Here is a 58,134-nt window from a genome sequence, read left to right on the forward strand (position 1 = left end):
TGCTGAGTGAGACATTTGTCAAGTCAGTTTTACGACCTTGGTTGCTACAGGATTTCTATTCCTTGCAGACAGCTAGTCATTTGCCCTCTTTTAGAGAGTCCTTGAGGCCACTTGGACCCTGAGGACACAGATAAACCTCCAAATGGCCTCAACGACTCTCTAAAAGGATGCAAATGACCAGCCGTCTGCAAGGAGTATAAATCCTTCCCTTCCCCACCATCCAGTCAGAGCCGGAAAAGCTTCTGGGATGAGAAGCAAAAGGTCTTCAAAGAAAAAGACAGTCCAGTTGAAAAAGCACCACTGAGGACACAGATAAACCTCCAAGTGGTCTCAACGACCCTCTAAAAGGAGGCAAATGGCCAGCCGTCTGCAAGGAAGATAAATCCTTCCCTTCCCCACCTTCCAGTCAGAGCTGAAGAAGCTTCTGGGATGAGAAGCGAAAGGTCTTCAAAGAAAAACCAGAAAGTCCAGTTGCCTCCTGAAAAAAAAAGGCACCTTTGGGACAAACCTCCAAGTGGCCTCAACATTCCTCTAAAAGAATGAAAATGACCCGATGACTGCAAAGGAGTATAAATCCTTCCACTCCCCACCATCCAGTCAGAGCCGAAGAAGCTTCTGGGATGAGGAGCGAAAGGTCTTCAAAGGAAAAACAAGAAAGTCCAGTTGCCTCCTGAAAAAAGCCCCTCTGGGATCTGAATGGGCAAAACTCTCCTGAATTAATGGGAACGTCAGGACAAGCCTGTCACAGCTGGAACGCCTCAGAGGGAAAGGGGTAGTGCTGATCCTACACCAATGCTGGCTGAGCAAATGCCACCTGGTGTAATATCTAAAACAAACGGAGGCAGCAAAAAAAGGAAAGTAGGAGGGTGGGGGGTGGGGGTGGGTGGGCAGGGGGAGAAAAACCTCAAGATTCATATTTCCTTACAACTGTTCTGTACCAGCCTGCTACCGGCCTTGCAGAAAGGCAACCCCTGTACAAACGGCAGAGGCTGGAGAGCGTCTGAGGCTGGAAGGCGTCTGCCAAGATTTATTACACAAACAACAGAACAAGAAACAAAATACCGGAACTTTGATCCTCAAACAGAGCGGTTGCTTTCAGCAACCAGCCCTTCCCCAAACACTCCCTTTATTAGAGTTCAGGGCGTGGCCTCCCTGTGCCTCCTTCCGAGGAGTCCCACAGCCTTTCTCTGCTTGTTCCTGCTTGACTGCCTCCTGTGTTGGGCGTCCTTGAACAGGGCCAGCTGTGGGTCATCATCATCTGCACTGTCGGGCTCGCGCAGCTGAGAAGAGGGCCCTGGCTGGGGGCTCTGCGAAGCCTCCAAGCCATCATCAGCAAGTTCGTCTTCAACACCCTCCTCCTCCCCCTCGTCTGAGTCATCCGAGACATCCGAGCCGGCTGCCGGACCCACAGGCTGGCCCTGAATCACAACAACAACCACCTGACGATGGCTAGGTTGCATCAAGGACAAGAGCAACTGTCTTCTCCGGACGATGGTCTGAACGTTTTGCTGACGTTGGCATTCCAGCTGTGACAGGCTTGTCCTGACCTTCCCATTGATTCAGGCTTTTGTCTTTTGCTAGCATTTGTGGAAGGAAATATCCGGGAGGGAACACGTTGCACAGTGATGGATTTTGGAGGGCGGTAGAAAAAAAAAAAAGAAAAAGGAAAAAGGAAGGATTGCAGACACAGGAGCATAAGAGGAGGAAGCGAGGTGGGTGAATAGTAGAATAAAAAGTGGCTCTTTGGAGGGAAGAAATCGGCAGATTTTTTATTTTTATTTTTTTGCTCTTCCTGTGCTTTTGGTGGTTGCCAGCCAAGCTAACCTTTCTGGCAATGGAAACAGATACCAGAGCAGGCAGGGAAACAACTTGGCTTAGAAAAAAAAATCACAGGTCTGTTTCTAGAATTTAATAACAATGAGAGAGTGTCCTGGTGTTAAAGAGTGTCCTGGATGAACCTTTGGGGTAATTAACATGGGATCTGTAACAGAATACAGAATAATAGAGTTGGAAGGGACCTTGGAGGTCTTCTAGTCCAACCCCTGCTGAGGCAGGAGAACCTAAAGCAGACATGTCAAACACAAGGCCCGGGGACCGGATCCGGCCCATGAAGTGCTTTCATGTGGCCCGCGAAGCCATCCTGGAAACAGTGAGGGAATGGCCCAAACTGCCTTGGCCCTGGCCCAGAGACCCTCCTTCTGCCAGAGACCCTCAGATCTGTCCCACTCCTGCCCAGGCCCCCATAGGCACCCTTGATGCAAACGATGTAGAGCTGGCCACGCCCACCCAGTAGGCCATACGCACTCTAGCCACGCCCACCCAGTAGGCCACGCCCACCCAGTAGGCCATGCCCACCTGGCCCCTTGAGGGCAACCGCAATGCTGATGCGGCCCTCAATGAAATTGAGTTTGACACCCCTGACCTAGAGCAATAGAATACAAAATGAGAGAATTGGAAGGGACCTTGGAGGTCTTCTAGTCTAACCCCCTGCTCAGGTAGAAGACCCAGACCATTCCAGACAAATGATTGTCCAGTCTCTTCTTGAAAGCCTCCAGTGACGGAACATCCACAACTTCTGCAGGGAAGCTGTTCCAGAGATTAATTACCCTCACTGACAGGATTTTCTCCCCCCCCCTTAATTCTAGGTTGAATCTCTCTTTAATGATCTTCATCCCATCCGTTGCATCTTCTCTTGCCCTCAGGTGCTTTGTTTGGAGAATAGGTGGAACCCCCCACCTCTTCCCTGTGAGTCTAAGAGTCAGAATTGTCAGCAGGAGGGGTCAGCCTGTCAAACCCACTTGATCAAAGTCCTACCGCCCCTTTTTTTTTTACATGGAACATGGTCACTACCTCATCCTCTCCAGGTATGATTCATCCCCACTTTCTCCCTATCTGAAAGCCCCTCGTGTACATATGCAGACCTTATTCTATAGGAAATTTCAGTTTTGCCAAGTAGGCAAAAATCAGTCATTTTTTATGCAGCAGCTGAAAATAATTTCAAGGCTTCCTCCGGGTCAAAAAAAAAGTTGAGAAAGGCCGACCAACTTTTTGTCAGCTTATCAACTCTTGACCTGAAAGCCACAGCAGAGATTGTCGGAAAATATATAACTCTTACAGCAAAAGTTATATGACCTCAGTTTGCCTATTGTCAACCGTACTAGGTAATCTAGGCCATGAAACCAATTCCACGGGAAGGCTGAGACACTGGCCAAATAGTTAAGGCTCTGGGCTAGAGACTAGGTGACTGTGAATTCTAGTCTCACCTCAGATCTGGGGGGAAAAAACCTCAGGAAAGTGTTTCAAAGCCCCTTGTTTATAGTGTGTTGGGAAAATTTTATGTGCATTAAAGAGGTTCCGTGCATGCCTGCGAATCACCTCGACCCATTGACGTCCCGACCTACTAGACTATAACTCCCATCATCCTCGGACAGCATGGCTTGAATAAAGAAAGGCCTGTCCCATCTATTTTCCAGAACACACACCTGTTGATCTGTGAAGCAAGCTGCAGAATTCGGGGTTAAAATTCTCATTCTGCAGCTACAGATCTGCAGAGGGCTACCCTCCATCAATGCCGCAGATGACAAATACAAAGAGGGTGTGACTGTGTGCTTTATTCACAATAAAAAGACTGCCTTTACGACGCTAATAGATCTTTTAAAAATGAACCGCTTTGAGAAGCTGAAGCTTTAATACACAAGGCGCAAAATTATGCCTTCAAAACTATATAAATCACGGCCGGGCAATAACGCAATTAATTTTCATTGCTGCGTTTGTGACCTACTTAGTCAGACCACAAACAGTAATCTTGCTGGGTAATTAAAAGAGAGTAAATATCATTTGTCCAGGCGCTGCAACGATTTGTTGCAGATGCTGAGTAAACTTGCGGCTGTTTGTTGATAAGAATTCCTTGGTTGTATACTAGCTCAATAGTAGAAACTGTGAGAGGGATCTTGGAGTCGTAGTGGACAATCCCTTAAACAGGAGCCAGGCATGTGCTGCAGCTGCCAAAAAAGCCAACACAGTCCTAGGCTGCATTAACAGAGGGAGATAATGAAGATCAAGTGAAGTGTTAATACCGCTTTACAAGGCCTTGGTAAGGCCACCCTTGGAATGCTGCATCCAGTTTTGGTCACCACGATGTAAAAAAGATGTTGAGACTCTGGAAAGAGTGCAGAGAAGAGCAACAAAGAGGATCAGGGGACTGGAGGCTAAAACATACGAAGAACGGTGGCTGGAATTGGGTATGTCTAGATTAAGGAAGAGAAGGGCTAGTTGGGACATGATAGCAGCCTTGGAATATTTCAGGGGTTGCCCCATAGAAGAGGGAGTCAAGCTATTCTCCAAAGCACCCGAAGGCAGGACAAGAAGCAACGGATGGAAACTAATCAAGGAGAGAAGCAACCTGGAATTAAGGAGAAACTTCCTGACAGTTAGAACAATTAACCAGTGGAACTACCTGCCTCCAGAAACAGTGAATGCTCCAACACTGGAGGTTTTTAAGAAGAGACTGGACAGCTGCTTGTCTGAAATGGCATAGGGTTTCTTGCCTGAGCAGGGGGTTTGGACTAGATGACCTCCAAGGTCCCCTCCAACTCTGTTATTTTGTTATTTGTAAATAGTCACTAATGAAACCTTACTCGTAGTCTCTTCAGGCATCTAGAAGATAACTAACTGTGTGTTATGATGTCAGGGGGAGGGGTGTATTCAGATGTGTTTTTATTGTTGTTGTGTCATTGTTAAGCTTTTGTTTTACTTTCAATGGGGCTTCCAAGTAACTATCCCAAATTGGCAAGCGTACTGCCTGTTTTACTGGCAGTCAGATGGTAACAGAATACTTGGCTGTGAGTCCTTTAATTATTCACAGTTTCTTGACTTCAGTTGGATTCTGGTTAAAGGGTGACAAGAGATTAAAAAAAATGGTTGTGGGGATTGGAGAAGGGAGATTATTTTGCAACGGATACGGCATTCTCTCCCTCTCTTTCTAGAATTACGCCTGTTCCTTCTCCCTTTCGGATGAGCTTCCCTTTGGATGGGATGGGGTGCTATATTTTCCTGAGTAGTTTGGAGGGGGAAAATAACAATGGCCCCGGAAAATGACATTTTAAGAGCATAGCTCAGGCAGGGCAAGCACCGGTACAGCTATTTTGGGGCAATGTTGGTGCTCCCGAAAACCAAAGCAGACCAAGCTCCTGATCCTATTTTTGGCAGAGCAAAATGAGAAGAAAAAGAGGGAATAGAAGGGGAACTCATCAAATTTTCAGACGACACTAAGCTGGCAGGAAGAACCAGAAGACAAGCTCAGGATTCAAAAAGATCTTGGTAGACTCAGACAATGGGCCCTATCCAGCAACATGGCATTTAATGTGGAGAAAAGCAAGGTTTTACACCTAGGCAGGAAAAAAATCAAAGGGACAAGTACAGATTAGGCTCAAAAGGGACCCTGGAGTCCTAGTGGACGATCTCTTTTTTTTTTATTGAAAAGTTTTACAATAGATTTTTGAATACAAAAAAACCCCCTCCTCCCCCTCCCCTCTCCCCAACCCCTCCCTCCCCTCCCCTCCCCCCTCCCCGACTTCCCAGAGCTGAATACAGGGTATAAAAAATACAAACAAGCATAATCTAAAATATGCTAACAACAATAAGACATTAGAGTGGACGATCTCTTAAATGTGAGTTAGCTGTGTCCAGCGACAGCCAAAAAAGCTAACGCGATCCTTGGTTGTTTAAACAGAGGCATAGAATCAAAAATTGCGTGAAGTCTTAGTACCGTTTTATAAAGCCTTAGTAAGGCCGCACCTGGAATAGTGGGTCCAGGTTTGGTCACCCCATTATGAAAAAGAGGTTGAGACTTCGGAAAAAGCGCAGAGAAGAGCAACTGAGATGATTAAATGCACAGAGACAAAAACGTATGAAGAACGGTTGCAGGATTTGGGTTTGGCCGGTCTAGAGAAAAGAAGGGCCAGGGGGGAAGAAATTTAGCAGTGTTCCACTATTTGAGGGGCTGCCACAGAAAAGAGAAAAAGCTTATTTTCCAAAGCATCTGAAGGCAAGATGAGAAACAAATGGATGGAAACCCATCAATGAGAGAAGCAACCTGGAACTAATGAAAAACATCTTAACAGTGAGAACAATTAACCAGTGGAACAGCTGGCCACCAGAGGTTGTGGGTGCTTCATCACTGGAGGTTTTTAAGAAGAGACTGGGCAGCCACTTGCCTCAAATGGTATAGGGTCTCCTGCCTGAGCAGGGGGTTGGACTAGATGACCTCCAAGCTCCCTTCCAGCAACATTCTGATTGATTGATTTAATTCTGCATGAATGTTTTCACAAAAGTCAGCCAGCGTCTGTTGGAAATGGAAAAATAAGACCGAAGGGGACCTCTGATAAACCCAACGTGTTCCTTCTTTGGATTGAGAACACAAGGTAGGTTTCCTTTAATGATGATCTAATCTGCAATCTCCTGTAAATGAAGGGAACTGAGGCTTGGGGACCAAGTGACAGTATAAGCGGGAAGGAGGAAGACTTACAACAGTCCCATTCTGCAAATTTACTCCTGCTCTGCTGTGAACTTTGAAGAATGTATTAGCATAGCCACTTCGTTATGCTGTGTCTCTAAATGCTCGCTCCTTCCTTCCTTGGCATGGCTGGAAAAGTGACAGTCAAATTTACATTCACTGTCTGTAACTGGGCCATATCAGTGGGATATGAGAGAGACATAGAGACAGACAATAATCTCTCTCTCTTCCTTCCTTCCTTCCTTCCTTCCTTCCTTCCTTCCTTCCTTCCTTCCTTCCTTCCTTCCTTCCTTCCTTTTCTCTTTCTTTCTTTCTTTCTTTCTTTCTTTCTTTCTTTCTTTCTTTCTTTCTTTCTTTCTTTCTTTCTTTCTTTTTCTTTCTCTCTCTCTCTTTCTCTCTTTCTTTCTTTCTTTCTTTCTTTTTCCTTCTCTGTCTCTTTTTCTTTCCTTCTCTCTCTCTCTTCCTTCCTTCCTTTTCTTTTTCTTTCTTTCTTTCTCTTTGTTTCCTTCTCACTCTCTCTTTCTATGTGTGTGTTTGTGTCTGTCTGTCTGTGCATACACACACATGCCCCTGCACGCCATTTGTTTTGGCATGCCAGTTGTCATTGCTGGACCATGAAGCTGCTCTCTCTCTTGGCTGCCAATTCTGTGCGATGCTAAGAAGTTATTTAAGGTTATGCAGCTAGCCTTCGGGAGAAAAAATGATGCCTGTTAAACTTCACAAGTCCGGCACGATGCATCCATACCCAGTTTTTATTGCATCCATAAATAAATGTGCACAATAAAGGTATATGGAGGTAGCACCCTGTGATTGTTGAAAAGGCAAATGCAACTTACTGCTAGGAAATGCAAATTTCAGGCTGCACCAGGAGCCCTTAATATGGAATCATAATGGGAGTTTTAAGGAAGCAGTTAATCATCTTTCATTTTGTGAGGACTTATTGCAGGAAAAATGTGCCACATGCCAGCCCTGGCTGGCACAGTTCATTCCTTGTAATTAGTTGAGCCACAGAATTATAGAAGACTTGTTCAGACTTGCAAGGATGACTGTAAGAATGCAACATTACTGAACCCCTACAGATCTGTGGTCACGTCTGAGCTGCTAAAATCTGGGGGGCCAGTAGATGGCGGCAAAGCAACGCAGAAAACATCGCTGGCATCTAAGATTCCGTCAGCCCTGCCAGGTAGTCCAGACAGAAAAGCCAAACCACGGCTATCAACTCTTACCTTCATTGCAAGGAGGCAGCAAGAGAATCTTGCCGGCCAAAATGCAAGTCTCTCCTGCTTTATTTTTAAGTTCCTGAGAAATACGAAGGGCCCCTTCTGAAATTCTTTGTTTAGATTTCTTTTTCCTGCTTTAGATTTAGAATGCGGTAGAATAGAGCTGGAAGGGACCTTGGAGGCCTTCTAGTCCAGCCCCCTGCTGAAGCAGGAGACTGGACAGATAGTTGTCTGAAGTGATTTTATGTTGAATAGGTCCTGAAAGGTTTATAGAACAGATACAGCATCTAAGATAAGTTAGCTCCTCATTAGGAATGACATGCTATCTGTTTTCCAATATTTATGGGGCTGCCACAAAGAAGGGGGGCGGTCCACCTATTCTCCAAAGCACCTGAAGGCAGGACAAGAAGCAACAGAGGGAAAGTCATCAAGGAGAGTTTCAGATTAATATACTTATTTTATCCAACTATTCTGAAATCCCAGCAAGTGGTATATACAGTAGTAAAGAAAAATGATAGTCAGACCTGGAAAAAAAAATAAAAATAATAAGCCAGCTGTTTGCTCCCCATTAATCAGTTCCAAATAATTTGTAATTTGTAAAAATGGTTTTGTTTTGTTTTTTTGTTTTTCGTTGCCTAATAAAACTTCAACAATTAGCAGGCTGGGCTGGTACTTCTCAGGAGAGAATTGCATGCTGCAGAGACCCTGGAAATTGCCACCTGATTCAAACAGAAGGAGGCAGCCTTTTGTCAAAAACATGTGGCGTGTTCAGATGCTCCATGCTGAATGTTGGTAGAGAGCTGGCATTGTAGGAATCAGTTTAGCCACTGAGAAGAAAAACTGTTTGCGGATCCAGGAACAAGAACTGGCAACGTTTGGTATGATTATGTTCAGATGGGGCATCCGTGGCCAGTTAACAAAAATTTGGCCACGTCACAATACTGGTAATGTAAGAGGAAAGACACAATTGCCTGTTGGCAACAGCCTAAAGAGTTTGTGTGTCAACGCTGCTAATCAGTGGAACAACCTGCCTCCAGAAGTGGTGGATGCTCCAACACTGGAAGTTTTTAAGAAGAGACTGGCCAGCCCCTTGTCTGGAATGTCGTAGGGGCTCCTGGTTGAGCAGGGGGTCGGACTAGATGACCTCCAAGGTCCCTTCCAACTACTTCTTCTTCTTCTTCTTCTTCTTCTTCTTCTTCTTCTTCTTCTTCTTCTTCTTCTTCTTCTTCTTCTTCTTCTTCTTCTTCTTCTTCTTCTTCTTCTTCTTCTTATTCTTATTATTATTATTATTATTATTATTATTATTATTATTATTATTATTTCAGATGTTTTTGCTTGGACAACAGATGGAGAGGCAAACATTTTCTTCTTTTGTTTTACTCTTAGTTAGATGATGCTGGGGGGAGGAATGCGCATGAGACTCTAGCTAGACATAACAATACTGAACCTAGTGTGAGAACCAAGGTTATTGAAATAGGAGATGATAAAGAATTGGTGGACTGGAGAACTGGAGGGGATTTAGATTTAGATTTAGATTTAGATTTAGAGGGGAAGCCTGCATTTCAAACTAATTGGAGAATGTGATTTATGACCGTTAATTGGAGGAGGGATACTATGTGCTCAGGGGAGGGGAACTCAGTTTTGGCTTTGACTATGTTTGTGCCGATACCATGCTACTCAAATAAAGATTCTTTAAGGTAAACAATGCCTCAAAGTTCTTTCAAGAGTTTCATCTGTCGGAACCGTGACATTAGAATGTAACTCTGTCCCCCAAGAATGACACAAAGAGAACTTCAGAAATCTTTTTTTTCAGTTTGGGTATTTGAAGACAGGGATGACAGCTCTTGACAGAGAAACGCAGGTAGTCCTCAACTTACAATAGTTCATTTAGGGACCGTTGGAAGTTACCACGGCACTCAAAAAAAGGTGGCTCATGATGATTTTTCACCCCGGCGACCATTGCAGCATCCCCTGTGGTCACGTGATCCAAACTCAGAGGCTTGGCAAATGGTTCATATTTGTGACCATTGCTGTGTCCCTGGTTTTTTTTTTACGTGATCCCCTTTTGCGACCTTCCGACAAGCAAAGCTAAGGGGGGGGGGAGCCAGATTCACTTAATTTAATTTAATAATTTAATTTAATAATTTGATTTCTATACCGCCCTTCTCCCGAAGGACTCAGGGCGGTGAACAGGGCAATACACAATAAAAATCAGATACAAAAATTAAAAAACCATTAAAAACCAATTAAACATCATGCCCATAAAATCAATACATATTAAGTTAAAAACTAATTTTAAAAAACCCAACCCCACCCCGTCAGACCAGGCCAGCTTGTTTGAAAAAAAATGTTTTAAGATCGCGCCGGAAGGAGCGAAGGTCGGGGGCCGTCCGGAGCTCAACCGGTAAGCTGTTCCAAAGGTCTGGCGCGCCCACAGAGAACGCTCTCCCCCTGGGGGTCGCCAATCGGCATTCTTTGATCGGCGGCACCCTGAGGAGGCCCTCTCTGTGGGAGCGCACTGGACGGAGGGACGTTGACGCTGGTCGCAGGTGTTGCCGTAGGTAATCCGGACCCATGCCATGAAGGGCTTTGTACGTCATAACTAACACCTTGAACCTCACCCGGAGAGCAACCGGTAGCCAATGCAGCTCGCGGAGCAGAGGTGTAACATGGGAGTATCGGGAAACTCCCAAGACAACTCGCGCGGCTGCATTCTGCACCAGCTGGAGTCTCCGGGTGGACCTCAAGGGCAGCCCCATGTAGAGAGCATTACAGTAGTCTAGACGAGAGGTCACGAGCGCATGAGTGACTGTGCGCAAGGCATCCCGGTCTAGATAGGGCCGCAACTGGCGCACCAGGCGAACCTGGGCAAAGGCCCCCCTAGTCACAGCTCCAATATGCTCTTCCAAAGAGAGCTGTGAATCTAGAAGGACCCCCAAGTTGCGAGCCCTATCTACGGGGGGTAATAGCTCACCCCCCATGGCCAATGATGGGATAATCGGAATTTCCCGGGATGCCGGCACGAACAGCCACTCAGTCTTGTCAGGGTTGAGTCGAAGCCTGTTCCTCCCCATCCAGACCCGGACCGCCTCCAGGCAACGGGACATCACGTCGAGGGCATCGCTGGGGTGGTTTGGGGTGGAAATAAAAAGTTGGGTATCATCAGCATATTGGTGATACCCAACTCCAAAACCACGAATGATCTCACCCAGCGGCTTCATATAGATGTTGAACAGGAGAGGCGAGAAAACCGATCCCTGAGGAACTCCACAAATGAGAGGTCTCAGGGTCGATCTCTGCCCCCCTGCCAACACCGACTGCGAACGTCCCAGGAGGTAAGAGGAGAACCACTGGAGAACCGTGCCTCCCACTCCTAACCCCCTGAGACGTCGCAGCAGGATACCATGGTCGATGGTATCAAAAGCCGCTGAGAGGTCTAAAAGGACTAGGACAGAGGAACAACCCCTGTCCCGAGCCCGCCAGAGATCATTCACCAGCGCGACCAATGCCGTCTCCGTGCTGTACCCGGGCCTGAAACCCGATTGGTACGGGTCTAGGTAGTCAGCTTCCTCCAAGAACAAAGGGAGCTGATGCGCCACCACGCTCTCAACAACCTTCGCCAAAAACCGAAGGTTGGAGACCGGACGATAGTTGTTTAAAATTGCTGGGTCCAAGGCCGGCTTCTTGAGGAGGGGTCTCACCACCGCCTCCTTCAAGGCGGCGGGAAAACTACCCTGACTCAAAGAAGCAGTAATCACTGCCTGGAGCCAGCCTCGTGTCCCATCCCGGGCTGCATAAGTCAGCCAGGAGGGGCACGGGTCCAACAAACACGTGGTGGAGCTCAGCTTCCCCATGATCTTGTCCACTTCTTCAGGGGTCACAGGATCGAACTCTTCCCAGATTAAATCGACAAGACCGCCCGTATCCTCTTCGACAGACTCTGCCCAGTCGGAGTCCAAACCGGTCCGGATCCGAGCGATTTTGTCCGACAGAAATCGACTAAACTCCTCGGCTCGACCCTGCAAGGGTTCCTCCCTCACCTCCTGATTAAGGAGAGAGCGAGTCACCCTAAACAGGGCGGCCGGGCGATTCTCTGCGGACGCAATGAGGGTGGCAAAGTGGTTAGACCTAGCCACCCTCAATGCTGCGAGATAAGTTCTCGTAAACGACCTTAGTCGTAACCGGTCGGATTCGGATCGGCTGGACCTCCAACAGCTCTCTAGGCCCCGTCTCCGACGCTTCATCTCGCGGAGCTCCATGGAGAACCATGGGGCCCATTGGGATCTGCGTCGGGTCAAGGGCCGCATGGGTACAACTTGGTCGAGTGCCTCTGTGGCTGCCCTTTCCCAGGCTTCCACCAGGGCATCGACCGAGCTGTGAGCAAAGGAGGCAGGTGGGGGCCCAAGCGCCGTTTGGAACCGCTCAGGGTCCATAAGGCGCCTAGGGCGGAACCATCTTGTTGGCTCAGCAACCCCACGACAGGGAGTGGCAAAACGGAAGACCATCCGCAGGAGATGATGATCGGTCCATGACAGGGGTAAATTAATTGGGGAACCCCCCCCAAGATCATCTAACCACCGTCCAGATAGAAAAACCAGATCGAGCGTGTGACCCCCTCCGTGAGTTGGGCCCAGAATAATCTGCTTCAGGTCCATGGCTGTCATGGAAGCCATGAACTCCCGAGCTAACTCAGATGATCCCCCCAGGGATGGTAGGTTGAAGTCACCCAAAACTATAAGTTTGGGGAACTCAACCACCAACCCTGAGAGGATATCGAGAAGCTCAGGCAGGGCTGCTGCCACGTGTCTAGGTGAAATATACACCAACAGCAAGCCCAACTGAGCTCTGGGACCACATCTCAGGAGGAGGGACTCACACCCAGCTATCTGGACTATGGTGGCCTCCCGCGGACATAAGGTCTCCCTCAGAACAACTGCCACTCCACCGCCCCTACCTTGAGCCCTAGGCTGGTGCAGCACCCGGAAACCTGATGGGCTAAGATCAACCAGGGGGACCCCGCCCTCTGGGCCCAACCAGGTCTCCGTAATGCAAGCCAGGTCCGCATGCTCCTCCTCAATCAGATCGTGAATGAGAGGTGCTTTATTCATTACAGACCTGGCATTAAAATACACGAGCCTGAGCTCAGGTGGCTGCTCATCCTCGCTCCCGGTACCACGTGCTGAAATCAGAGGGTCGGAGCGCATCACCGCTTGAAGACAGCGGGGACGCACCCCCGGGTATTGATGTGGCCCTCTGTTCCTACACCTGCGGCCATTCCCAACCGCCGTGGGAATAGATAATCCCACACCCTGCTCCGGGGCCCCGTAAACCCCCAGCCCGGCCCCTACCACGGCGCGATCAGTCCCTGACCTGGTCTGAGAAACGGTTGGTGGAACCCCCCTAGTTTCCAACCGAGCCGATGAGCCCACCCCCCTCCCTAACCCCTCAAAACATTTAGCTAAAAAACACACCAGGGGCCTCTTATTAAATTTGGAAAAGAGGCTCCTGTCCCTGCCCAGCCATCTCTCGGGGTCCCAATAATTGGGTCCGTCATCAGGAGGCACGATGGAAAAGCAGGCGGGTCGCACCCAGGAGAGGGGGGCACCCCTGAGCGCCAATAAGGCTGTGCTGGAGTAAGATAAAACCATTAGTCCGGGGGAGTCCAGTCAGGCAGTCCATCAGTCAAAAGTTGGGAAGCTGAAAGTCAAAAGTGTCCAATTCACCAGCTCCCTGCCACTGAGCTGGGTACCAGTCAGATGACTCCAGGATAGAACAGGCACCTCCCTCTCACGAAGGGCCCAGATCTACGATGGGATGGACAATTGCCAACTCAAAAGGGCATACCTCCCTAGATCTCTCACCTCTAGGGAGGCAGCAGATGGTAATTGGTTGGTATCGATGATAACATATACGAGCCGCCCTCTCACAGAGGCTCGTCCAAGACCTTCTTGCTTCAGTGGGGACCATAGAGAGAGAAAAAGAAGAGCAGCAGTTATCAGGATTAACCTGAGGGTAACCATAGTTAAGTTGGAGAGCAGAGTTCATCTCAAGGCGGGAAACACAAAGCGGGGAGAGCAGGAGACGCAGGATAGAAGATCGATGGACCCCGATGCAGGGGGCTGAAAGCCGGAGGCAAACAGCCCGTCGCCCAGCCAGCCACACACAGCACCAGAAGTCAGGCAGTTCCACGCCAGCCGCAGGCCTCCTCGGTCGAGAGCAAACAAGAGTGACTTCAAACAGACCTCCACAGACCGCACAGGGGCCACGAGCCAGCAAAACGCTCCCCATTCCGCTCGCAGTCGATCACTCCACCGTTCTATTCTGAGGCCGAGTCAACCTCCATTACTAAGCAAACAGGAAAATCGGAGGCCACTCTAGGCCGCGGCTCTATCGGCCCCGAGGATCCACCATTCGGAGCCCTCCAAGCCGCGGCTCCTCCCAGCTCCACCAGGGCCTCCGAGATGAAGACACCGAAGCTTAGTAGAAAAATGGAGGGCTGCAACTCCAACTGCATGCCGACTCTCCTTCTCTCTCGGTTCAATCAACTCTCCGAGCCACGACAAAGAGGAAAAACATCTCCGCGGGCTCGGAGGAACCCCAAAGGACCGGTAAGGACGCCAAAACTGGAAACGCTCCACGGAGCTCAGCCCAGCACCTCCGCCATCGTGGGCATGCGCAAAAAAAAAACAAAAAAAAAAACAGCCGTGCTACCAACTTAAAAACTGCAGTGATTCACTTAACAAGAAATGTCATAAAGTGGGGCAAAGCTTGCTTAACGAAGGTCTCGCTTAGCAACATAAGTGTTGGGCTCAGTTCTGGTCTTAGGTTGAGAACTGCCTCTATTGGCTGATTTCAGGGAGTGTCGGACCCTCCGTCCTCGATGGCTTCATTTCACTCATGACATATACCAAGCTTTGCAACCTCCAGTTGATTCTTCTTTCTAACTAGGTCTGGCTTTGCCAGAATCAGATCATCATCAGTTTTTGCCTCTGTAGGTTCATGAGAAAAATAATTTGCATCGTTGGCTTCTGTCATCTCCCAGGTGTTCCTAATTAGGCCACCTACTTGACTTTTAATCTTTGCATGGCAACAACAGAGGGGTTGTTGCTGGCCATGAAAATAATGAAAGGGCCTTTCTGTATCCAACATTAAAAGTACACTGACAGATTTCCTAGGCCCAAATTGGGTGGCTGTGTAGCTCCTTTTTACTCAGCTTTTGGCTTTTCAGAGCAGAAGATGAGGTGACCTTGTAAGGCTTTTTTAGCTCAGAATCCTAATAAATTCCACTGAGACTCTGAACATGAGGCTACTGCAAAAGGAACAAACTTGCTGATAGTGAGGACAATCAACCAGTGGAACAGCTTACCTCCAGAAATCGTGGGTGCTCCATCATTGGAGATTTTAAAGAAGAGACTGGACAACCACCTGTCTGAGATGCTAGGTTCTCCTGCTTGAGCAGGGGGCTGGACTAGAAGACCTCCAAGGTCCCTTCCATTACTATTCTATTCTATCCTATTCTGTTCTGTTCTATTCTATTCTATTCTTTGATCAAAGAGAAGGCTGGGTGCTTCTAATCTCTTGTCTCTAATGCAGAGACAGACAAAGAAGAAAAGAGAGACACTAATCAAAAAGCTTTTCCCTTTTATAGCTAAAACATTTTCTCAAGACTAAGAGATTTCTGCGCAGTTAAAAAGTTTCTTTTTTCATCTGAATACAAGTTTTCTTTATGAGGTAATATCAGCTACAGATTGTTACAAAGCTCCAATACACAATTGCTGGCACACAGCCCCAATACATTTGCAAGCTAAAGTGGGGAGAATGATACATGATTGCAGGCTAGCAAACACATTTAAAGTCACGCTTAGCTTTTTCTTCCTCAGCACAATTTTAAGTTATCTCTGAGCAAAATGCAGAGTGCAAACAATGAACAATAGCTGGGTTATACATAAATGATTATATTTTGATCTCTTCAACCTCCTTCTTCATTTGTTTAATGTTAAACCCACCAGGATGACTCGTTTTTCTGGATGTGGTTCAGTGACAGCTTCAAGCCAGTTCATAGAGTGGAGTTCATGCAGATCAGCTTGATGGACAAGGAAGTAAGCGTCCTCCGTCTCCGACTGTGCGCTTAGCTTCTAATAGTGACGTCTATAGCACAGGTAGTCCTTGAGTTACAACAGTTTCTTAGTGACTATTCGAAGTTACAACTGTTTGGAACGTGGCTCAAGATCCAAAACAAAACAAACTCACTTGGAATTCCAGCAACAAAGTTTTTATTTCAAAAGAAGCGTTTGCAAAGGCTTGGTGGACTGAAACACACACAGGAGTTCAGCCACACCTTACAGAGCTGTTTGACACATTTTTATATCCTATCCCCGACGCAGATGCCCCCTCCCCTATCACACTCAACGCCCCTTCCCTAATCATCTGATAAACTTTCCAGACCACCTAAAACCACTGTCCTTCCCATGTTCCAGGAAGCCCCTTTGTCCATAGCCTATCTTTCACCATCTGGTGTTCTACAGGCCACTCCTTACAATTTGTAACTTCTGCTTTTTGTATTTGTACTTGTTAATACTTAGATATTATTTCTGATCTTCAGTTGGCTTCTGCTTCAACCTTTAGACTCATTAGAAATTTCTGAATAATACTTTTATTCCTTCCACAACAGCACTGAAAAAATGGGGACTGGTGACCGTTTTTCACACTTACGACCATTGCAGCATCCCTGGGGTCACGTGGTCAAAATTCAGACGCTTGGCAACTGATGTGTACTTACAAGGGTTGCTGTGTCCATGGGTCATGTGATCACAACCTTCTGAGAAGCAATTGGGGGGGGAAAGCCAGATTCACTTAACCACCTTGTGATTCACTTAACGACTGTGGCATGAAAGGTCACAAATTAGGAGGAAATTCACTTAACTGTCTGGCTTAGCAATAAAAATTTGGGGCACAATTGTGGTTGTGCATCTCCCTAGTCGGCCTTCAGAACTAGGGGTTTGGAGAGATGACTTTGTCATGGCTCCAGATGGAAGCATAGGGTGAATGCTACTACTCCAACTTTCAAGCCTCTTCCTACAAGACGTTCTGGAATTCCATTTGGATCTTCCTGCTGTCTTTAGGATGCTACAGAGATCAATCATAAGCAGCGTTCCAATATCTGAGGGGTTGCCCCAAAGAAGAGAGGGAAAGAGAGAGAAAGAAAAAGGAGAAAGACAGAGAAAAAGAAAGAAAGAGACAGAGAGGGAAAGAGAGAAGAGAGAAGAGAGAGAGAAAGAGCGACACAGAGGGAAAGAGAGCAAGAGAGCCTTGGCGTTTAGCCCGGAACCCTCGCGCGGGGGTGGATGTTCCTCCGCCGGACGCCTCCAGGGAACGGACCTGGTCCGCGTTTTCTATTTCCCCCTTCCCCGCGCGCGGCGCTTCCGGCGGCGTCCGCGGCTTCCTTCCGGCCACCATTTTAGCCGTTTGTTCTCCCGCTTCCCGGCTGGCTGGGTCGGCGTCCCCCGCCGCGGCTCCGGCAAGAGCCGGGCAGGGGAGCCCTCCATGCTGGCCGGGGAGATGGAGGAGGAGGACCAGGCCGGCCCTCTTTGGAGAGGCCGAGCGGGAGCTCTGGAGGCGGCTCAGCCACGACCGAAGTGGGGGCGCGCTCGCGCCTTGAGTCGCCATGTGCGAATAGGGGGCAATCTAAATAAATAAATTCATATTGATAGAGTAGAATAATGATAAGTTTTATTGTCCCTTTGTACACTAATCGGCATACGTTCAAATGAAATTTCGTTGCATGCAGCTCTCAAAAGGGTCACCCCCTCCAATATATACACTATATAAATAGGACAAAAATAAATGCAGAATTAAGCATGTACCCACTATTCTGTGACATAGAAACACACACACACGTGTTTGTGTGTATCACTGTCATTCTAGCCGTTTTATATCCACTGCCGGATAAAGGCTTCTTCCACCTGTTTCCAGCCAATAAAGTGACCAGCAAGTATGGTGAGCCCAATTGGTAAAACGAAAAGCCCAGGCAGGACTAGGTTAAAAACAGGCAGAAAAGGTCATCATCCTGTAGTGGATAGACTATGGCTAGAGTGATATTTTACATTATGTTATATTAATTATATTACATTTACTATATTATATTATGGGGAGCTGTTGCTTTGATCTCCAAGCTTGGCAATTTGGTTGCAAACGTTTTGTCTCCATTTGGGGGGACATGTTCAGTGCGCTCTGAATTGCTTCAAAGAGCACAATACAAAGCCTACCATTCACAGGACACAATTCAAAGCGCATAATTCACAGCACACTAAAGATGTCCCCCCCACACACACACAATGGAGATGAAACGTTTGCAGCCAAATCGCCAAGCTTGGAGATCTCCCGAGCTACTAATATTCCAACACATTTCAATATTAGGTAAAGGTAAAGGTAAAGGTTCCCCCGCACACGTGTGCTAGTCGTTTCCGACTCTAGGGGCCGGTGCTCATCTCCGTTTCAAAGCCGAAGAGCCAGCGCTTGTCCGAGGACGTCTCCGTGGTCATGTGGCCGGCATGACTAGACGCCAAAGGCGCACGGAACGCTGTTACCTTCCCACTGTAGTGGTTCCTATTTTTCTACTTGCATTTTTACGTGCTTTCGAATCGTGGTGGATTCAGGAAGGCAAACAATGCAGCCAAGCACTGAACCACACCCCAAATTCCAAAATCACATATTATTATACATCCTATCCCGATGCCCCATTCCCTCCCCCATGGCCCCATTGGCTTAGGCTTTGGAGGTTACAATCTATCAGAAGCGCCTAAACAGAATACATTATCTCTGCCCCTGTTTGCTTACATTATACTAATAAGATCCCTCCCTTACTATCAATTCTAGAGGAGAGATGTCTCCCATCTTCTACACCTGCCAGGGGTACCAGGCACCAGAAGGTACTTAAAAATAATTCCTAGATGGTGACTCACACTGGGCCCCATGGTAACTCCTGTTCTCCCCCTCCCTCCATTTGAGGCTTGTATTTTTCCCCATATACTCAAAGCATCTACTCAGGCAATTGATTATAAAATGATTATTATAAAATATAAAATGATAATACTAAAAGCGTATATATTTTTATTTTTAAATTTCCTCACTACTTCCAGTTATTTTGCACAAAGGGATCTTGGAGGTCATCTAGTCCAACCCCCTGCTCAAGCAGGAGACCCTATACCAGGGGTAGGCAAGCTCGGCTCTTTCATGACTCATGGACTTCAACTCCCAGAATTCCTGAGCCAGTTATGCTGGCTCAGGAATTCTGGGAGTTGAAGTCCATCAGTCATAAAAGAGCCGAGCTTGCCTACCCCTGCCCTATACCATCCCAGACAAGTCTCTTCTTGAAAGCCTCCAGTGATGGAGGAACCCACAACTTCCGAAGGCAAGTAGTTCCACTGCTTAATTGTCCTCATTCTTAGGAAATTTCTCCTTAATTCCAGGCTGCTTCTCTCCTTGATCAGTTTCCACCCGTTTTTCCTTGTCCTGCCTTCTGGTGCTTTGGAAAAATAGGTTGAACCCTCCCCCTAGTCAATTAAAAAAAAACAAAACTAAGCAAGTTTAGTTTAAGGTAGTTGGTTAAGGAGAAGAATCCCCCTGAAAGAGAGGGGAAAGCACCAAAAGCAGCCCGGAACCTCCGAGGGCGGGAGTGCAGTTTCCCCACCGGACGCCTCCTGGGGACGGACGCCGTCCCGCTTTTTTTTCCTTCCCCCCCCCTCCACACTCCATTCTCTCTCCCGCGCGCGGCCCTTCCGGCGCCGTCCGCGGCTTCCTTCCGGCCGCCATTTTAGCTCTTCACCTCGCTCGCTCTCCGCTGCCTGGCAGGGTCGGCGTCCCCCGCCGCCATGTCCAAGCGCCACCGCCTCGACCTCGGCGACGACTACGGCTCCAGCAAGAAGCGCGTCGCCGCCGCCGCCGACGGGTGAGCGGAGCCCTCTTCCTCCACCCCTTCTCAAGCCGGGGGGGGGGGCCGGCGGCGAGTGCGCATGCGTGTGGTGGTGGTGGTGGTGGTGGTGGGGCTCCGAAATTCAGCGTCCGGGCCTAGGGACGGCGGGGCGGGAGAGAGCGGCCTGTGGTCAAGGCCTTCCCCGCCGCCTTGCAAGGCCTCTGGCTCGGGCAGGGCCGGTTGCGGATCCCGGGCCGCGCACGTGCTCTCCCGCGGGGGAGGGCCGGGCCTCTGCGAGGCTCCCGCGGTGGGTCGGGGTCTCCACGGGCGGGCAGAGAGAAGCCTTTCGCTGGGCCAGTCCTCCCCCCCCCCACAAAAAAATGGAGTGGGTTAGGCTAGGTTAGGTTCGCGTCTTCCCATAGTGGGTCCCGATGGGAGTTAGGCTCTATTCTTAGAACAGAGCTGGAAGGGACCTTGGAGGTCTTCTAGTCCAGCCCCCTGCTGGCTCAGGAATTCTGGGAGTTGAGGTCCACGAGTCATAAGAGAGCCAAGGCTGCCTACCCCTGGGTTAGGGTCTTCCCTTAGTGGGTCCCGATGGGAGTTAGGTCTATGATGCCTTTAGAATGGATCAAAGCTGGAAGGGACCTTGGAGGTCTTCTAGTCCAGCCCCCTGCTGGCTCAGGAATTCTGGGAGTTGAGGTCCACGAGTCATAAGAGAGCCAAGGCTGCCTACCCCTGGGTTAGGGTCTTCCCTTAGTGGGTCCCGATGGGAGTTAGGTCTATGATGCCTTTAGAATGGATCAAAGCTGGAAGGGACCTTGGAGGTCTTCTAGTCCAGCCCCCTGCTGGCTCAGGAATTCTGGGAGTCATAAGAGAGCCAAGGCTGCCTACCCCTGGGTTAGGGTCTTCCCGTAGTGGGTCCCAATGGGAGTTAGGTCTGTGATGCCCTTAGAATGGCGCAGAGCTGGAAGGGACCTTGGAGGTCTTCTAGTCCAGCCCCCTGCTCAAGCAGCAGGACCGTCTCAAGGTCTGCCTTGGGTGGAGAAATCCTGGGCCCCAGAGCGGAGGAAGGCCGGCTTTGAAATTCGGCATCCAGTTTGGTTGTCGTAATATATATATATATAAAAGAGGCCGAGACTCTAGAAAATAGAGTCCAGAGAAGTGCAACAAAGAGGGTGTCGCGGAACAATTAACAGTCCGACCAGAGGTGGATGGGCCGTGGTTCATTTGCATGGTCAATATCAAAGAAAAGAAATCCAAAACATGTTCTATAGTAAAATTTGTTTAATGAGAAAACAAAAGACCTAGACTGACTACATTCTCTCATCAGGCAGAAGAACAAAGTAAAGTAGTAACTGTGAGAAACTTTTTCTAGGCATGCGCACAAAACAGTTTAAAACCAAAACATGGCTGGACATAGCTGGAGTCACTATGGTTACATGATAAGATAATAACACAGGTGCAGAGCAGAATGAGATGTACAATTAGGAATGACCGAAGCTGGCAAAACTAAAAAAAACACGCAATGACAGAGGGTTAAAGGGCTGGAGACTAAAACACGTGAAGAATGGTTGCAGGGTTAGGGTTTGGCTAGTCTGGAGAAAAGACCGACCGTTAAGGGGGGGGAGAGACATGATAGCAGGTTCCAGCATTTGAAGGGCTGCCCCAAAGAAGAGGGTGTCAAACTGTTCTCCAAAGCACCTGAAGGCAGGACAAGAAACTATGGATGGAAACTAATCAAGGAGAGGAGCAACCAGGCGTTTAGGAGAAACTTCCTGACAGTGAGGACAATTAACCAGTGGAACAGCTGGCCACCAGAAGTTGTGGGTGCTCCATCATTGGAGGGTTTTAAGAAGAGACTGGAGAGTCGCTTGTCTGGAATGGTATAGAGCAGGGGTTTGGACTAGAAGACTTCTGAGGTCCCTTCCCAATTCTCTTATTCTGTTAGTCTTAAAAAAAAACCCACCTTCTTTGACGGAGGGGGTTAGTAGACCAGATAGGGAGAGAATTGATGCAGCAGCTCTACGTGACTGTTTGCAAGGCTCTTGCTGGAGACGATTGCAAGCTGTTGCTGTCTAAATCCAGCTTGTTGGGGGAGAAAAAAATAAACTTCCCCTGTTGCTTTGTGTGAATAAAGCAAGATGCAAATGATTCGGGCAGGCACAACTTGAAGTAGGGGTCTTCAAACTTGGCCCTTTCAGAATTCCTCAGCCAGCCAGGGCTGGCAGAGGAATTCTGGGAGTTGAAGTCCATAAGTCTTAAAAGTTGCCAAGTTTGAAGACCCCTGGCTTACATTGTTCGCAGCCCTTGATAGCTCTCTACACCTTTCCAGCTTTTTGCATTTGAAATTATTTGGTCTAGTGACAGTGATTTCCATACATGCATTGTTGTTGTTGTTAGTTGCGAAGTCGTGTCCGACCCATCGCGACCCTATGGACAATGTTCCTCCAGGCCTTCCTGTCCTCTACCAATACATGCATTACAGTTTGTTTTTTTAAAAAAATTACTTCCTCTGCCCTCATTTGAATCCTTAATAAAATCAAGTGACTTGAAATTCTTTTATCAGCTGGCCATCTGCGCTGCTCCTGGACATGTGATAAGCATTGCTGGGCTATTTATTCTAAAAGGGATTGTGCCTTGGTTAGAGAAGAATGTAGAGAAGAAGCAACTGGTTATGTAGAAATTTGGATTTGGACACCCACAGCTTAAAGCTACAATTTGGTGATACAAAGATATAACAGCATTACATTTGGTCAAAATTACTTTGGAAAATGTCATGGTAGTCTGGTTGCACAAGCTGCTGTATAGCACGTTTGATCACTTGAAAGTCAGGTTTCTGAACTTTTTATTTTGTGTTACCTGGAATTGTGTTGCAGGGAGCCTTGTGTTTCTTTCAACACATTTTCACTTGCAGAGCTAATTAAATTTCACATCTCCAAAAGTTACAAGGAGCAGCGTGAGAAATTTGTGTCATCTATTGATAACTTCTGCAGCTTTATTCCTCATACAATTGCAAATAAAAGTGTAAATATATTGACAAATGTCAGCAGGATTTGTTCTGTTATTTTGGGGCCATTTTCTAAGCTGGAATTCCCCAATTATACCATTTTTTAAAAAAATGAAGAACATGAAAGTTGGTACTTGATGAAAACTTTAGTACTTTCCAAGGATAATTACATCCTGTGCAGTACAAAACAGCTATTGTTCTTGTCTTAGTTGTTATCATTTTGGTTTTAAATTGGATTTAATTTTTAACACTTTTTATTTTATTTAACTTCCCCCCCCCCTTTGAATTCTGAAAGTTAATTTTTGTTAAGACAGATGTATCTTTTTCCAGTGCTATAATGAACTTTTTTTTAAAGTGTTCATCTGAAATTACAGGTGAGAAAAGTTGTTCAGTGTATGCCCTGCCACTCTTAATTTATTTCTGGGATAGCGATTAATATGATTTGCAGGTTTAATAGGAATCCTGGCCTCATAAAAATATTGTATATGGGTGCTTGTACTAAAAACAGGATTTCTGCAAGTTAATATTGTCATATTTATATGGTCCTCAGAAACTGGAGGCTCCAACACTGGAAGTTTTTAAAAAGAGAGCGGACAGCCATTTGTCTGAAATGGTATAGGCTTTCCTGCCTGAGCAGGGGGTTGGACTAGATGACCTCCAAGGTCCCTTCTGACTTCGTTATTCTATATTCTATATGGAGCTTTTTCCTGTTACGAACTTTAAAACCGCTTGCTTTAAATTCTATTTGTGGAAGTCGATGCACACTTTTCATGGTCATTTTAATCAATTTAAAGCTATAAAACAAAGTCACTGAGGCATGAACAACCCCGAAACACCCCCTCCCCCACTCCCAATATAACAGGTATAACCAGCAATTTTAATTCAGGTAGATTATTATTTGCTTTGTGAAATTAGAGGAAACGATTGACTTTCCCCTTGCATTAACATTTTCTTTGTAGGAATGAAACTCCCTGCCCCAGAATTAAAAGATGAAGCAAGGCACTTTGCTATTTCTATTAACAGCCCTCACTCGTGCAGTCAGTGCTATATGTTGCTCTTTGTGGCACCTTGTGTAGAGCAGTTAATATCAGTATACTTAAAAGACATGGGTTTGTGCTAGTAATCAAACACTTCGACTCTTCTGGTGTGGCGGCTAGAAAAGGTATAATGTTCAAGGGAACCGGTTTTGCATTCTGCCCTCTCTAGTTCTTGAACGGGGTAAATGATAAAAAGCTTAATTTCTTCTCTGGGGTTTGAGCTGTGTGTAGCTTAAATTATTTTATCTATCTATCTATCTATCTATCTATCTATCTATCTATCTATCTATCTATCTACATTTATATACCGCCCTCACCCGAAGGACTCAGGGCGGTTTACAGGGTGATTAAAAACAGAAATACAAAAGTTAAAATCAATTAAAAAATTATATCCGTCCCTGAACAAATAAAACCCCAGTTAAAATTAGGCACGGACAGACGTGTAGCTCATTCTTCCCAGGCATTTGCAACTCATCGTAAACACGTTTTTAAATGCTATTCCACCACCTCCTGTTATTTGCTTATGGTTTAAGCCAGGCATGAAGAACCTTGGCCCTTTTTACGACTTGTGGACTTTTAACTCCCAGAATGGCTGAGGAATTCTGGGAGTTGAAGTCCACCAGTCATAAAAGAGCCAAGGTTCCCCACCCCTGGTTTAAATCTAAGCATGCAAGTAATTGCAGGGAGCTCTGAGCTTTTAAACAAGTGGTGATGAAATGGAAACAGGGAAAATTAGATTTTGAGGTCAGCTTTTTTTTTAAAAAAACCCTAAAACCTGAAATGTTTTCCCCTTTGAGGTTGTTCGTGCATTTCACGCACATCCTTTCTTCTTTCAGCTTTTTTTTTTTTGCTGCTGAATGTAGCTTGATAGTCTTGAACCCACCAAATGGGTTCCATTATTGCAACTCTATAATAATTCTAGCGGTTTAATCACTTCAGTTTTGTCTACTTTATGTTGTACTCACCTTTCTGTTTATAGCAACTCTTACAAACATGACTCTTGTTGGTTTGCCAGTAAACACTAAGATCATCAACACTAAGCGGGATTTTTTTATTTTATTTCAGAGTAGACGTTTGGTTAATTAAAGAAATCCCACTTAATTAAATCTCCATTAATTTAAATGTGAATAAAAACCAGAAGCTGAACACATTCTTCAGTTTTAAATGCTTTATTTATACCTGTATGGCCGCCCCCTCTGTCCAACAAAACAGCATGGTGACGGACAATAAAATGAATCTTACTCCATTAAAAAAAAGAAATTCAAGTTGAGGTTCCTATAAAAATACTAATTCCCCATATATAACTTACATATGCACACTAGAGCTTCAATAACTTTAGCATTCTTGCTCCAAAGTGTTGTCTAAAACTGTATATTGGTAATAAATCTTTGAATTGTGTATTAATATAATTACCTTACAGAAAAGGAGAGAGATACATAAACAGTATCCCTATTTGAAAACGGGTTAAATATTTGGTCTGTTATGTACAGTGATATTTTCACCATTGGAATTAATGGGAACATCTGTCAAATGTGTTGTTCACGTTTGATATCTTGGACAGATTTATGCTCCTGTGGTACTTGGAAAATATCCCATCAATCTTCTCCTGTCAGGGCCAGCAGAAACATTACTTTCTGTATCATTTCCCCTGTTGTTTCATTTTACACAATTCAACTTGGTGGGCTTTAAAGAAAAAAAAATGCTTAAAGCGTTGCTAGCACGAGAACAGCCACCGAGGAAGTACATTTGGGGAAGCTGCAGTGCAGCAGCGTTTCGCCTGAGAAACATCTGTGCAGGATACGCAAGGCATGTTTATTGTAAAAACCCATGTTTCCCCCAAAATAAGACCTAACTGGAAAATAAGCCCTAGAATGAATTTTTTCAGGATGCTTACAATATAAACCCCTAGCCAAAAATAAGCCCCAGTTAAGATTGTCAGGGACGCGGTGGCTCAGTGGGTTAGGACGCTGAGCTTGTCGATCAGAAGGTCGGCAGTTTGGCGGGTCAAATCCCGAGTGCCGCGTAACAGAGTGAGCGCCTGTTACTCGTCCCAGCTTCTGCCAACCTAGCAGTTCGAAAGCACGTAAAAATGCAAGTAGAAAAACAGGGACCGCTACGGTGGGAAGGTAACGGCGTTCCGTGCGCCTTTGGCGTCTAGTCATGCCGGCCACATGACCACGGAGACGTCCTCGGACAAGCGCTGGCTCTTCGGCTTTGAAACGGAGATGAGCACCGGCCCCTAGAGTCGGAAACGACTAGCACGCGTGTGCGGGGGAACCTTTACCTTACCTTAAGATCGTCAGCCAGACAGATGCATTTAGTACCGTATTTCCCGGAATATAAGCCCTAGTGTGTCTTTTGGAGCAAAAATTAATATAAGACCTGGTTTTATTTTTGGAGAAACACGGTATAAGCCACTATCAGTCCATTGCAGGATGAAAGCCTTTTATTGAAGATTATGGACCGTAATCTACTATGTTGGTTCAATGCTGATCAGTAGAAACCATTATTTATTTATTTTTGGTCTTCCTTGCTAAAAGAGAGGGACTGGCCCCAAATCAGCCAGCCAGCTTCTATGGCCATGGGAGGATTAGAATCTGGTTCTTCCTGCTTTGGAGACCGCATCAGGCTTTCTCTCTCTCTCTCTCTCTCTCTCTCTCTCTCTCTCTCTTGTATTTCTGTATGCATCATGAGGATTACACCTTGCTTTACGTTACTTGGCATGAGTGCAAATCGTAGTTTCTCTTTGCTGGGTGAGACGGTGGTGAAGTGAATTTTGCCCCCTTTTATGACCTTTCTCGCCACTCGTCCCTGGAGGTCGTTAAGTAAGTAACACGATTGTTAAGGGAATCTGCCTTCCCCATTGACTTTGTTTGTCAGAAAGTTGCCAGAGGGGATCACGTGGGGCTACTGTAGTATGATTGCCTTGCCTTGGTTTGGGCTTCGTTGAGTAAACTTAAATCTGATCATCCGTGAACGTAGCTTATGCTTTAAATGTGGCATTCTTAAAAGCTTAGTTACAGCATCATTGCTCAGGACAGTATCTGAGAATCTTCAATCTCTGTTTTGCAGTCACCAGGTTTTAACAGCTTTGGCAAAGTTATATGTTGCATACAGAGGCAGAGTGACATAAAAAAAATGGTTCTCTTTTCCATAATTTGGATGCAAAAGCGAGTGCCTGCAGGGCCCAAGTTCTTGGCTTACGATCCCAGCCAATGCAAAACCTACTTGCAAACTGATAAATTCCTTTACGATGGCTTGTTTGGCATGCAGGCTTGCTAAATAAATTTCCTTGGAAAGGTGATTTCAGTTAGAGGGTCTCCTGGCCCATTTGTCATTAACCAGGAGGTACACGAGAGAGAAACTGAGATTATATACAGCTAGTAGTCCGAGTGGATAGTTGCATCTTCTTCCTCAGTTTGCGGCAGGGAAAGTCGCAAATCGGGAAGGAAAACTCACTTCACAAATGCCTCACTTAGCATCATAAGTTTTGGGCTCAATTTGACTACCTGCAGGTGAAACATTTTGAAGGAGGGGAAGCCCTTGTCTTCAAGCAACCTGTTTTGGGGTTATTTTGTTTTTTTCCCCACGCATTTTTCTCACAGTAGGGAGAAACGAAGAAAATTGCAGCTGTAATTAATGTCTGTGGCTCAACTGTATCTCAAGACTGGGGTGATCTGCACTCTAAATTGATGGAAAAGTCATTCACACCATGTGAGGGAATTGTTAGATATAAGCAGAGCTGGCATTTAGCATGTTGTAGCCCTCTACCTCATTACCCTGTTGCAATACCACTTTGCAACGCCGTGGCAAGGCCACCCTCCGAATACGGCATCCAGTTTTGGTCACCACGATGTAAAAAAGGTGTCGAGACTCTAGAAAGAGTGCAGAGAAGAGCAACAAAGAGGATCGGGACTGGAGGCTAAAACAGAAGGAACGGTCGCTGGAATTGGGTATGTGTAGTTTAATGAAGAGAAGGACGAGGGGGAACATGATAGCAGCGTTCCAGTATCTCTGGGGCTGCCCCAAAGAAGAGGGAGTCAAGCTGTTCTCCAAAGCACCTGAAAGCAGGACAAGAAGCAATGGATGGAAACTAGTCAAGGAGAGAAGCAACCTAGAACTAAGGAGAACAATTAACCAGTGGAACAACCTTCCTCCAATATGCTCCAACACTGGAAGTTTTTAAGAAGAGACTGGACAGCCATTTGCCTGAAGTTTTATAGTGTTTCCTGTCTGAGCAGGGGGATGGACTAGATGACCTCCAAGGTCCCTTCCAACTCTGTTGTTGTTGTTGTTGTTGTTGTTGTTGTTGTTGTTATTATTATTATTATTATTATTATTATTATTATTATTCTGTAACTTCACAAAAAGGGCAAGGGGAAATGAATTTCTGGAAAAAATTCTAGGTTCTTAGAAAATGATTGAAGATTAGTTCAGCTCCTGGGTTGTTGTTGTTTTTTTGTTCCCCCCCCTTTTTTAATTCACTTTTTTAATAGCACAAAGTTTTCATTTCTTTCAAAACTGTGTGTTTTTGTCCTGAAAAATCATTTTAGGAAGGATCGAGACCGTGACCGGGATCGTGACGATCGCTCCAAGGACCGGGACCGGGAGAGAGACCGTGAACGGGAAAGAGACAAGGACAAGGATTTGCGTCCTTCGGTCAACTCGGCCCTCCTGCCTGGCGTCGGGCTGCCCGCTTTGAAGCCCACCGTGTTTCCGCAGGGCATCAATCCCTTTACAAACCTGCCGCACACACCTCGTTACTATGAAATCTTGAAGAAACGCCTGCTGCTCCCGGTGTGGGAGTACAAGGAGAGGTTTACCGACATCCTCATCAGGAACCAGTCCTTTGTGCTGGTTGGCGAGACGGGCTCCGGCAAAACCACCCAGGTAAAATTTTGGGTTAGGCCGTCCTTGGTTTCGGTAAACCTTGGCGCCAATTCGTAGGCGGCGCCCCGTACTTGATCCGAACGTTTTCTTGTGAAGATTCTTCAGCCTGCTGTTAGCGATATTTCAGGGTCCTTAAAAGAGGTCCATTGTGCGCTGACACATCGCCTTTTGAGCGAGGTCTGTTAAATGAGCCTTTTCGTTGTTTAATGGCTAGAAAATGATGCAATGAGCTTTTGCTGTCTTTATCCCCCCCCCAAACACTTCATTTTCAGGGTCTGTTACGTTTTCATAAAAGGTTCGTTGAGATATGAATTGCTCAGTATAAACCTGTGTCAAGCTATAAATACCAGCTATTCTGGTATCTTGCAAAAGTTAGGCCGATAACGTAGCAAAATGAAGACAAAGTTGTTCTCTCTATCTCTGTCTGTCTGTCTCTCTCTCTCCATCTCTCTCTCTGTCTCTGTCTCCATCTTTTGTCTGTCTGTCTGTCTGTCTCTCTCTCTCTCTCTCTAATGTGACTACTGGCTGGCTTAATGTCTCAAGATTCTCAAGTCATCCGGGTCAGGGTTGTCCCAAAGGTGCCTTTTTTTCAGGAGGCAACTGGACTTTCTTGTTTTTCCTTTGAAGACGTTTCGCTTCTCATCCCAGAAGCTTCTTCGGCTCTGACTGGATGGTGGGGAATGGAAGGATTTATACTCCTTGTAGACGGCTGGTCATTTGCCTTCTTTCAGAGAGTCGTTGAGGCCACCTGGGAGTTTTGTCTGCATCCTCAGGGTCACTGTCGTACACAGGAACAGGCTGTTGGGGATGAGTGTGTTTGCATCTCAGAGGACACAGACAAACCTCCACGTGGCCTCAACGACCCTCTAAAAGAAGGCAAAGGACCAGCTGTCTGCAAGGAGTATAAATCCTCCCATTCCCCACCATCCAGTCAGAAGCTGAAGAAGCTTCTGGGATGAGAAGCGAAACCTCTTCAAAGGAAAAACCAGAAAGTCCAGTTGCCTCCTGAAAAAAAAAAGACACCTTTGGGACTACCGGCTGGCTTAAAAAAAGTAAAACAAGGCGCCATTACTTGCCTTCTAAATCTAATTCCCTGAAAACTCTCAATGTTAATTGGAGCAGCCTGACTTGCAGATCTCTTTGTCTTTACTTGACGGCCAGCTGCAACCTCTTCAGAAATACTTGTAATAACTGAGAGTCCTCTCCCTCCTCCCCGTTAGATCCCTCAGTGGTGTGTGGACTACATGCGGTCCCTGCCGGGACCGAAGCGAGGGGTGGCCTGTACACAGCCCAGGAGGGTCGCTGCGATGAGTGTGGCCCAGCGAGTCGCCGACGAAATGGACGTGATGTTGGGCCAAGAGGTGGGCTACTCTATTCGATTTGAAGACTGCAGTAGCGCCAAAACGATTTTGAAGTAAGTAGGTGCTGATGTGTTTTCCTCTCTTCTTCCCCCCCTCCCCAAAATAAAAAAGTAAATAAATGCCTCGATTGATCAGAAGATCGTTTTTATCCCTTCGGCACTGGTGCACCTCACCCTTCTCAGGCACGCTCGGCGACGTTCTATGAGTCAAATAAATAAAACCAGCCCGAGTAGGAATTGGATAATTCCAGAGAGACACGATTGGATCGTTCTCTTTTTGCACTGGGTGAGAACGAGGGGGAATTAGTACATTTAGTGGTAGGTGTCCGCCTCCCATCTCCTCACCCAACGTGCTTTATGGGGGGGGGCTTTTAAAAATAATTTTTAACAGTTTGGTTGTGTGCCGTGACCTACCTTTTACCTTCCCCCCCCCCAGTAAATATTACAAATCAGGGTCTTAAACTTTTGTTTCTTTGCTTGCTGACCGAGAAAGGGCACACGCGACGCCACAACTGTGTAGATTGAAGGTTTTAAATGCTGCTTAATCAAGTTAAAAGTTGCTGCTGTTCTTCCCCCCCAATGAAAATAGATGATAGATAGATAGATAGATAGATAGATAGATAGATAGATGATAGATAGATAGATAGATAGATAGATAGATAGATAGATAGATAGATAGATAGATAGAAAGCAAAACTTTGTAGCCCTGGATTTACTCCCCTGGTTTCCCACTCAGGTACATGACTGACGGTATGTTGCTACGCGAAGCCATGAACGACCCCCTGCTAGAACGTTACGGGGTGATCATTCTTGACGAGGCCCACGAAAGGACCCTGGCCACGGATATTTTGATGGGCGTGCTGAAGGAGGTTGTAAGGCAAAGATCCGATTTAAAGGTCAGTGGAATATTATCAAGCGGCCTGGGGGTGTTCGAGGCAATGGGGGGGGGGAAAGAAAGGAAGAAAAATAGTGCTTTGTTTCAAGGCTGAAACGAAGCTGTCGGGTTGAGAAAGCTGCTGCTTTTGAGGCCCTGTAGGCCGTCTCTGGATGATTCCGAGTCCCAAAGTCCTCTTTTAGCAGAATAACAGAGTTGGAAGGGACCTTGGAGGTCTTCTAGTCCAACCAGGAGACCCTAAATCCAGAGGTCCCCAACCTTTTGGGCACCCCAGGGACCACTTCCGTGGAGAGAGGTTTTTCCACGGACCGGAGGGGGCCTGGTTTTGTGTGCTGCCTACATCCTGCGGGTGGGGTTTGGCTTGTTTGTGCGGCCCGGTGCTGGTCCACCGACCGGGGGTTGGGGACCCCCTTCCCTAAACCATTTCAGACGAGTAGCTGTCCAGTTTTCTTCTGAAAAGCCTCCAGCGATGGAGCGCCCAGGTCTCCCGAAGGCAACTTCTGTTCCACTAGCCAATTGTCCTCACTTTCAGGAAGTTTCTCCTTAATTCTAGGTTGCTTTCTCTCCATGATTGGTTTCCATCCTTGGCTTCTTGTCCTGCCTTTTTAAAATATATATATATAAATCTCATTTTATTTGCAGGGTGATGAGACAGGGCTGGTTGAGGCCATTCCCTCTTGTCCAGCTGGGCATTTGTTCTGTACGCTGGTGGTCTCAGGTCCCTCAACAGGGCTGACCACCTCATCTTCAGGGCAGCTTCTCTTGGTAGTGGGGGGGGGGGAAGATGTGTGCTATTGGGGCTGGGGAACCTAGATCCACTTCCTGTTTCCCTGCTTCTTTCATCCCCATCTGCCTTGGAGACCTTGCCACCTTGGCCATTTCCCATTCTGACCCCCTGCCACAGCTGGGCTTCATTCTTTGTAACTCAGGGGTCTTCAAGCTTGGCCCTTTCATGACTTGTGGACTTCAGCTCCCAGAATTCCTGCCTGGCTGAGGAATTCTGGGAGTTGAAGTCCACAAGTCACCAAAGGGCCACCAAGTTTGAAGACCCCTGTTGTAACTGAACAGATTATCCCGATTTTTTTTTTCTTCCCCAGTACAGGTGAGTCCTCAACCTACGACCAAATTAAGCCCAAACACTCCCTTGCAAAGCGAGACGCGCTTGCTTTTTGAAATGGAAGCCTTCGTTCCCCGAAAGACCGACTTCTTGTTCTTCCTGTCTTTTTTGTCAGGTTATAGTCATGAGCGCCACGCTGGACGCCGGCAAGTTTCAGATTTATTTCGATAACTGCCCTCTCCTCACCATTCCCGGCCGTACGCATCCGGTGGAGATTTTTTATACTCCAGAGCCCGAACGGGATTACCTCGAAGCCGCCATCCGAACGGTAATACAGATCCACATGTGCGAGGAAGAGGAAGGAGACCTCCTCCTTTTTCTGACTGGACAAGAGGTATTTCAACTGGGCGTGACTCAGATTTCCCCTTCTGGCGTGGTTTTGCCTTTTCTACACTAAGATATGTTTTCCTGTTTTGTCTAGACCAGGGGTCTTCAAACCTGGCCCCTTTGTGACTTGTGGACTTCAGCTCCCAGAATTCCTCAGCCAGCGTATGCTGGCTGAGGAATTCTGGGAGTTGAAGTCCACAAGTCACGAAGGGACCAAGTTTGAAGAGACTAGATCTAGATCTTTCCCTCTTTCAGCGTAAAAGTTGTTAACCTTAACAGAAAGTTAAGTTTTTTGACATGCAAAAGTAAGAAAGAGTTAAGTCAGACGACAGTAAAGATTAAAATATGGGGAAAAACAAGAATGTTACATTTTCGGAATCTGTTGTTGAAACGTTTAGCTATTTCCACGAGACCTTTTCTCTTGAGTTATCTGCAGTTGCTTATATTTTTTTCAGCCCCCCCCCCCCCCCCCGTATTTTTTTTTTGAAGATCTTAAGACGGCCCTTCACTTGCTCTAGAATCAAATCGAGCTTTTAGCTCAAGATGAAATTCTGAATTGTGCTGAGACACGAATCGAAAGAAGTCCCTTTTAAGCAATATATATATATATATATATATACAAAGCAACCAACCAACCTTTGGGAAGTTTCAAAAAGCGAATACGGTTTTCAGGAAACCAGTCTACAAACGTACTTCAAACTGGGGCCTTTCCCTTGCAGTTTGGATTTCTTTGTAGTTCTTATTTTTTGTTCTCACCAGTATGAGCAGCTTCGTTAATTCTTGAGATTAAACAAGCAGAAGGTGTGGATATATTGCTAGTCTTTGAGGCCAGGTCGCTCAGTAACTCTCTGGTTTGGCACAGCAATCAAACAAGGCAAACACAGACCTCAACGGAGAGTTAGGACTGCAGGAAGAAAAAAAGAAAAAAAGGATTGCAACCAGCCTGCTTTCCATTGAGTACCTCGGAAAGAGGGCTGAGAAAATATCTAAAGACCCCTCAAATCCTGGACACGAACTGTTTCTATAAGGCGTTGCACGCCAAAACAACTAGACAGGAGGAAAGTCCCCCCCCCCCGGTGCCGTCACTCTGCTGAACACTTTTTAATTCCCTGTCTCCTACTCTCAGTTGCTTGTAACCTATGATTGTAACTCTTATTTAATTCCATTTATATCCCGCCCTTCTCCGAAGACTCAGGGCGGCTTACAGGCTTAGCAGTAGCCTTCATTCTATGTATATGCCTGCTTATTAGGGCTTTCAGACACACCCCCAAGCGGCATTATTACAAAGTCAGCTTATTGCCCCCAACAATCTGGGTCCTCATTTTACCTACCTCGGAAGGATGGAAGGTTGAGTCAACCTTGAGCCTGGTGGGACTCGAACCTGCACTAATTGCAGGCAGCTGGTGTCACTTAGGGAGGCATTAGCCCACTGCTCCACCAAGGCTCTTCTTGACCCATCACTTAGCAGTTTGTACGTATGCTGTGAGCTTCTGCACCGGAGGCACATTCCTTGTGTGTCCAATCACACTCGGACAATAAAGAATATTCTATTCTCTTGAAGAATTCCATTCGATTAACCATTATTATTATTATTGTTGTTATTATTATTATTATTATTATTATTATTATTATTATTATTATTATTATTATTATTATTATTATTATTATTATTATTATTATTATTATTATTATTATTATTATAGCTTCGGCCATCGAGGATGGCGATGGCCACCATTTAAATGGGCTTATAAAGAGGCTAGGGATTCTAGAGGCACAGATGACCTGTAGGCCTTAAATGCCACTTTGAAAGAAACAGTGAAAGGCTGTGGTGGTTTTCAGGCTGCGCGTGCGAGGTTTCCGAACGGTGCTGATTGGCACGAGCAAGAATTAGGAACTGAAAAGGCTTTGAAGTAATTCTCTTGAGGAGTCATCATCATCATCATCATCATCATGATATTTGCAGCCGAGGAATTTAGGTTTAATTTTCACTCGGGGAAGATGAGGCTCGCCCTTGAGTTCTGAGGCAAGGTCCGCTGCCTGATTGGAGCGCTTAAATTCAGGCGTGGGGAATTGACAGTGATGAAAGTGGCTGCTTCTCTCGAAGACATCTCTGCCTTTATATATCCTTACAAGTGCAGAAAGTGAATGTTTTCTCGCGTTAAAATCCCAAACGCCCCACGAATGGTTGCTCCCGGTTGGCCAACGAAATAGCCTTCCGCTGTTGCAGGGCTGGATGAGTTTTTATTAAAACAACTCTCCGTGGTTTTTAGGGATTTCCAAAATTCCGCTGCTGAGAACCTTATTTCATGTTTTTTCCGAAACAGACTGTTGCGGTGGTGAGTTCGATGCAAGGAAGGGAAGGCTTTTGTTTTTTCGGTTTTCAAAGGTTGCCTCCAGAAGCCACGAGTCTTCCATCAGGAAGAGACTGGACAGCCGTTTGTCCGGCCACGGTACAGGGTCTCCCGCGGGAGCAGGAGGGGGTTGGGCTAGAAGACCTCCAAGGTCCCTTCCGGCTTTGGATTCCTAGTTGGTTGCTGGAGAAATTGGAAGGTTTGGACCTTCGCCAACTACAAGCAGAATACCTGAGACGGGATGTGGGCAACTCTTGCGTGCACGGGACGCCTCGAGGCCATTTCAAGCAGGACTCCTTGTCCGTGTGCTAGCGTTGCTTTCCACCGGCTGGCAGCCTGGGTGGAGAGCACAAAGCCGCACACGGCGAGGGAAACACAGCTCGGCAAAATAGTTGCCTTCCCTCCTCCGTGGGGAACGCACCCTTGGGATTACTGGGGCTCCCAGAGGAACAGAGATCTCAAGTCCACCAGGGTTGCTAAGCAGCCCGAAGTGCCGAGCGAGGAGCAGGTGCCTTGGTGGCCCTTTGAGCTTCTTTTGAAGTTACGATAGCCGTTTCATCAGCAGTTTCCCTTCCCTTCCCTCCCTCCCTTACTTACTTTCTCCCTCCCTCCCTCCTTTCATTCATTCCCATCTCCTTCCTTCCTTCCTTCCTTCCTTCCTTCCTTCCTTCCTTCCTTCCTTCCTTCCATTCCTTTCCTTCCTTCCTTCCTTCCTTCCTTCCTTCCTTCCTTCCTTCCTTCCTTCCTTCCTTCCTTCCTTCCTTCCTTCCTTCCTTCCTTCCTTCCTTCTTCCCCATTTTATTTCTTCCCTCTTTCCTTCCCTCCCTCCCTCCCTTTCCTTTCCTTCCCATCTTCTCCCTCCCTATCTCCTTCCCTTTCTTTCTTTCGTCCATCCTCCCTTCCTCCCTCCCTCCTTTCATTCCCATCTCCTCCCTTCCTTCCATTCCTGTCTCCTCCCTCCCTCCCTATCTCCTTCCTTCCTTCCTTCCTCCCTTCCTCCTTCCCTTCCTCCCTCCCTCCCTCCCTCCCTCCCTCCCTTCCTTCCTTCCTTCCTTCCTTCCTGACTCCTCCCTCCCTTCCTCCCCATTTTATTTCTTCCCTCCTTCCTTCCCTCGCTTCCTTCGTCTCATTCCCATTTCCTTCCTTCCTTCCACCCTCCCTCCCTCAGTGTTGTCATGGGTTTTGAGACAATCCTGTGCAGGGAACGCTTCACAATTCTTACCTCTGACTTCTTATATTTATCTTTGTCTAATATCAATAAGTTCTCTTCTCCTGCTATTCGGCTGATTCATCCATTTAACGTGGATTAATTTGGAAATAGTACAAGGACTCTCTTGTTAATAGGTGAAACCACTGGTTGAAATTGTTTCTTAGGTTTCCTAAGAATAATTTGAGTGGCAAGTGTTTTGAGATTCAGATTACTTGGAGCACTTAACTCGGAAAGATGCACAATATTTTCTTGTGAAACTCCAAAACGGGTGCGATACGTCCTCCTCACAATGCAGAGAGGGAGAGGTCTCGTTTTGGGAGCAACTATGTTTATACTGAGAAAGTGCTTGTTCTCATTAGGTACGATAAAGCAAATTTCCCCTGTAATTGCATTAGTGATACGTGACATTAAAGCTTAATTGGCTTATTTAAAATATCGCGCACATTAATTTCCTTCAGATTGTGAAAATTGAAAAGGTCACGAGTGCAGTTTAATATTCCTGGGTGAGAGATTTCAATTTTAGCACAATTTGTCGAGAATTAATTAGGAAATATGACGAGAAGAAAAAAAAAAGGCTGTCGAATACAAATAAGGCTGGTACCTTCCCCGATTCAAAAATAAAAAATAAAAATAATAAAAAAAAACCTTGGAAGGCCCCACTGAAAATTCAACCCGTTGGACAAAGGAGTTTTAAAGCATTCTGTTTTGCAGGAGAACTGCTTTTAAAAAACAATTGTACAGCAATTACGCTTTTTTTTTTTTTTAAAGTAACGTTTTCACGGACTTTTCTTTGCAGGAGATCGATGAAGCCTGCAAGAGGATAAAGCGTGAAATTGACGACCTGGGCCCGGAAGTTGGTGACATTAAAATCATTCCCTTATATTCCACACTCCCCCCTCAGCAACAACAGAGGATTTTTGAGCCCCCACCCCCCAAAAAGCCAAATGGGGCGATAGGACGAAAGGTGAGCTCGCTAAAGCTTGTAGTATTATTATTATTATTATTATTTATTTATTATTATTATTATTATTATTTATTATTATTATTATTATCATTATCATTATCATTATTATCATCATCATCATCATCATCCCTGTTTTTAGCACTGTACGTCAACAGGACTTTACCATTAAAAAAAAATGCATAAAAGGCCCGGTAAGGTAGTTTCCTTCTTCACATATGTTACAAAAAATAAGGTTTCCCATCTTTAGGCAGAAGGTTTTTGGGTGAATTCACATGTTCCTACTGTTGAGATTTTGGAAGCCGTTGAGATTTCCTTTCCTCTGTTTTCCTGCCCCAACGTGTGTTGTGGGAGTTTTAGTCATAACTGATGTGTGATCTGGAGTTTTGGGGAGAGACCTTGGGAATCTTTCGTTCTTGAGTTGAGGGACCCCTTCCAGCTGTTGGATGTTGTGAAAGAGCATTATTTGAGTCACGTCCCAGGGATTGGAAGGAGCAGCATCGGCGGCTTAAGTACAGCCGAAGATAATCGGCGGCAGACAGGAATTAAAAGCGAATTCGGTGCGAATAGTCAAAGAACTCGGAAAGCACGAAAGATTGAGCCGTAACAAAAAAAATAAATAAATGGATCTCAACAGCCTGGTTTTCAAAATTTTAGCTACCTAGCTAGGATGGCCCTAGATTGGAGCCAGCTTGTTTCAAAGGCATGTTTGCGATGAGAGTTTTGTCCACAGTGGCCGGCTCCAAATTGCGGTCTCGTCTCCCCCCGCCCCTTCCCCATCTCTCTCTCTCTCTCTCCTTGAATTGGGGAGAGAGAATTTCCTGAAAATTCGATCACTTAACGTCTGTGGGACCTTTTAGCTTTATAGGTTCTGACCACTTTGCAGGACAAAGCTGTACCGTATGATACGGCGTTGCGATTTCTGTTCTTTTTGTGGTCACAAAACCTTTGAATAATCCAGCTGGCATTTTTGGGGGGGCGTGGGGCGGGTAATAACTGACAGAAATGTAAGCTTCCAGAATTCTCCGTCTTGCCCTTTCAAATGTTAATTGTCTTTTCCGTCGGTCCAGAATCACCCTTATTGTTTACGAGGTCTTCTGATTACCATGTATGTACAGAACAGAGACAGACCATCTGAAAACATTCCAGGCAGACTGTCCCAGAAGTGCTTTGTTTTCAAGAGGCAACTGGACTTCCTTGTTTTTCTTTGAAGACCTTTCGCTTCTCATCCCAGAAGCTTTTTCAGGTTCTGACTGGATGGTGGGGAAATGGGAGGATTTATACTCCTTGCAGACAGCTGGTCATCTGCATCCTTTAAGAGAGTCGTTGAGGCCACTTGGAGGTTGACCTGTGTCCTCAGGATCACCCGAGTGGTGCAAATGGGTGTGGAGCCTTCTTGGAACTGCTGAAAGGATTTGTGTTGTGGAGTGGAGATAGATGATATTGTGTCCCTCCCTCTCTGTTCAGTTTTGACCTAGATGGTCTCTTTTGACCCCTCTTTCAAACCAGGAGTCCTCTCGGTCCAGAATGCGGACTTTGCTGTCTTTTAAATGCTGATGGACGGCTGAATTTCTCCTGATGGGTTTGTTCTCCTGTGTTGTGCCCTGCGTTTGTGAAGTGGCTGTTTTGTTTCCCCAATTTCCCCATTGTACCGTGTCACAACCATGACCTGGATGGCTTGGAAAATCTGCATAGACGTTCCCTGCAGGATTTGTTCCTTAGCTATAACTTGCTCTGTGGGCACAGTGGGGTGTGCATTATACTGATGACACCATGTTCTGACGAGGTCCATTGCTTTTTGCATCTGGGGAAATAAGCCTCTGTTATGTAAAGTAGATGGTTGGACGTAATATTTCCAGTGGACCAAGAGCTAGGGCAGTAGTAAGTTGTCGTTATCCCGTTATGAAACTCACGGTCGCTTTCCATTTTTTTGTTCCTCAAATTAAAAACGCCGGCTTTGCTTGCTTAGTTTGGTCCAGCATACAAACATTCAAGGTTTGTAATGTAATAATAGACAGAGCCTTTGTTGTCCTGAATGCCCGGTTCCTTTTCTGAAAAACATGAACCCCCCCTTTTTTTTTTTGGTGGTTGCAAATGCTTAGCAGGTACTTGCAGAATATAAGTAGCTGAGACACAGTCCTGATGGATCTGCTTAAGGCCGTAGCTTATTTCTACAGTAATAGGAAGAAAATAACACACACACACGCACACACCCCGAAAAAGGTCTCTTTCTCAATACTGTAAGTTAGGCATCCTTCCATCAGACATAATTGTGCTTGGCGCACAATCCAAGTTTGTATTGGACTGTTTTGCGGTGTATAAAATTCAAGGTGTTTTGCAGATCTCCCTCGTGGGGAATTGGGTTAGGGTGAGAAGACGTAACTGTGTATCTTAGTTTAGGAGGGGTGGATAATTTAATTCCATACCAGTTACGTGGCATCAGGAGCCCACGTGTCTGACAAGCAAAGCCCAGAGTATTTACATTGTAAGTTGGGAAGCAAGTTAACAGAGAAGAGGTTTTTTTTTCCCGTCAGCCACACCTGACCTGCAATTTCGCAGTTGTTTATTGAAATGCAGGTCTCACGAGACAACCTTAAAAATACTTCTACTTGTATTATTGTAACTAGATAGATAGGATTTGTAATCAGAATATCACATCTTGGCATGAAAAGGGAAATAGGAATATGCTAAGAACTTTGAATAAGGGAAGCTTTTTGGTTCCCCAAATATAACTTGTTCCGAAATTATAAATGATGGGGATATTTTGAACGTGGATGGGAAATTAAAATGGGGGGGGGGGAAGCAAAATTAGGATATGGACTAAATAAATGGAAACGGAGTGCAAATGCAATTAAGATACGCTTTGGTTGGAAAAGATATCCTACACTGATATTATTGACACTATTAGGAAAATGTAACAAATGTTGACATGCAGTTGTATACTTAGAACAGTAAGAATTGTATTTGCTTAGTGTGGGGAAAAATGTTTACTACCAGAAGGAAAGGGGATGTACTGGAGGGTGTAATATAGGACTTAGTCTGAAGAAGCTCACACGTACCACGGAATCACGAATGGACTCAGTCATCACGTTGTCTAGTGGGCACTTGATTGTGAAAGTAGAAAATTAATAAAACATTTATTTTATTGGAAAAAAATACTTCTGATGTGCAGCTGGCCTAAGAAAGAGGAAAGGGGAAGCGATGGGGCAAAACTCACTTAATAAATGTCTTACTTAGCAACAAAAAGCTTGGGCTCTTTATGGGTCGTAAGTCCAGGACTAGCCGTAATTAAATTACGCTTCTTTTCAGTACGTTTCCACGTGATTATTTCACCTAAGTAACAGTCCTGCATTTCACAGAGTCCTGAATTCTAAGTAGAAATGTTTCAAATATTTTGAAACGGGCACGATTGTGGTACGGTCAGCGTAGGAGTACCCAGCCAGTACGAGACAACTGCGCATTGCAAGTTTTCCCTTCAATCTGCTCTTCGGTTACTCCGCCGTTTTTCTGCCTGGTCTGATGGGACACCTGGAAGTTGCACCTGACTTCCATAAGTCATTTTTTATGTGCCACCCAACGTTTTAACGTTTCTGTGCAATGCGGGCAGCCGAAAACCCTCGTGTCTTTTTTCGACAGGTGGTTGTATCAACTAATATTGCTGAGACATCATTGACAATAGATGGTGTTGTCTTCGTCATTGATCCTGGCTTTGCGAAACAAAAGGTAAATAAAGTTCTTTTACACACACACACACACACACACACACACACAGAGAGAGAGAGAGAGAGAGAGAGAGAGAGAGAGAGAGAGAGAGAGAGAGAGAGAGAGTTTGCTTTTCTCCTTGGTTAGTTTCCATCCATTAATACCATGTGAACATTTTATTTTATTTTATTTTATTTAAAAATTGCCTCTTCTACTCAATAGGTCTACAATCCGCGAATCAGGGTGGAGTCTCTGTTGGTTACCGCGATTAGCAAAGCTTCAGCTCAACAGAGGGCTGGCCGTGCTGGCCGTACTCGGCCCGGCAAATGTTTCCGGCTATACACAGAAAAGGCTTACAAAACCGAGATGCAGGTCAGTATAAAGTTGCAGCTGATTAGCTTTCGATCGGAAGCGATGGTTGCACGGAATTTGGATCTGTGGAAATATATTCTTATCACAAGCCCAGAATACTTGCATCTTCTGGGCTAGGAAACAACGTGACCCAGTCAATGAGCGAGCGGTTTATTTTTCTGGTTTGTAATATTCTTATTCATGCACCATGTTTGCTTCTCTGGTATCGGAAAGATTTATTTGCTTCCACCACCCCTTTTTTTTTTTTTTAAAAAAAAAATGATTATTATTGTGCTTGTTTGCTTTCATTCTCAGTTCAAAATTTCCTGACTCTTTAACAATTGTAGATATAAATACATCTGCATTAAAATGGCTGCCCCTGTTATCAAGCGAGGTAGCAGTTTTCAGTAAATAGCTACCATTAAACAGGAAACGGGCTTTTAAAATTCCATTTGGGTTAGCTGCTTTCTATTAGCCCTGTGCTTTTTAATCAGAAAAGGAAAGAAACTGAATTAAGTTCTTCTAAAATATATAAAATAATTTTTTTTTCCAGGACAACACCTACCCTGAGATTCTGAGGTCGAACTTGGGTTCTGTGGTTTTACAGCTGAAGAAACTTGGTATAGATGATTTAGTTCACTTCGATTTTATGGACCCGCCAGGTATATTTTTAAAAATTCCTAAAGTTGTAGACATAATGTTCAGCAATAGCAAGATAATAACCTTTTTTTTTCCGTATCATGGGTTCTCTGAAAGCGAACGTACCGAATTCATTGTAGTGTAACAAAGACAAGGTACGCTTTATTATTCAAAAAAGTATCTGCGATACACTTTGTAGTGACTGGAGAGCTCTTTGGCAGCAAAGTATGTTAAATATATCGAGCAGTCGCCATAAGAATAATAGCAATATATTTGATATGAAATAACTTTATTGGGTCATCAACCAATGCGTGTCTTAAGACTTGTTCTGCAAATCGTTTGGTTTGCTTTTTAGATGTGGATTTAATTTTTGTTCCTGGAGTTTGAAACGGCAGGAAAAGGTTAGATCCAAAAAGGACCAGTTTTCATACACTACGTTGTATTGATAAAAGTCCTCTTTCTCATTACTCTAGTCTGTGAAAAGGTAATTGGCATTCAACCTTACGCATACAATATTTTACATTTCGTCTAGCAGCCTTTCCCATCCTCGTGACTTCTGGCTGGAAATTTGGGGAATTCTTGGTAGATTGTCAGAATGCATCTGGAGGGTCCCATAGCGGGGAAGAAAGACTTGGTCCCTAGAAGCCTCTATTATATATTGGGGAAAACCAGGTTTATCTCATACTTCTTGATACGCTCTGCTCCAGTTGTGCTTTTAACATCTTGGTGAAGAGTTATAAAACTACAGGGCTTTTTTGGCAGTAAATTTCAAACATGTTGAATAAATCCCTAGGCATACAACAGACTTACTGTATACTATGGGTGGAAATATGCTTAGAGGGGAAAAAAAATTAAAATGAAGGTGTCTTTTCCAAGTGTTTGGATATAGTTTTCTGTTAATTGGATAGACCAATCACAGGAGGCAGGAGAGGAGAGGAAGAGGAGGAGGAGGAGAACAATAGCCCTTAGACTTATATATTTATATTGTCTTTTAAATTTTGCCCTGTAAACCGCCCTGAGTCCTTCGGGAATAGGGCAGTATATAAAACAAACAAACAAAATAAATAAATATACATACATACATACTGCTTTACAGGGCTTTACAGCCCTCTCTAAGCAGTTTGTAGAATCGGCCTCTTACCCCCAACAATCTGGGTCCTCATTTTATCGACCTGGTAAGAATGGAAGGCTGAGTCAATCTTGAGCCCTTAGGATCGAACTCCAGACTGTGGGCAAAGTCAGCCTGCAATGCTAAATTCTAACCATTGCACCATCAAGGAAGGAAGGAAGGAAGGAAGGAAAAGAAAGAAAGAAAGATAGCAATAGCCCTTAGACTTATATACCGCTTCATAGTGGTTTATAGCCCTCTCTAAGCGATTTACAGAGTCAGCCTGTTGCCCCCCAATAATCTGGGTCCTCATTTTACCGACTTCGGAAGGACGGAAGGCTGAGTCAACCTTGAGCCGGTCGGGATCGAACTCCCGGCAGTTGGCAGAGTCAGCCTGCAATGCTGCATTTTGAGCACTGCGCCACCGTGGCTCATATAATAGTTGAACAATAATTAGAATGCAAAGAACCTGTCTTAGCCCAGGAAAACCGATTCACCTCAAATACAGCGGAATAAACATTTCCATTTACAAGCTGGAAGCAGCTCGCTAAGCCCTCTCCGTCTGCGGCCAGTTCTCTGGGATTGCCCAGTACTCCAGAGCCAACTGCAGTTCCGTTAATTGCTACTTACGGCTGAATTAATTTGTTTTTGGATTTCAGCAGCTTCGGGAATGGCATTGCTTACAGCAGCGTGTGTCTGTTTCTGTGTGTGTGTGTGTGTGTGTTTTTTGCAGCTCCAGAAACCTTGATGAGAGCCTTGGAGCTTCTGAATTACTTAGCGGCTTTAAACGATGACGGAGACTTGACTGAACTGGGATCCATGATGGCCGAGTTTCCCCTTGACCCGCAGCTGGCTAAAATGGTTATTGCAAGTTGCGACTACAACTGTTCTAATGAGATTCTATCTATTACTGCCATGCTGTCAGGTAATAGCAAGGACAGAGATGCCAGTCAAAAACCAGCTCTCCAATTAGGGGAAGCTTGTAATATTCCTGCAACAGGACTGACGGTCTTTAAAAAGCTTGATTTATGCCGATCAGACGTACTCTGTAGTAGGCTTCACCACGGAGTAAAGTTCGTAAATGAAATCAACGTTGAAGCTACAGAACTCATTGTGTGTGAAATGGTGACCTAACTCGTCTCACGTCCAGAAAAAAAATAAAATAAAAAAAATCCTTGCCTGTTAAAAGGGATTTTCAAAAAAAAATAATAATAATAATAGGAAACACACTTCTCATTCATTAGAAACTGTAGTTCTTTTAAGCTCATTTCTGGCTACGAAAATGAGCCGTAGTAATAATCAGAACTAGCTTTGTTTTCTTGGTCCTGTAAATTGTGACAGCCTGATTCACCACTACTAGTACATTATAAAGATGACGGAAGAGAATCCTCACGAGGTTACACAGAGTTGAAAAATATCCGTTGTTTAAAAGGAATTGTTGGAGGGAAAGGCATCAGCTTAATATTTTCATTGCATACTATTTATTTTTTTTTAAAAAAGTAGAAACCAATACGATGGGGGGGGGGAAATGGGTTTGAACCACAGTCACTTGTCTGAGATGGTACATGTTTCTCCTGCTTTTGAGCAGGGGGCTGGACTAGAAGACCTCCAAGGTCCCTTCCAGCTCCTATTCTATTCACAGTCTTTGGTTATCACGGATGGGTTTTTTTTCCTAGCTAGTATCCAGATGGTTCCTAGAGCCTGACAATGCAAATTTAAGAGAAAAGGGAAAAAAAAACACGTTTTTACACCAGGCCCTGCTTCGAAAGTTGAGTTCCCGTTTCAGTTATCCAAGCCTAACAACTTTTTGACCGTGAAGAATTAAAGTGCGGTTCTTTGGGTCTTGGCTTAAACCTTTGAATCGCCACTTCTGAACAACCCCAGTTCGATCCCAGGGAAGGAAAAAAAAAAAAGCAAAGAAACGTTGTGCTTAAAGCCTCCATAACTAATTAAAGAAATAATTGGGCGGGACGGGCGGGAACGTTAACCAGTTAAGGAGTGTTAGAAGGAGATATTTTTTTTGCGGGTCTCAAAATGTGCCAGGTTCACGGTAGAACATAAAGGTAAACGTTTTTGGTGAGACAAGGAAATCAAGTTATTGCAGCATATTCTTTTTTCCTTTCCTTTCCTGTTTTTTTCCTAAAAAAAAAAAAAACTAGCTACAATGTTTATTGCCGAAATTTGACAGTTCAGACCCAGAGCAGATGGGCAGGGCAGAATTATCATTGTGTTGAGCAAATTGTAGGCTTCTTTGCGGAGATGGGGGTAGGTTGAACCCTGCCTTTCCATGCAATCACGGAGGAGCTGAATTCTTAAATGCAGGGGCTATGTTTTACTCCCTCTAATTGTATACGTTGAGTACGCTGAACGTTTTTCTTAAAAAAAACAACAACCCAGCTGCTCAGACAGCTGCAAAATGTTTATTGCGCACCTATACGTAAAAACCATGAATTTACGGTTCTTCAAGCTAAGGATGTAGTAGCGTATATACACTGGAAAAGAAACTTGTGGATAATTTTTTTTCCCCCCTTGGACACAATTGAGGAATAGTTGTCTCTACGCTGGTTTCCAAAAAGCGCCACCAAACTACTCCCCATCTCCCTCAAAAAAATAACCGGTAAACATAATCAGATTGAACCAAAAGAATATGAGAACCATCTAAGAACAGGTTCAGAATATTCTCTTCCCAGAAGTAATTCAATGTAGTAAGACCTTCAGTCTAGGGAAGAGTTGAGATGGCAATCTTGAAACCGTCTTAAGCTTAATGGATGAAGGAGCGACAGTAATTTGCCGAGCAAAACTGTCTAAATTGAAATAATCCCATTTTCCCCCCCCCAACCCCCCCCCCCTAAGAGCTTCACTATTAGTACTGCTCTTCATTAGTCAATTTGCAGTATAAACATGACTATACACGTACCTAGTTTTTGTGCTTCAGTATTTAATGGTTTTCGGTCACTTTAGCGCCACACAGTTTCCTATATTTCCAGTTTCTGGGTGTTGACTTGTTTTTTGCAGAAACATTTCACTTTATACTTTCACCACCTTATTTATTTTTTAAAAATTGTGCTACGAGCCGTAAGCCTTTTGCAATATTGCTGCTGGCATATTGCAGTTGTTCGCAGTATTCAATCTCTCTGCCGTTTTTTTGCAGTCTTTTCCCAGTGTTCCCAAGAGGCCAATCTAAAAAATTGTGCAAATTTACATTTAAAAAGAAAACTTAAATGGACGTTTTTTTAAATTTGGGTTCCGATCAAGATCAAAATTTCGAGGCATTTAAAGAGAGCAGCGTTTTTAACCTGTTCTCTTCTCTCCAAGGTGATTTAATTTTATTTAAGCACCGGTATAAAACAAGTGGGAAATTTTACAGGATCTCTCATGAAAAGATTCAGCTTTTCCTACGTAAAAGTCATTTAAAAAAAACAAAAAAACAACAACAGATTTTTAAAGTCTTGAACGAACGGCTTTGTGGGATATTTACCTACTCTTAAGTAATGAAAGTATGGTTCATGACCTTCAGAATGATAAAAACGGCATTATATAAAGAGAAGGCTCTGCCTAATGAGAATGAGCCTAGTTTTAGTCCACAAAATTCATATCTATATGATAAATATATATCTGATAAAACCGCTGGGAGCCTTACCTTCCACCTCTGCCGCTGTGGTCCTAGAGCTGGACCATCGTGCCATCAACTCTTGCTCACCCATCTTTTTGGCCACCGGTGCTGATAGCAATGCTTGCTGATGGTGATGGAGCTATAATGCAATGCCTTGATCCTTTGCCAACAGAGGGCATGCTTGAGGTGTCTTTGGCACTCTCCGAGCTTGTTTTCTTGCAGACCTTTCACTACCCAAACTAGGGGAACGTCATCGGCGCGCTGATGACGTTACCTAGCCTGGTAATGAAACGTCTGGAAAGGAAATCGCCAGGCTCAGAGAGCGCCAAGGACCTCCCTCATGTCAACCCTGAGCTACACGTATTCTCCTTTAGGAGAGGGGATGCTTGCCTAACTGTTTTTAAGGGGGGGGCGTATTTTCTTGAATACCTTCCTTTCCTCCCCCCCCAGGTTGCTCTTGACCATGGGTTTTTCCTGTGAGGATGTTTGGTCTCCACAGCGCCTGGCAGAGCTATCAGCATTTGGTTCCGTGCCAAGGTCACACCGCCCTTCCAGTTGATGGCCTTCAGGCTAGCCCAGGGGTAGGCGACCTTGGCTCTTTTAGGACTGCTGGACTTCAACTCCCAGAATTCCTGAGCTGGCATGGCTCAGCTTGGAAACCTCTCCCTTTCCCCTCAGCGTGGCCGGCTCAGGAATTCTGGGAGTTGGAGACCACCAGTCGTAAAAGAGCCAAGGTCGCCCACCCCTGGGCTAGACTATTATGATGATGATGATGATTTTTGGATGCCTACTTCTAGTCAAAATAACCAGGCCTTCTGTAGCTTTGAAACCCCCTCTTGTCTTGCAGATGTGGTTAGGTGTTGATGTCCCAAATCAAGGTAGTAGACAGCCCAAGAATCCAGTTGGAGGCCATCCTGCCCTGCCCTATGCTCTGTGAACTGACCTAGCTAGGCCTTGTACCTCTGTCTGTGAATGCGTGACTCATCGATATGGGCGTTTGTGTTGGGCCCATACCAACCTTGTTTAGTCCCACAGTGTTTTGTTCGCCCCACGGAAGCCAAGAAAGCCGCCGACGAGGCCAAGATGCGATTCGCCCACATAGACGGAGATCATTTGACGTTGCTGAATGTCTACCACGCTTTTAAACAAAGTGAGTAGATCCACTTGGCCCGGCTGTGCCTCACAGTTTGAATTGAGGTTGCCTCCCACAGGATTACTTCACCTTGAGCTGACCTTTGCGGCCTTCAGGGCAGTTTTCACCTAACTTGGATGTCGCCTAGTTTCGTACAGCGTTGCAGAGTTTTAGGCAGCTTATAAACCGGGTTCAAGGTTGCAGTTAGCTTTGATTCTGGTGCTGACTTTGTAAAATTTACTTTTAAGGCCACTGTTAACTGATCAGAGTTCTTACTTGCCCTCCAGACCGATGGTCTGTAATGGAAATGGGGAACATGCCCTCTTTAGAAATATCGGTAGAGAAGAGCGTTCCCAGGCTATGGGTAAACGCCGGCTAAAAAAGTAAAAGGCAGTCTTATTTGCACATTACCATGGGGGGGGGGAAAGGGATGGTTTCATAAATAATTCACTCTGATCAAGTGGACAAGTTACACATTGCTGGATGGATTTTGCATTTGTATAGACTAAATTACTAATTAGTCATTCGAGGAGAGCCAGTTGGTGTAGATTCTTGATAGTCTTATAAGAACATATTTTGGTGGGGGAAATCCATCCCAGGTCTGAGCCCCCTGATGTTTAGTTGGCCAGGCCTTCTGGGGCTTTAACGGAAGGCACACGGCAGATTTAATTTTATGTACCAACCCAGAATCACTTCCTTCAGTTGATTTGATTCTCCCTTGTTGCTTCCTATTGTCCTGGCTTCCTTGGGAAAAAAAGAGAGAAATTAAACAATTTGGGGTTTATTTCCTTGGTGCTGCAGCAAATGTAGCCTTTGTGTATTTTTTTTTAAAACCTCATACAACTGAAAAGACTTTATCAGTTTTAATTGGTTGGCTTGATTTGGCCATCCGGCTGGTTTCTGATTGTGTACTTGTTTTAATTTGGTCAAAAATGCTGAGTTTTAGAGGAGACGTGACTTTTTTTTCCCCTTTCCTTTTTTAAACGTTGCAGATCATGAATCGGTTCAGTGGTGCTATGACAACTTCATTAACTACAGGTCCCTCATGTCTGCAGACAACGTACGCCAACAGCTGTCACGAATCATGGACAGATTCAATCTGCCACGCAGAAGCACAGACTTCACCAGCAGAGACTATTACATCAATATACGAAAGGCCTTGGTTACCGGTTACTTCATGCAGGTACGTCCCCCCACCCAAATGGAGGAAGAGGAGGAGGAGGTCTCTCTGATTTCCTGTTTCTTAAACATTTTGTTGCTGTTAAAGACACAGCGAGTTGATCGTTGAGCGACTTGAAGGGATTTTAGTTGCACTTCCACAAAGCAGGATATATTAGCGGTAACAGACTCGTCCTTCCGTCCTTCCGAAGTCAGTAAAACGAGGACCCAGATTGTTGGGGGCAAATATGCTGACTGCAAACCGCTTAGAGAGGGCCGTAAATCACGGTGAAGCGGTATATAAGTCTTAAGTGCTAGTGCTATCTTCCCTCCCTCCCCTTCCTTCCCTCCCAGTGGTTTGAATGCAGTATTGCAGGCTAACTGCCCACTGTCAGCAGTTCGATCCTGAACGGCTTAAGGTTGACTCAGCCTTCCATCCTTCCGAGGTGGTTAAAAGGAGGACTTAGATTGTTGCGGGCAACAGGCAGACTCTGTAAACCACTTAGAGAAGGCTGTAAAGCACTGTGAAGCGATATATAAGTCTTAAGTGCTAGTCCTTCCTCCCTCCCTCCCTTCCTTCCAGTTGTTAGAATGCAGCATTGCAGGCTGACTCTACCCACTGCCAGGAGTTTGATCCTGAGCAGTTCAAAGTTGACTCAGCCTTCCGTCCTTCCAAGGTGGGTAAAATGAGGACCCAGATTGTTGGGGGCAAATAGGCCGGCTCTGCAAACCGCTTAGAGAGGGCCGTAAATCACGGTGAAGCGGTATATAAGTCTAAGGGCTATGGCTATCTTCCTTCCTGTCAAGTGAGGGTCTTGGATCAGGTGTGAGTCATCGGTGAGGGACTCGTGATGGGGAGGCCACATAAGGTGAAGGTCATTGGGAGGTGAAGTGCTGGTTGGGGGGGGGGCTGTGTGGGATGGTTGAGGGTCATGCAAGCCCCCACCCACCCAGGGATGCTTAAAGCGGTCCAAGGCATCAGAGTGTCCTGCTTGAGGAAAAACCATATTCTCAGCTTTTGACTTCTCACTCCTGCTGAAAGATTTCCTGAGAAATCCTTCTCAGCCTAAGCACGACTTGTCTTGGCTGGAGATGTGACCCGTCACCTCGTCCTCCTAGGTGGCGCATTTGGAACGGACGGGGCACTACCTGACGGTCAAAGACAACCAGGTAGTTCAGTTGCACCCCTCGACAGTTCTCGATCACAAGCCAGAATGGGTACTCTACAACGAATTCGTTCTCACCACAAAGAACTACATTCGCACTTGTACAGACATCAAACCAGAATGGTAAGCCTGCCCGCCTGCTTTTTTCTTCAAAGCTAGTTTATTTTTATTTTATTTTTTATTTTATTTTTTAACAAATCTCCAGTTGACCGTGAAGTGCGTAGATTTTGGTGAAAGTTCAGCTTTTCTTTTCCTTTTTTCGAAGCATTAACGGTCTGTTTAAAACTTGAGGAGACCCGGAACACGAATAACCTCCTCTTTGCTTTAGTTAAATTTGCCTTATTTCGGTGGGTGGGGGGGCGCAAAGCCACCACTGACAAAGGATACGGCCTGAATGCTGTAAAGAGAAAGTGGGTGCTGCTTCTCTGTAAGCAGAGAAAATAAATTACTGCAGTGGTTATTAATAGCAAAGGTCGTGTTTTTTTTTAAAAAAAGGGAACTGTTTTCAGTAAGGTTGGGATTCTTTTGTGAGGCATAAAATGGGATTTTAAGAAGCCAAGGATCAAGCTGAAATCTAAAATGAGGGATCAGAAATGAAAGTGTCTGTATTGTCGTCTTAGATAATACCATATTTTGTTATTTGGAACATGCATAGTGATGGCTGAAAGCTTCTGTGGACGTCTCCCTTGATAGCCACCAAATTCCCTATCTTGTCTGATTTTCGTTACATTATTTACATGCTTTAGGGTTGTTGTTTTTTAAAAAAAATATGAAATGCACGTGGCAAAGCACGATTTTCCAATTCTACCTTTATTCTGCTTTTCCCAATTTCTAATTCTACCTTTATCTGCAAGAATACCTCTATGCGCGCATGGGGTGTGCGCTAGTTTTCTAGCTAATGTGCCCGCTGTTGCCCATTCCTCTGTGGCTGCCATCTTGTGACAGCACCCACAGCAGGCTCTCCACATTCCAAACACAACCCCAGAAGTTTGGCTGCTCTTGATTCACTTGGTTTCTTGGTGTCTTATAAAAATATTCTTGCAAACTCTGGGAAATGTCTTACTAGTTTCTTCTTCTGCTTAACACACACACACACACACACACACACACACACACACACACACACACACACAAACACACACACACACACCTGATTTCCATCTCTTTCTGGTCTGCCTGTCTGTCTGTCCATTCGTCCGTCTGTCCGTCCGTCTGTCCATCTAATCTATCTATCTATCTATCTATCTATCTATCTATCTATCTATCTATCTATCTATCTCTATCTATCTATCTATCTATCTATCTATCTATCTATCTATCTATCTATCTATCTATCTATCTATCTATCTATCTATCTATCTATCTACAATAGGAAGTTGTTTTCCTACAGCATTATGATACAAATATGGGCAAATAAAATACAGGGAAAGGAGTATTTCTTTTGGCAAAGGCCTTTTGATAACCTATAAAATCTAAACTGTAGCACCTGAGGGAAGGACAAGAAGTAGCGGATGAAAATTTATCAAAGCACTAAGGAGGAATTTCCTGACAGCGGGAACAATTAACCAATGGAACAACTTGCTTCCAGATGTTGTGGGTGCTAAAACACTGGAGGTTTTCTACAAGAGATTGGGTAGCCATTTGTCCAGAATGATATAGGGTTAGGGTCTCCTGTTTGGGGGGGTGGAATGGGGTTGGGCTAGAAGACCTCCAAGGTCCCTTCCAACTCTGTTCTTTGGTATCCTGTACGAATCATTACCCCTTTTACTGACTTCTATCACCTGAATATTAACTTTCCAGTTGAAGGCATACAAAAATAACAGCGTGTTAGCATTACGTAGGAGGGATTAAAACTCCTCTGGTTGCGTGGTGGCCCTTTACTGTGGGACGCTGCTACTCCTAGACCGATCCATGGCCTCGGCCGGTGTCCCGTGCGAGTGTTTTGCTTAATGTGAGGGACTTCCCTTTCTTTGGCAGGTTGGTGAAAATTGCTCCCCAATATTACGACATGAGCAACTTCCCACAATGCGAAGCAAAGAGACAGCTGGACCGCATCATCGCCAAACTCCAGTCCAAGGAATACTCGCAGTACTGAGCGGCCTTTGAGTCGAACTTGCTCGGAGAACAGCTTCACACGATAAATGGGAGTTCTTAAAAAGTTCCAGGTTGTGCTCTTTGCCTTTATTTGGGATTTTTTTTTTTCATTTCTTCTCCAGTAAATATTCCATTTTAATTTCATACATTAAATATGTATGCCTCTCTTTTTCTTTGTGTGTGTTCACACTGTAACTCATACCGGGCGGGGGGCGGGAGGGGAAAGCTGATCAATGTTTTGCAGTTTATTAAAAGTAGTTTTTCTCTCTCTCTCTCTCTCTCTCTAACAATGTTGTAAGCATTTCTTTAGAAATGGTTGGAAATGCTTCTGAAATTGTGATTCTCGACCATGGCGTGCATGATCGTTGTGATTGTTGACATTCCTTTTAGAAGTGAAATGTTACAATGTGCTTAGGTAGACGCAACCTTCAGCCTCACCGCGGAAGTGTACTGACTTCAATAAAGTCTATTTATACTAAAGTCTTGGCGAGTTGTTGTTTCAGCTCCCTTAATCAAGAAATAACTCTGGCCTCGGTCAGGGGTCCTCAACCGTGGCAACTTTTCAAGCCTTGTGGACTTCAGTTCCCAGAATTCCTCAGCCTGTTCAGATGTTTGGATAATGTGGGGCAAAGATTGGACCGGCATGGTGAATTATTGCATATTCAGTACTGTATTCTATGCATAGTGTCCCAACTGTTTGAAAAAGCATAGATCCCCATCTTCACGTACGCATTTGCTATCATTAGACTTCATGCTGCAAAAATTACTATTTCTGTGTGCTTCAGCCACATTTTTGACAAATCACGTTTTTCAGCTGAGTTGATCATTTTGCACTTTATAGATCATTTTCTCCGGAAACCTAACCAGCGACTTTCTTTCAATATCAATATTTATGTACTCTGAAGTACCACCCACTTTTAAGTTTCTTTAAAAGCAAAACAACCATACTCAAAAACAAAACAGCCTCTGGATGTTAAAGGTTGGAACATTTATTTTTAAACATGTTCAAATCTCTTGCCAAAATTAATACATTTCCCCTTAGTTATTTCTAGATCGTTGTCACAAAGCTTAATGAGGAAGGCTTGAATGGAATTGTATAGGACTATCTTAGCAACTATAACCTGCCCCACTTTACATTGGGGAGGACTGTGTAGAGAGAGTTTCCTCCTTTAAATTCCTGGGAGTCTACCTCTGTGAAGATCTGACCTGGAAAGTTAACACAACCCAGGTGGCTAGAAAGGCCCAACAGAGGCTTCACTTTCTTAGGATCTTGCGGAAGAACAGGGTAGAACAACAGCTAATGACCCTCTTTTACCGGTCTACCATAGAGAGCGTCCTCTCGTACGGTATTGTGGTTTGGTATGCTGGTCTGACAGCCGCGGACAGGAAAGTATTACAGAGGGTAGTGAGCACAGCACAAGACATTGTGGGCTGTTCCCTGACACCACTGGATGACCTCGCCAGGGCTCGTTGCCTTGGAAGAGTGAGGAAGATTCTCAGGGATGACTCACACCCTGGACGGTATCTCTTTACTCTCCTACCATCCGGTAGGAGATACAGGAATATAGCCAGCCGTACCAACAGGCTGAAAAATAGCTTTTATCCGTGGGCTGTTAGGCTTTTGAATGGGACATAATCTTATGCAGAATTGACTTGGGAGGCCGGTGTGTGGTGTAGTTGGTTCACATGGTGTGGTGGGATGGAGGGTTTGTTGTCACTGTGTGTTGGGGGGAGAGAGCACGTTTGGGGGGAGGCTCAGCTAATCTCAATGTACACATGTTGTACTTTGACAATAAAGGTTTATTTATTTATTTATAACTGAAAAGAAATCTTTACCAGTGCTGGAAATAGTTTTGTAGGAAAGAAAAACCAAAGTTTGAAGGAAAAAGATTCGGCACCTGTTTTTCTAATGCACTGATTACCAAAATTCTTACTACAGCTAGTCCTCGTTTAGCGACTGTTTGCAATTAACAACAGTGATGAAAAAATAACTTGACAGCAAGCCCATGTGCTTACAGCCTTTGCAGGTCTGTAAAGCAAAGGAAAGCTGAAATAAGATCATTGGGTCACTTGGCAACCGCTTGGCTTAACAACAGCCCCAATAGCGCTCAGTAAAATTATTGGTGATGTTGAAAGAAATTTCCACTTCTGTGACTCTTGATTTTAATATTGTAGGAAAATATAACTGAAAATTAATGTTAATGTGCCCCATAAGTAGAGTTGGAGATTTGGGGAAATACCTTCATTTTCATAGCTGTCATTCACTACACGGAAAACTGGAAAGTGGTCACTTCAAGTTATAATAAATTTAATACATGTGCTCTTTAAACAGCAAAGGCCTTTCCATCTCCCCTGGTCAATAAAACATTTTAATAGAATTCTGCGTGAGGTTGCAAAATATGCCTCGTTGATGTTTTTTATTCATCCCTGAAAAATTGAATAACTAATAAAACTTATCCCGTTGATTTCAAAGGCCCACCCAAGCAGCCTGTCCCTTCTCTAATTTTTAATCTTTATGTTACGCTGTTTGCTTAAATGCTTTTACAAATGAAGTGCGGCAATTTACCGGCGAGGCTTCTGTAAAATAAGCTACACGCTCCGAATCCAGATGATAATAAAGTTGGAAGGGACCTTGGCAGTCATCTAGTCCAACCCCCTGCTCAGGCAGGAAATCCTATACCATTTTGGACAAATGGTTGTCCGATCCCTTCTTAACTTCCAGTGTTGGAGCATTCACCGCTTCTGGAGGCAGGTGGTTCCACTGGTTAATTGTTCTAACTGTCAGGAAGTTTCTCCTTAGTTCCAGGTTGCTTCTCTCCTTGACTAGTTTCCATCCGTTGCTTCGTGTCCTGGCGCTCATCTTATTATTGCAAACCTCGGCAATTGTCACTTTTGAGTGGTGAAACAATCCCGCACCCCATGAGGATTCGTTTAATATATAAAAGTTTTAAGTCTCCTTCAAGATGAGCTTGACCCCGTCTCTGACTTCAGTGATAAAGTTGTGGTGCTTCCTTGGCACAAATGCAGAACAGATTTGCTGCTGCCAATTCCTGGGACATTTTTGTTTTGTTTTGGTTTTTTGGGCTTTCTAGATTACAGTCCTAAAATTTCCTGCTAGGCTCCTGTCCAAGTATTAATCAGGCTTGACATAACTTAGTTTCCAAGCTCGAACAAGGTCAATCAGCTGCTGCTACTGGCAGGAAATCGTTCTCATTCATTAGGTGGGTAATATTTGTATGAATTTCTGACGCCTCGTGAACTGGGTCACAAATCACACTTTTATTTTCCCAGCTGAAGTGGGAGCTTATAGGTACTTTTACAGCCTCTTTTGAGTTGTTTATGGAGTTGTCAATATTTTTCCATTCTCCTTCTAAAGGGGAGAGTTACTAGTAAAGCACAAATCCAAGAAGAGGGGGGTTTGAATCTCCAAAGCATCCAGAGCGTTTTGACAAAAGCCAGATTACAGTAAATCGATGGGAGGGCGGTAGATTTAACCTAAGTTACACTGAAGAAGGTAACGCGGTGGCTCAGTGGGTTAGGACGCTGAGCTTGTCGATCAGAAGGTCGGCAGTTTGGCGGGTCGAATCCCGAGTGCCGCGTAGCAGAGTGAGCGCCTGTTACTCGTCCCAGCTTCTGCCAACCTAGCAGTTCGAAAGCACGTAAAAATGCAAGTAGAAAAATAGGGACCACTACGGTGGGAAGGTAACAGCATTTCGTGTGCCTTTGGCGTCCAGTCATGCTGGCCACATGACCACGGAGACGTCCTCGGACAAGCGCTGGCTCTTCGGCTTTGAAACAGAGATGAGCACCGGCCCCTAGAGTCGGAAATGGCTAGCGCACATGTGCGGGGGAACCTTTACCTTTACCTTTTTACACCAAAGAAACTCATTTGATTTTGGATATATATCACTTGACTTCTTAGTGAGTACATAAAATTTATCTGTCGTCAAGTTGCCTCTTCAGGTTTTCCAACGAGGCATCCAGCACCATTGTAACTTGAGTCCGTCTGTCTCGGTCTGGCTGTCGTCTTATTCTTTTTCTTTCCAACTTCCCCCAGCATTATGGATAGTCCTTGAATTACAACTCTAATGGGATTTACTCGTCGCAGTCATAACTTTTTACAGTTGTTAAGTAAGATTTTATGACTTTTTTCTTTTCCAGAGGTTGCTAAGTGAGCAACGTGGTCGTTAAGCAAACCCGACCGTTCAACACGGGTATGAATTTTGCCCCAAACCAGGACCAAATGCCAATTTTTTGGCAAAACCGTCATAAAACATGATCACATGTCTGCTGCAAATAAGCTATCAAAGCGAATGGTTGCTGGGTGCCTGAAGCTGGTCATGTGGCTGCAGGGGGTGGGGGGTGGGGGTGAGGGAAGGGTAGCCATTGAAACATAAAATCTGGGTTGGCAAGTATACCCCAACTAGGTCTGTCGGAACTTTGAATGATAGCTAAGTCATCGGTTGTAAAACAAAGGACAACCTGTGTAGATTTCTCCAGACAGTTAAGCCTTCACATAATGCATGTGGTGTATACAAGTCTGGCTATATATATGTATATGTATATGGTCATTTGTGTATGTGTCATGCTTGACTCGCTATGCATTCCCCCCCCCAACGTGGAAGCAGACAACAGAAACGGAGAGGGGTGGGTAGATTTGGAATGCAAGAGAGGGAATTGTGGAATGCAAGAGGGAAAAAGAGGGAAAAAAGAGAAAAAAAGAAGAGAAAAAAAAGAAAAAGAGAAAAGAAAAAAAAAGAGAGGAAAGAAGAGTCCTGGTGCCCAAGGTCGAAAGACGGGAAAGTTCCAAGGCGTTGAGATCATTTCCCAAAACAAATTGACTGTAATTGACGGGTGGACAATGAACAGTGGGTGGGGCCAGGAGAGAAAAGGGGATTTTTTAACTATGCTGCTTTGCGCGCGAAAACTTCAGAACTGGCTTCCTCTTTTGTACCTATGTGGAATTGTCAATAAAGTTACACTCATGTGGAAGGTGATACAACAAAGGAAATTGAACGGCGCGTTAAGTGCGGCTGGCAGGAATTCTACAAGCTAAGCGTAATTTTCAAGGACGACCTCCCCCTGTGCCTGAAAAGTTTTCAATCAGCGTGCGCTACCTGCTCTTAGCATATGCCGGTGACACATGGACACTAACCTCACAATCAATACAAGAGCTAGGAGCCATGGAAAGACAACGCTCGGCATCACAAGAAGAGAGGCAGGAAAGACTCGGCCGTGGATTAGAGAACAAACAAAAAGTATTAAGATGCCATTAAGAGAGTCAAAGAAGGGAAATGGAAATGGGCTGGTCGCGTAGCAAGAAGGACCAAGGCGGTCGTAGAACGGATCCCACTCGATAAAAAGCATCTCGAAAGAGACCTAAAACAAGATGGAGCCATGATATCGGCAAGTATGGCGGGCCCAGTTGGCAAAAGAAAGCTCAGGGCTGTTTTAGTTGGAAACGTGCGGAAGAAGCCTTCATCCTGTAGTGAAGAGACCATGGCTTAAATGATGATGATGATGATGGTGGTGATTAACCCACTATTTCTTCTGGAAGTTGGTTCCCAGCTTCTGCTGCTCTTTTTATGAAGCTTTCTAACATTACTTTTGGGCTTCCCTCCTGTCAGACTGTGGTGATGCCCGTCTTCTTGATTTTTGCTTAATATTGAAAATATCTTTCAATCGTGTCTCCCCTTTTCCTTCTGCCCTCCAGGCTGCATATGCTCAGTTACTCCTAATAGGATTTATCCCTCAGACTTTGCATCCTTTTGGTTGCCCGTCTCTGAACTCGCTCAAACTTATCAACATCTGTTTTGAAGTGAGGACGCAGTATTCCCAATGGGGTCTGACTAAAGCCCTCTATAGCGGGATTAGGAAGTCGCCGTTGTTAACCGAATCCCGTGGTGGTTAGGCAAGGTAACTCCTTGTTGGCTTCCTATAAGCAAAGTCTGCTGGCTGGGGAATTCTGGGAGTTGAAGTCCACAAAGCCTTGGAGTTGCCAAAGTTGGACGCCCCTGCCTTAGATGTTGCTGTTTATGTATCTCCAGAGACAAAGAGCTACTTGGCCAAGTCTGAAGACAAGCTGTTTGAGATGTTTCTAAAACATGTAAATGTTTATATGTTTTTAAACCCAGAACATGACTCACTCAAATGCCCATATATCTTTTTTCTGGAGAATGTTTTCCTGCATTTATGGCTGTCACTGCACTATCATGCCTTCTGTTCTCTTGTGTGTACACTGCAATTCTTTTTTTTCTTCCAGTACAGCAGCTGTCCTGTTCTCCTCGAGCTACAGAAGAGTAACAATAATAGTAATACTTCTATTTATTTATGCGCCTATAGCTAAGCACCTTACAGCAGAGGTTCCCAAC

The 58,134-nt window shown here is 45.1% G+C and overlaps 1 protein-coding gene across 1 annotated transcript; it reads left to right on the forward strand.

Annotated features, from left to right (window-relative positions):
* Positions 1–19,538: 19,538 nt before the first annotated feature.
* DHX15 (DEAH-box helicase 15) lies at positions 19,539–52,243 on the forward strand. The gene is made up of 14 exons (XM_081332452.1): positions 19,539–19,681; positions 28,243–28,579; positions 29,800–29,993; positions 30,676–30,835; positions 32,067–32,285; positions 36,636–36,803; positions 40,437–40,523; positions 40,725–40,874; positions 41,407–41,515; positions 43,334–43,525; positions 47,241–47,363; positions 48,338–48,528; positions 49,623–49,792; positions 51,647–52,243. Exons 1-14 carry the CDS (start codon positions 19,605–19,607, stop codon positions 51,762–51,764), a joined length of 2,295 nt encoding a protein of 764 aa, XP_081188578.1. The 5' UTR covers positions 19,539–19,604; the 3' UTR covers positions 51,765–52,243.
* The last annotated feature ends 5,891 nt before the right edge of the window (positions 52,244–58,134 follow it).

Source organism: Vipera berus, assembly GCF_964194415.1.
Source record: "Vipera berus genome assembly, chromosome: 7".
In the NCBI taxonomy this organism is placed as follows: Eukaryota; Metazoa; Chordata; class Lepidosauria; order Squamata; family Viperidae; genus Vipera; species Vipera berus.

What these genes read in the sequence shown, in the direction of transcription:
- DHX15 (XM_081332452.1), top strand. Translation starts at nt 19,605, where the DNA reads ATGTCCAAGCGCCACCGCCTCGACCTCGGCGACGACTACGGCTCCAGC. An exon ending in GTCGCCGCCGCCGCCGACGG is followed by an intron (nt 19,682 to 28,242) that starts GTGAGCGGAGCC and finishes AAATCATTTTAG; the next exon opens with GAAGGATCGAGACCGTGACC. An exon ending in ATGGGGCGATAGGACGAAAG is followed by an intron (nt 36,804 to 40,436) that starts GTGAGCTCGCTA and finishes TTTTTTCGACAG; the next exon opens with GTGGTTGTATCAACTAATAT.